Below are 72,089 nucleotides of genomic sequence, written 5' to 3' on the forward strand. Positions count from 1 at the left end.
TTTTCAAGCTTCTAAGTCCAGGACTCAAATCATGCAGTTGGCCATGTAGGATCAGCCACTTTAACCACCATGACACTGGCTGGCCTGGAAATCTTTTATAAAGTAATACAAAATCTGTGCAAGTTAATATGTATAAAGGTGTTTATTATATCTTCCTTTGAAGAGTTGAAAATATAGAAAACAATATGAATATCCATTGAGAGGAAAGTTATAGTATCTTAAATTATGAGCTGTTAGGAAGATTTACATGTTCTAAAATTGTTTTAGGTTTTTACCTTAGGGCACATGTGCTCACTGGAGAGAGAGAGAGAGAGAGAGAGAGAGAGAGAGAGAGCCAGTGGGAGGGAAAGTGAGAAATCGCCCCCTAGGGGGGATGACCATGCTGCAACCCCTTCGCTTTCATTCTCTTTCTGGGATTTTGGGCATGCACGCACACATGCCAGTGTGATTTTCAAGCTGCCAAGTCCGGGACTAGTATTGTAGTCAGCCATGTGGGAGTCCAGTGTCTTAACCATCAATCACCTGCTGACTCCTTTGGGTAGACTTCAAAGATATCTATTTACCTAAACTAAGTACCATAAGATACTAAATAAGAAAGGCAACTGCAGAGTGCACACCCAACTCACCCTCTACATGAATGCATATGTTTGAAAAGACAGGGAGAACCATCAGTACAGGCTGCTGTTAGGCACTGGTTTGGGGATCATGGTGTTAGAGTAGAAGATTGTTAACTTTTAAATATATACCTTTTCCCCTATTTCCTTCATTGTACTTCCCACATAGAGAACATATGCAATTGTAATAATTTTTAAAAATGATTTTTTTCAAGTTTATTCTTTTATTTTTTCCATTAATGAGAAAGAGAAAGACAGACACTTTCAACACTGTGATCCACCCTCACCTCAGCTGTACTTGGATCATATGCACAGATGTGCCCAGCCTACTCAGGAAGGTCCCAGATGCAAACATGGATCCTTCCCATGTGGGTCAGCATCACAGAGCATTGTGTTTTTACCACTGAACCACCTCCTGCCCCCACTCCTCCAGAGGAATTTTTTAAAATTAATTAAAAAAAAGGAAATTATTTATTTAATTTTATTTATATATTTATTTTTAATTTGCTATAGGACATGTGTGCTCACTAGAGAGAGACAGAAAGAGAGAGAGAGAGAGACAGAAAGTGTTAAAGCAAGCCACCAAATCTGGGACTTGAACCACAGTTGGCCGTGTGAGAGTTTAGCACCTCAACTACCATGCCACCTGCTGGCTTCCAAAAATGCATTTTGTTAATTAGCACATACCGAAATTAGTTCCTCCACCTCTCAAAAAACAAAACCAAAACCAAAGCAATGAAGAGACATTCAACCCTAGACTTAAAAATTAATGAACTGAAACCCAAGGGCTTTAGAGTCACACAGATTTTTTTTCAAGTTCAGGGTTTAACATGAGTGATCTGGGTAATCTTGGGCAGGTTTCTTAAACTTTGGGATTCTCACTTGTATCATTTCAAAGGGGAATGGTAATATCCTTATACTTGGTATGAAGATTAAATTGAGGTAACATTTACAAAGGCTCAAACATGGGAGGCACCCAATGATAGCTCTTATTTAGTAATGGTGGTTGGGTTTAAAGAATTATAGGGTTGGGAACCAGCAGTTAGCGTAATGGCTATGTCGCTGGACTCCCATGTATTCGACCGTGGTTCACGTCCCGGACACGGTGGCTTAAAACTCACGCGGGCGCATGTGCGTGCATGCCCAAGATCCCTAGAGGAGAATGGAGGAGAAGTGATTGCGGCGTGACCATCCCCCCGGGGGGTGATTTCTAGCTTTCTGTCTCTATGTCTCTGTCTGGCGAGTGCACACGCCCTATAGCGAAAACCTCTCAAAAAAAAAAAAAAAAAAAAAAGAATTATAGGGTCATCCTTGAATTCCAAGCATTGCCATTGTCTGAGCTTTGGTTCAAGTATTCCTTTATGGTTGAATTGCCCTCTCTCCTTCTGTGTTTCCAGATCCTTTATCATCTCAAGATGCAGCTCAAATAGTATTATCTCTGAGAATTCTTCCCAGATTTTTTTAGGAAGCAGGAGTGGCTGTTTGTTCAGTTCTATGTTACCAAATCAGAAGCTTTGTTAAGCAACCATACTGCATGTGGTTTGTTGATTATGTGTTCAGATCTTCTGCTGTGGAATCCTTCAAGGCAAGAAGCATTGGAAGTTGAACTTTGTTCCCTTACTACTTTGTTCTTAGGTAGAAGTCTCATGATTTGAATTTCTTTTTTACTTAATATAGAATGCAAGAAATATGTACTGAACAGCTGATATCCTCTAGATACTGATTTCTCACTACTGTGTCAGAAACATGGAACAAAAGAACCAAAACATGGAATGAAAGAGCCAAACGAGCCTCACGGAGTTTACATTTTAATGAGGGTAGTCAGAAAAAGGAATAAAATAAATCAAGTTCTAATACTGTGTTAAAAGATGAATGTTATAAAGCAGCCAAGAGAAGGAAATATTGAGCTAGATGATGTAATACTGTTCTTTTCTTTTCTTTTCTTTTTTTCTCTTCTTTTCTTTTTTTAGAAATTTTTGGTATAGGGCACTCGAGGTCTCCTGTACTGGCCAGAAAGACAAAGAGATAGAAAGTGAGAACTCATCTCCATGGGGGATGGCCATCCCACAATCCCTTCTCCTACATTCTCCTCTTGGGATCCTGGGCCTGCAGGCACTCCTGCCTGGAATGTTTTAAGTCACTGGGTCTGGGACTCAAACCGTGGTCCACTACATGGGAGTCTAGCGACATAAACATTATGACATCTGCTGGTTCCTAGATGATGTAATTTTATTAGAAGCACTTTATTTGTTTACTAATTATATTTATAAGGAATCTTCAATAATCAAAACTCACCATTTGCAATACTGTACATTAAATTATAACCCTTACTACAAAAGTTATCTAAATTGACTCAAGATTAAAAACTGTCTCTAATTTAAGTATAGTGATCAACAAAGTCCTCAATGAGAAGGTGACGTTTGAAAAAAGACTGAAAGAAGTGATGAAGGAAGCCATGAGGCTATCTTTGAGAAAGCGTATTTTAGACACAGGAGGAACGAGTTCAGGCTCCATGGAAAGACCATACTTGGAGGGTTTAAACACTAGCAAAGATCCCAATGTGGTTGGTGTGTCGGGAATGAGGGGGATGAGTAGTAGAAGAGATGGACTTGAACAGCTGAGGTACAGTCCTTGCCACCATTAAAAAGAAATGAGAGAATATCGTTTTGCTCAGGACAAAATGAGAAATGGCAGAAGAAATCTATATAATTTGAATTCTTACTTAAATAGAAATACCTTTTCTGTTTAGCATTTGTATAAAGAGCAGGATGTAAATTCCCTCAAGTACTTCATTCCTGGTAGATCTTTGGGATTAGGGACAGAAGAGTGTTAATGTGAACTGTGTTCTCTGGGAGTCACTAGGGGACTCTGTGTTGGAAATTTGAGAAAGTTGGTTGGCATTTCCACTCAGCCTTTCCCAGTTTTGGTATATTAGGCATGATGCCAATTAGCCTCCCTGAGCCTCAGTTTATCTGTGTCATTAAAGATGATAATGCCTAACTATTGTAGTAGATGATACTTCCAAACTTATCGTAGAAAGTAGCATGCACATACTTTAATCACACTGTGATTAAACAGTGTCAATCAGTGGAATGATAGTGTGAAAAAGTCATTAAAAAAAAACAGTATACAGATGAAAGAGAATCTTGATTGTTAAAAATAGGTATAGCCGCTGGCTTCAGGCACAGGTATTATTGTATGGGAGGGAAAGCAAGCAATGAAGGGCAGAAAGAGGATTTGCTTTGTAAATCCCCTGGGAAATCTTTAACCCTACAGATCACTGGGGATGCTGGACAGCTACTGCTTAGCCTTGTTTAACTTTGTCATGATCATGAAAGGGTAATTTCAAAGCGTATAGTAGGTCTGTGAGTAAAAGGGCAGAGAAGCTCTGGCAGGATGTATTTCTCATTCATGGGTAGTGCCTTCATTAATGTAATTATGAAAATGGATGATCCAAGAGCAAATCAGTGGCTGAAAATTTGAAAAAGAATTCTGGGGTTCCATATTGTGGGCAGACATAGTCTGTGTGTCAGATGCTAAATGTAATGGGCATCCTAGGTAATTTGATTGTGAAAAATGTGCTATGTGCCAAAGGTGGGTTGTCCAAACTTACTGTAGAAAGTAACATGCATTTCTCCATATTTAACAAGTATTCACTCTTGGTTTATCTATCTATATTATTAAAGGGGTATGTGTGTGTGTATTTTATATGTAAGTTTATTTTGGTTAAATAAAAACGAGAAGACATACAATGAAAGATTTATTGAAAATACACTGGATTTGCTTTTAGAATCAAAGACTGTTGGAAGGATAATACACAGGACAGCTCTTGAGAACCCAGTAGAAAAAGCACATAAAACTTTTAAGACTAGAGTACTGTCTCAATTGTCATCTTCCTTGATGACTTCAGTCTCATCTTACTGTCCATGTTAAATAATTCTGGAGAAATTTCTCTGGCTCAGCTGAGTTAGGTTTTACTCCAGTAAATGGGCAAGAACCACTGTTGCTTAAGAACCACCTTTGTATAGTAAGGTGGTCACCCGAAAGGGTTTTATTGTCCTTTCCAAGGAGTCTCCCACCCCTAACACTTGCTATTCTATGAGAATAATAATGACTGGGTAGAACAGAAATAACCTCGTTAATAGAAATAAAAGTCAGTTTCAATACAGGAGAGTAGACTCACATATTTCAGATTTTCCAAAAAAGTTAAAACCTGAAACTTCACACATTTTCAGTAGTTAAGAGCTTATATTTTAGAATCAAGTTCAAAATTCTCTTTCTGGGGAACCAGCAGTTAGTGTAATGGCTATGTCACTGGACTCCCATGTAGTCGACCATGGTTCGTGTCCTGGACCCGGTGGCTTAAAACTCATGCCGGGCGCGTGTGCGTGCATGCCCAAGATCCTGAGAGGAGAATGGAGGAGGAGGGATTGCAGTGTGACCATTCCCCCTGGGGGGTGATTTCTCGCTTTCTGTTTCTCTGTCTCTCTCTCTGTCTGTCTGGCGAGTGCACGCACCCTATAGCGAAAACCTCCCCCAAGGGCAGAAAGAGGATTTGCTTTGTAAATCCCCTGGGAAATCTTTAACCCTACAGATCACTGGGGATGCTGGACAGCTACTGCTTAGCCTTGTTTAACTTTGTCATGATCATGAAAGGGTAATTTCAAAGCGTATAGTAGGTCTGTGAGTAAAAGGGCAGAGAAGCTCTGGCAGGATGTATTTCTCATTCATGGGTAGTGCCTTCATTAATGTAATTATGAAAATGGATGATCCAAGAGCAAATCAGTGGCTGAAAATTTGAAAAAGAATTCTGGGGTTCCATATTGTGGGCAGACATAGTCTGTGTGTCAGATGCTAAATGTAATGGGCATCCTAGGTAATTTGATTGTGAAAAATGTGCTATGTGCCAAAGGTGGGTTGTCCAAACTTACTGTAGAAAGTAACATGCATTTCTCCATATTTAACAAGTATTCACTCTTGGTTTATCTATCTATATTATTAAAGGGGTATGTGTGTGTGTATTTTATATGTAAGTTTATTTTGGTTAAATAAAAACGAGAAGACATACAATGAAAGATTTATTGAAAATACACTGGATTTGCTTTTAGAATCAAAGACTGTTGGAAGGATAATACACAGGACAGCTCTTGAGAACCCAGTAGAAAAAGCACATAAAACTTTTAAGACTAGAGTACTGTCTCAATTGTCATCTTCCTTGATGACTTCAGTCTCATCTTACTGTCCATGTTAAATAATTCTGGAGAAATTTCTCTGGCTCAGCTGAGTTAGGTTTTACTCCAGTAAATGGGCAAGAACCACTGTTGCTTAAGAACCACCTTTGTATAGTAAGGTGGTCACCCGAAAGGGTTTTATTGTCCTTTCCAAGGAGTCTCCCACCCCTAACACTTGCTATTCTATGAGAATAATAATGACTGGGTAGAACAGAAATAACCTCGTTAATAGAAATAAAAGTCAGTTTCAATACAGGAGAGTAGACTCACATATTTCAGATTTTCCAAAAAAGTTAAAACCTGAAACTTCACACATTTTCAGTAGTTAAGAGCTTATATTTTAGAATCAAGTTCAAAATTCTCTTTCTGGGGAACCAGCAGTTAGTGTAATGGCTATGTCACTGGACTCCCATGTAGTCGACCATGGTTCGTGTCCTGGACCCGGTGGCTTAAAACTCATGCCGGGCGCGTGTGCGTGCATGCCCAAGATCCTGAGAGGAGAATGGAGGAGGAGGGATTGCAGTGTGACCATTCCCCCTGGGGGGTGATTTCTCGCTTTCTGTTTCTCTGTCTCTCTCTCTGTCTGTCTGGCGAGTGCACGCACCCTATAGCGAAAACCTCCCCCCCCCAAAAAAATATTGGCTTTGTGACCTGGAACTTGTTATTTTATCTGGGCATTAGTTTTCTTATTTTGAGCAATTCTTTAGTTATCCCAAGTATCTACCTATCTATGTCTGTCTATCTATGTATCATCTATCTACCTGCCTATCTATAGATAGATAATACTATAAGGGGCTTTTTGGCCTAATTAAGAAATTGAATCATGCCCAGGAAAAAAAGACAACCTCCAATAAAAATCTCTGTGAACTGATGTGGGTGACCCCAAGTACTTATTCTAACTTCCTAGCATCAAAAATGCAAAGTCAGGGTGTTCAAAATGAGTTGTCCTGTTGAAGCCAAGGCCTGAATCCTGAGAGCTCTCTGGGAACTATGATACATTGCAGCTTCTGTCCTGGAGGACTTGGGAAGCAGAAGAACCGGAAAATCAGGATTTGGCTGCATTTGGATTGTCCAGGAGCCAAGGAGGTGTGTCCTTAGAAACACAAGACAGAGAGAAACAATTACTACTGGCAGAGGACTTAAGACCTAAAAAAATTATGAAGAACTTTTAACCTTTTCTTTAAAATTTTTATGTTTCTGCATTTCAAAAATACGAAGGAATTTATAACAAAATCAACTGACATACATATTTGAGGAAATAAAGAAGCCACAACAAAAGGAAAAATATAGGTATATGAAAAAAGAATCAGAAACAGGGATAAAAGAATGCAAATAAATTCAACATAAGGATAAATTGAGCCATCAGTTTTCATTGCAAATTTCTGGGTAGATGGGAGATAAAAAAGAAACAGACTAAGTCACATAAATAATATGATCATAAAAGAGGAAACAGGGCTGACAGTGGCACAGCAATAACACACGGTGCTCTGTGAGGCTTTCCATATAGGAAGGTTCCTGGTTTGTATCCAGAGGCCTGCCTGAACACTCACAGTCATGATCTGGACTGGCCGAAGCTGGGGATGAAACTCATCTGGGTGGGGATGAAGACCCTGTTATGGGTCTCTCTCTAATATGTATGTATATGTGTGTGTGTGTGTGTGTGTGTGTGTATGTGTGTGTGCATGTGTGTACATATATATTTTGTTCAGAGAGGAAAGAAACAAACTTTCAAAAAGAAAAAGGAAGCAAACCTTAGAGGAGACCATTTTTTTTTTCTTGCTCTAAATTCTAAAAGAAAAATTTCCCATGAGACTTCATAAAGAGGATATTATGTAAAGCTGTGCCCAGCTGCAGTTCACTCAGCTTTATCAAAATTTCCTGTTTAATTATTTTAAGTCCATCTCTAGGAAGTTCTGACTCTGCAAGTCTAAATCTGAGAGCTAGTGCACTCATAGTATTATTTTCCTTAATCCAATAAATATGTATAGAAAGTGAACATTCATGAGGTATTTTCCCATGTATTACTTTCTCTTGATATCTGTCTAATGTAGTGTGGCTCACCAGATTTGCTTTTAGTGCAAGATAGAAAATTTACATTTAAAGATGTCAAATTATTTAAGACACAAAGGGGGATGACTTGAATCCATGTTTTTTCAAGTGACTGACTCAGGACAACAGTAGTTGAAATTTTAAGTCTATTGGAAATTTTAAGTATATATAAAATCACCCACCGGGGGGATGGTCACGCCACAATCCCTTCTCCTCCATTCTCCTCTCGGGATCTTGGGCATGCGCGCACACGCGCCCGGTGTGAGTTTTAAGCCACTGGGTCTGGGACGCGAACCGCGGTCGACTATGTGGGAGTCCAGCGAAATAGCCATTATGCTAACTGCTGGTTCCCCAGAAATTTTAAGTATATTGAAAATCATGGAAACTAGCGGCCTTGCCGGAGGCCAGGCTGCCTGTGGCCGCAGCCCTAACAGCCGGGATCCATGGCTCATTCTCACCGCCACTTGCCTTTGGACTTCAGGTTTGTGTCTTGGGACTTTAAGATGAACTTGCGCCACTTTCTGCACCATCCAGAGATCATTTCAAGCTAGCAGCCTTGACAGATGCCAGGCTGCCTGTGGTTGCAGGTCTTAATGGCCGGGGCCGGGGCTCATCCATATCCCCACTTGCCTTTGGATTCTCAGGACTTCAGTGTTTTGGATAGTGCACTGCATGATCTTTTTTTTTGCTCCTGAGGTGAAGCTCAGCAGCTCAGTCAGAGGCACACCTGTTCTTTAGAAACAGGGAGGACTTTGGCTTACCCAGGACCAGTGATAACAATGCAGGGTACTGGTGAACAACAGGGAGGCAGAGCAGAAGAGAGATCACCAATTTTCCACTCCTATACACCTGTGAACACTCAGAGATACCTTGAATAATTTAGGAAGAAACATATAGATCACCAGATGACTAGGAACAATAGCAGAGGCACAAGAAACATGAGCAACCAACAAAATGTCTCTCCCTCCAAAGAAAAAAACATCAATTCCACATCACCCACAGACAACATAATGGAAGTCATGGACATGTCTGATAAGCAATTCAAAATTTTTGTAGTGACCAAACTAATTGAGATACAAGAGAAAAGAGCCAATGAGCTCTAGGAAACGAGAAACATCTTTCACAATTTGAAAGAAGAAACAGACATCTTAAAAAAGAATCAAATGGAATTGTTAGGGATGAAGAATGTGACACAGAAAATGAAAACCTCCCTTGAAGGTATTAAAAGTAGATTAGATCATGCAGAAGATTGAATCTCAAATGTAGAAGACAAAATCTCTAACCTCGAAGAAAGTATCAAAAAGATTGAAACAACCACCAAGAAAAATGAGGGTAATATACATGAAATACTAAATACCATCAAGTGCCCCAATATTTGGATAATTGGTATCCTAGATAGGAAGAAAATAATAAGGGCTCTTATAATTTATTTCATGAAATCCTGGAAGAAAACTTTCCAAACCTAGAGAGGCAGTCAATTGTCCAGACCCAAGAAATACATAGGACCCCAAACAGAATCAACCCAAGAAGATATTCTTCAAGGCACATCATAGCCAGATTAGCCAAAATCACAAAGACAAGATATTAAAATTGGCAAGAGGGAAACATCAAGTTACTTACAAAGGTCATCCTATCAGGCTAACATCGGATCTCTTATTGGAAACAATGCAGGTAAGGAAAGAATGGGAAAGTACAGTCAAAGCGTTAAATGAAAAACAATTTCAATCAAGAATACTATACCTGACAAGATTATCCTTCATATGGAAAAAAAAGATAAAAACATTCTTGGCTAAACAAAGCCAAAAAGAATTTACCAACTCCAGACCAGCTCTTCAGAAGGTTCTGAAGGGCTGAAAATTGACTTCTTGGCATCCAGGAGGCTGCTCCTGGCGACTCTGCAGTCATCACCATGTCACAAAACGAATATATTGAATTACATCGTAAATGCTATGAATACCGTTTGGATTACCATGAGAAAAAGAGAAAGAAGGAAAGTCCAGAGGCTCATGAATATTCAAAGAAAAAAAAAAAGATAGTTGGTCTGAAGTGTAAGCTCTATCATAAACAGTGAAATGCTGAGAAAATACAAATGAAAAAGACTATCAAGATGCATGAAAAGAGGAACACCAAACAAAAGAATGATGAAAAGACTCCATAAAGAGCAGTACCTACCTATCTGTTGGACAGAGAAGGACAGTCTCAAGCTAAAGTATTTTTCAATATGATTAAACAAAAATGGAAAGAAAAAGCAGGAAAATGGGAGGTGCCTCTACCCAAAGTTCGAGCCCAGGGAGACACAGAAGTATTAAAAGTTATTTGAACAGGAAAGAGAAAGAAGAGGCATGGTAGAAGATGGTTACAAAAGTCTGCTTTGTTGGAGATGGCTTTACTAGAAAACCACCTAAATATGAAAGATTCATTAGGCCAATGGGCTTACATTTCAAGAAAGCCCACATAACACATCCTGAACTGAAAACCACCTTTCACCTGCCAATACTTGCTGTAAAGAAGAATCCCTCAGGACCGGCAGTTGGCGTAATGGCTATATCACTGGATTTCCATGCAGCTGACCACAGTTCTGGTCTTGGACCTGGTGGCTTAAACTCACACCGGGCACACATGTGTGAGTGCCCAAGGGATTGTTGCATGGCCATACCCCTTGGGGGATGATTTCTGGCTTTCTGTCTCTCTGTCTCTCTCTGTCTTTCTGGCGAGTGCATGCGCCTATAGCAAAAACCTCTCAAAAAAATATTACAATTAGTTACTTGTATGTAACTCTATCAAACCAGTAAGACAGCATGTATACATCCATCATTTTCATGATTGTTGGTAACTTGGGCATATTTCCCTCAGATAACCTTGCTTCCTTGTGTCACAAGGCCCAGCTCATTCATGTCCACCTCTGGTCATAACATCCAAAGTTGTACATAGTAGAGATGAGAGATTCTTCTTTTTTCTTTTTTTTGGGGGGGAGGGTGGGGAGACATTTTTGCTAGAGGGCGTATGTATTTGCCAGAAAGACAGAGAGAGACAGAAATGGAGAAATCACTATCCAGAGGGGATGGCCACGCTGCAATTTCTTCTCCTCCATTCTCCTCTCAGGATCTTGGGCATGCACACACATGCACCCGGTGTGAGTTGAAGCTACCGGGTCCAGGACTCGAACTGCGGTGGACTAAATGGGAGTCCAGTGACAGCCATTATGCTAACTGCTGGTTCTACTCCTTGTAATTTTTAAAGATGATACACCAATCTGGAAAACCATCATGACTGATGTTTCTGAATGTAGCCGGTCTTACATATCTACAGTCATCAAAAGATTATTTATTAAATTGTACAAAAACATTAAAGTGGCCTGGCTTTACAAATAAAAAAAAAAAAAAGGATCTGAAGGGAGTGTTATGCCAGGAAAGCTAAAAAGTCTGACTGAAAGTTATAATTATTAGAACAAAAAACAACCAAGAAAATGGCTTACTTAATGATAGGAACAGGCTTGGAAATACTGATAATAACACTGAATGTTAATGGATTAAATTCTCCAGTTAAGAGACACAGACTGGCTGAATGGATTAGAAAAAAGAAACCCTCTATCTGTTGCCTACAAGAAACACACCTTATGGGTAAAGACATACATAGACTAAAAGTGAAGGGCTGGAAAAAGATATTACGTACAAATGGAAATCAGAAAAAGACTGGAGTTGTGATACTGATTTCAGACAAAATAAGCTTCAATACAAAGACTGTAAGAAGAGACAAAGAAGAGCATTATATAATAGTAAATGGGTTCATTCATCAGGAAGACATAACACTTATAAATATCTATGTGCCCAGTTCAGGAACACCTAAATATGTGAAATTGAAGAAAGGAGATATAGGGTGCAACACTGTAATTGTTGGGGATCTCAACACCCTATTATCTCTTTTAGACAGATCTGGTAGACAAAAAATAGAGAGATACAGGACCTAAATGATACTATAAACTGAATGGGTTTGACTGATATCTATAGAACTTTCCACCTTAAGTCCACAACATATACATTATTGTCTCCCTGGCATGGAACCTTTTCAAAGACTGACCATGTGATTGGACACAAATCAAGCATTTACATATTCAAAAGCATAGAGACTATATCCAGCATCTTCTCTGACCACAATGAAATTAAACTTGATATTAATTTCAAGAAACATCCTTGAAAATATACAAACACATGGAAACTAAACAACCTACTCCTGAATGATTTCTTAATTACTGAATAAATTAAATCAGAAATAAAAAAATTATGGAAACAAATGATAATGAGTACACGAGATTCCATAATCTATGGGACATGGCAAAAGCAGTCATAAAAGAGAAATTCGTAGCAATTAGCACATATAAGAAAAAGATGGAAAGGTCGCAAATAGACAACCTAACATCTTACCTCAGGGAATTGTAAAAACAACAACAGCAAAAATGCCAGGTGAAAAGAAATAATAAAGATTAAAGCAGAAATAAATGGAATAGAAAATAAATGAACTATACAAAAAAGTAACTGATAGCAAAAGCTGGTTCTTTGAAAAGGTTAACAAGATCAACACACCATTAGCTAGACTGATACAGAAAAAGAAATCAGATAAATCAAATACATGATGAAACAGGCAACATTACAACAGACACAATAGAAATACAAATCATCATTAGGGGATACTATGATTGACTATATGCCAACAAACAAGAAAATATAGAGAAGATGGACAAATTCCTGGATGCATATAATCTACCAAGATTGAATCAGGAGGATAGAAAATCTGAATAGACTCATTTTATGCCATGAGACTGATTCAGTAATAAAAAACGTTCGAACAAAGAAAAGCCCAGGTCTGGATGGCTTCACTTGTGAATTCTGCAAAACTTTTAGAGTTAACCCCTCTCCTACTCAAACTATTTCTAAAGATCCAAAAGGAAGGAAACCTTCCAAATTCATTTTATGAAGCATCCCTTACCTTCATTCCCAAAACAGATAAAGACATGACAAAATAGAAAAACTACAGACCAATATCGCTGATGAACATAGATACAAAAACTCTCAACAAGATACTTGCAAATCATATCCAACAACATATAACAAAGATTATTCATCACAACCAAGTAGGTTTTATCCCAGGGATGCAAGGGTGGTTCAACATATGCAAGACCATAAATATTTTACTCCATATTAACAGAAAGATAAAAACCATATGATCATTTAAATTGATACAGAGAAAGCATTTGATAAAATAAAACATCCTTTCATGATTAAGACTCTTAGTAAGATTTGTATAGAAGGGTCATTCCTCAATGTAATAAAAGTCATCTATGAAAAACCTATAGCTAACATTATACTGAATGGGGAGAAGCTAAAAGCTTTTCCACTAAAAACTGGTACTAGAAAAGCCTACTTTCTCCACTACTTTTTAATATAGTGCTGGAAGTCTTGGCCAATGCAATCAGAAAAGAGAACAATATAAAAGGTATTCAAATAGGCAAAGAAGAGTTGAAAATATTTCTACTTTCAGATGACATCATGGTATAATTAGAAGACTCAAATGTTTCCATGAAAAAATTTCTCAAAGTAGTAAATGAGTACAGTAAAGTTGCAGGATACAAAATCAGCCTTCAAAAATCTATAGCATTTCTGGGAACCAGCAGTTAGCGTAATGGCTATGTCACTGGACTCCCACGTAGTCGACCGCGGTTCGTGTCTCAGACCCGGTGGCTTAAAACTCACGCTGGGCGCGTGTGCGTGCGTGCCCAAGATCCTGAGAGGAGAATGAAGGAGAAGGGACTGCGGCATGACCATCCCCCCTGGGGGGTGATTTCTCACTTTCTGTCTCTATGTCTCTCTCTGTCTGTCTGGCGAGTGCACGCGCCCTACAGTGAAAATCTCTCCAAAAAAAAAAAATCTATAGCATTTCTATATATAAGCAACAAGTTGAACAAAGTAGAGTGGAAGAAAGGAATCTCTTTTATCATAACCACAAAATGTATAAGATACTGAGTGATAAACCTAACTAAGGAAGTCAGAGACCTTTACAAAGAAAAGTATGAAAATCTTTAAAAACATATAGAAAAGGATGTAAAAAAGTGCAAGGACATCCCATGTTCCTGGATTGGAAGAATTAACATAATCAAAATGGCAAATCTACCCAAATTAATCTATGTATTTAGCACAATTCCAATAAATATACCAGAGACATTCTTTGTAGATCTAGAAAAGACAATCATAGAATTTGTCTGGAATCGTGAAAGACCTCGTATTGCCAAATCAATCCTGCACAAGAAAAGTGGAGCGGGTGGCATATCACTCCCTCACCCCAAAATATACTATAAAGCTGTGATAATCAAAACATCATGGTATTGGCACAAATACAGACAGGTAGACAAATGGAATAGAATAGAGACACCAGAAATAAACCCCAAAGCTTACTGCCAACTGATTTTTGACAAAAGATACCAGTCAATCCATTGGGAAAAGGAATATCTTTTTAGCAAATGGTACTGGAAAAACTGGGTATCCACCACAGAAAGATGAAACTGAATTCCTGTCTTTCACCATTAACGAGTCAACTCAAAATGGATCAAGGATCTGAACCTATGACTTCAAACTATAAAACTACTGGTGGAAAATACTGGAGAAACTCTGGGAGACATTGGGATAGCCAAAGACTTCTTAAATAAGACTCTCCCGGGACCAGCAGTTAGCGTAATGGCTGTGGCGCTAGACTCCCACGTAGTCGACTACAGTTCGAGACCTGGAGCCGTTGGCTTAAACTCACGCCGGGTGCGCGTGTATGCGTGCCCAAGATCCCAAGAGGAGAATGGAGGAGAAGGGATTGCAGCATGACCATCCCCCCAGGAGGTGATTTCAGGCTTTCTGTCTCTCTGTCTCTCTCTGTCTTTCTGGAGAGCGCACGCGCCCTATAGCAAAAAACCCTCTCAAAAAAAAAAAAAAAAAAAAAGACTCCCTAAGCACAGACAATAATCCGTAAAATAGACAAGTGGGACTATATCAGACTAAGAAGTTTCTGCACAGCAAAGGACACAGTAATTAGTATGCATTGACACCCCTCAGAATGAGAGAATATTTTTGTAAAAATGTGCCTCAGACAAGGGATTGATAACCAGAATACACAGGGAACTCAAATGGTTTACAAAAAAAAAAAAAAAAAAAAAAAAAAAAAAAAAAAAAAAAAAAAAAAAAAATAAACCCAAAAAAAAAGGGTGGAAAAATGAGCTGAACAAAAATCTCTCTAAGGAAAACATACAAACAGCCAAAAAGCATATGAGGAAGTGCTCAACATCTTTCATCATATGAGAGATGCAGATTTAAAACCACAGTGAGATACCACCTAACCCCTGTCAGAATGGCAAAGATTAAAAATACAAAAAGTGATAAATATTGGCAGGGACGTGGTGAAAAGTGATAAGTATTGGCAGGGATGTGGTGAAAAAGGAGCTCCCTGAAATATTGGAGGGCATAAAAGCAGTGAAATAGTTATGGATGCTGAAGACAGCGCAGAACAGGGCAGGGGGAGAAAGGAAAAGTATAGAGAAAGACAGCACAAGAACAAATACCTGTTGACGATAACATGTATAGTATTCTCAACTGGCCTGGTCTGAGAAGTATTTTATGTTCTCTATACAAGCCAAATAATATATAGTAATTGAATGTTTAAAAAATAATTAGAATAAATAATAATAATCTGAAGAAAATTATGAAAAGCCATTTGATGATAACGATGTGGATAGTAAAGTCTTTGTCTTGACTGATATGCATGGTAATCGTGCTGAAAAAAAGAAAGGTAATACAGTGTAAAGATATATGTGATTCAATGTAGTATAAAAAAGATTATGATAATAAATAAAATTAAGTAAAAAAAAATAAAATCATGCAGGGGCCAACAGATGATGTAGTGGTTAAGGTACTGGACTCCGACATGGTAGACGGTGGTTCAAGTCCTGAAGCTGGTGGCTTGAAACTCATCCAGGCACTTGTGTGTGCCCAAAATCCTGGAGAAAAATAAAAGAGAAGAGATTGTGGCATGGCTATCCCCTCTGAGGGGTGATTTCTCACTTTCTCTCTCATTCTCTCTCTCTCGTGAATACATTTGCCCTAAGACAAAGACCTCTTTAAAAAAAAGAAAGAAAAAGAGAGAGAGAGAGAGAGAGAGAGCCAGCCAGCAAGCCAGCCATGGAAGTGTGGTTGGGTGGTTGGGTAAAGGTTGTGAAAATTTTAGATTTAAACAGATATCCAATTATTGGATGATGATTTTTTTCTTGATTCTATACTCTTCTATACTCACCATCTGAGATTGCATGGAGAATCTCACACACAATTCACTTTTTTTCTGTGAAGCCTTCATAATACTCACTCTGTCCTCCAAAGAGTCCCTTTTCTATCTTTTATCTAAGGCATTTTCAACACTTTTCCATTCCTAACTTTCTTATTTTCCTTCACAGTTAATGGGGTATGCTGTGTTGATAGCCCAGGCTCTGTTTCCTAATGACTGGCTGAAGCTATTCATCTTGCTAGCTCTGGCAAAATCTGATACATAATAGGCACGAGTTAGACAAGTATCAAAGGAATGTGCAGAAAAGAACTATATGTTGTTAAGAAAAATTATGGATTATCTATCTATTACTTATCTATCCTAATTTACAAAACATCTATAACTTTAGCCAAATTTTCTGGACCAGAGAAACAGGCATTGCTGTGAATCACTTAATTGTAACATGATGACTTGCTTATGATTAGATGAGGCAATTATACAAACATAGCTTTTTCAAAACTAGTTTTTAAATGCGAGGTCACTGGGGTTTAAAGAGGTACTCTTTTTTTTAAATTTTTTCTTTATTTATTTACATTCATTCACTGTACATCATTATAGCATACAAAATGAGATTTTTCCATTGAGAATACACTGTTTATTGGCTCAATCAAGCACATCAACATATGTGTTATTGTCAACAAATCATTTTCCATTTATTGTTTTCTGTATATTTTGCCTTTTTTCCCATCTTTGATTCCCTATCTCACCCTCTGCCATCTCCCACCCTCCTCCCACACTGTATCTGGTATCTATTGTTGCTTTCTATGCCTCCCCCATTTTATTGTTTCACTAAATATCTTAATAAATCTAAATATTTTCAATAGCAAGCACAGCTGATATGTACATATCCGTGAACACAAGTCTGACTTTAGGCATAAATAAACCTCAGTGAATAGAATGAACATACTATATAAAGTAGCACCTAACTAGGGCTATATAGCTTAACTGCAGTCATCAAATAGGTATTTCTAATGCCTTTTTTTTTTCTTCTGAAATTTTTTTTTATTAATTTACATTCATTCCCTGAGCATCATCACAACATTCTAAATGTGGTTTCCCATCTAGAATATACTGCATAGTGGCTTAATAATGCATGTTATTATCCATAATATTCCATTTCTACTTTCATATATATGTTTTTTACCCCATGTCTAGCCCTCTGCCCTATTCCACTCTCTTATTACACTATCTCTGCTGTCTACAGTTGTTTTCAATCCCTTTTCCCCCAACATTTCGTTGATCACACAATATCATAAGTAATCTAACTACTTTCAATAGCAAGATCAGCCGATGGTTTCAAGAAAAGCAGTTTTGAACTGGTAAGGATATTTCTTTGAAACTTAAAGCCTAGAAACAGGTTAGTATTCTGTTCAAATAGTAGGAACATGAATCTATTGATAGCTGAAGACAGGACAAAAATCCTTAAAACCGGACAACAAAGCTTAGAAGAAAAGCAGCAATATTTTAGTCAAGTCGTAGAATACTGTTTCATCAGTTCAGTCTCATGTACTTAATCTTTCTTCTGTATCTGTTGAGGTTCGATGTTCCAGATTGAAATCTGGGATGTAATACTCAACTCCAGCTTTTGGCCCTACAATTAAGTTGCCCATTTTCTTAGTTTCTGAACTCTTATTTCTGTGTGTCTGCATTTAATTTTACTGACATAGCACTCCCTTAAGAACTTCTTGGAGATCCGGTCTGGTGCTGGTAAATTCTTTCAGGTTTTGTTTATCTGGGAAAGTTCGTGTCTTTTCTTCCCAAATGAACGATAACCTTGCTGGGTACAGAATTCTCGGTTGAAATTGCTTTTCCCTTAATACTTTGAATACATTTTCCCATTCTCTCCTCGCTCTCATTGTTTCCGATGAGAGGTCTGCCGTTAGTCTGATGGGATACCCTTTGTAGGTAACTTGCCTTTTTTCTCTTGCCAGTCTTAGTATCTTGTCTTTGTCTGTGGTTTTGGTCAATCTGGCTATAATGTGTCTTGGAGAAGATCTTCTTGGGTTGATTCTATTTGGGGTCCTCTGTATTTCTTGGGACTGAATCTTTGAGTGCCTCTCCAGGTTTGGAAAATTTTCTTGTAAGATTTCATGGAATAGATTATCAATGCCCTTATGAGTCTCTTCACCTTCTGGGATGCCTATTATCCGGATGTTTGGACGTTTCAACTCCTTTCTCCTTCCTCTTCAGCAGTTCCTTGTCTCCCTTCTCTTCCATCTCTGTTAGCTTTGCCATTATGAATGTTCTGAATTCTTTATCAGACATTTCCATGATTTCCATTGAACTGTGTGTGGATAAAGAGGAGCTATCCTTTTCCCTTGTGGGAGAGGTATTTTCCTGCTTCCCCATATTTCTTGTGGTCCTGCAGCGATTTCTAGTCATCTGGTGGATGATCGGTTTCTTCCCAAACTTGGAAGTTCAATCACACGAATTTTGGATGCTGGAGGCCCAGTTATCAGTGGGACATCTTCCTTTCTCCCCAAAGGGCTAGATCACCTAAAGAGGTACTCTTGATCAAACCAGTCAAAATTGAATCTCTCATGTAGAGGATTCCTTCTTTCTAGCCTCTTTTTTTCTTTTAAATTCCTAGATTAAGTCACTTTTCCCTGCTCATTATGGAAGCTAAAGTTCAGGAATCTATTCCAAGTTTTTTGTGTGCAGTTAAAAAAAGTCACTGGCATTAATATCTGGAAAAATTAACTTCTTTAAATGAAAAAAATAAATTTCAAGGGGGATATGAGGCTTGGGGAGGAGAAGTGACATGCCTATGGTTGCACAACCAACACGTGGCCAAGGTAGAAGTTGAACTGGAATCTTCACGATGTCTTCTGCTCATTCTAGTCCTCCAAGTCATCTTGCTTATTGGAATGTCTCACACACCAAACAAGAAGGGTGGTTCTCAAAGGATTTGGAGCATGGGTGCCAGTGGTTCTAGGTGTGTGTCAGTAGCCTGGCTAAAGAAAAAGTGGTAGGATACCTTCAATATAAGGTAGGTTGTTCCCTGAGAAGATGGGAATAAACACACACATGAGTAAGTGGAGTAAATTTTAGAAGCATAGCTTGCTTTGGCATTGAGAGGAGGAGTCTTCAGTTTGGCAGCCACGTCTTGATTTTAATGTCCAAGCCTTGTTTTCCATCTTTAGTAGCTTATGAGAAGGGGTGGACTAAATCCTAGGGTAATATGATAGCAGTTTCCTGAGTTTATACTAATCACACCCCAGTTATGAAATAGTCACTAGGGAAAGGATCATTCCCAGATCAGATAACACATAGCAGTTAGGAAAGGCATGCTTCCTGGAGGTGCATATATGGTAAAGTCAACTAACTGAAGGGAGAGTGTTTATTTGTATGGGTATCTTGAGTCATGTCTCAGAGCACAGAGGTTAGTCATTATTCTCTGCTGCCACCTCTAGTACTATTGCATCTCTAGTTGCACTATGGTAGAGAATGAGAGAAAAGGAGAAAGAGAGAGAGAGAGAGAGAGAGCAACCATCCCAGTGATCTGGCTGTTTGAGTTCAGATTTTACTCTCATCCTTTATTAATAAACATGGCCACATTAACAAATCTCCCTGAGTCTTGTTTTCTTATTTAGAAAATGTGAGAATAAGAATACCTATTTTTCATAAGACTTAAGAGTCAAATTAAGTCCTACATATTTAGCACTGAGCTTAGTACCTAGAACACAGTAAGTACGCTGATCACGCCAACTACACATATTGTTACTTTTCCAGCTCTAATACTTGTTTTTATATTTAGATAACAATTCTCTGGAGAAAACTAATAAAGGGCAAAGAGAGATTTCTGATCACTCAATCCATGCTGTTTGCACATATATCTAACCCTGGGGATTAGAGATATTGGTAGTACTTTTCCCACAAACTATAATGGACTCAGCAAAGTTCATTCTTCTCAGAAGTAACGACATGCATGATGATGTGAATCCGTAGATATAATATGTTCTAGTACCTCATCCTACAGGCTGGACTTGTACAAAACCAGTTGCCAGCAGAGCTACTACACAAATCAGTTCTCTGAACCCACAGTATTTATTCATTTTATCCCACAATCATGCCTCCTCCCTTAAGAGAATCTAATTCAGTTGCAACTCTAAGGTGATAAAAATATATCCATTTAAAATTTATTTTATAAAACAAGCTATAGCAGGATTAAAACAAAAACAAAACAAAATAAAATACCTCTTCCACTGGTAGGCACAAGTACCCAAAATCATTAAATTAAACCAGTCAGGCCCCTTTCCCTGCTATACAATATGCTGTTATATTAGTTGTAAATTTTAAGTAAAAATCACCTGGGGAGGTCATTTTGATGTATGTTCTCCTTGTTTATCATTAAATTCCCAAAGTTCTCTTGAAAAGAAAATAAAGAGAAAAATGAGTTATGATTTAGACTGAACAGGAGGGTTAGAATGATCATTCTGGTGCTGTGTAATGCTTGGGAGACACTTTTTTTTCCTCCAGATTTTCCTGTATCAGAAGGAAATACTACCTAAAATTTTCATGATAGTTAATCCAGTTGGTCAAGCATTTATGCATAATTTTCTCTTTGAATGTGCCAACAAACCTCTGACTTAGGGTTCTATTCATACATAAACTTCACAAAGGTATATGCCTCCAGAACCTAGAACGGAGCCTGGTATATAGTAGAAATTAACAAACATTTGTTGAATAAGTTTTTATGATCTCTTTTCACATGTGAACAAACTCCCTCTAAAACCCAGAAATGAAGAGATCTGTCCAAATGACACAGCTGATAAATCACAAGCAAAGCTTCGAACTATTATCTCCAAAGTAATTACTAAATTACCAGAAACGTGGTACCCTGCTGCTCAAGGGCTGGGTGCTGGAGTAGCTGCTGAGAAGGTCAAACATGGCAAAACTATGGTTGATGAAGAGATTTAGACTCCAGTGGAGTTAATAGATATAGTGAGATTCAAGGAACTGAAAGCAATATTGGAGGGAAAGCTAGATAGGATCATTTCTACAGTTTGAAATTCCTGAGCAGAAAAAAATGAGTTTTCTCTTTGTTAAGGTCTGTGACTCTCTTACAGAGTTTTGTTGTTGTTGTTATTGTTAATTGGATTTTAGATTAGATTTACCAGGAGAACTAAGTGGGATTAGGACTGAGTGTGATTGGGTTGAGAGGCTAGGCACTACTGGCTGAAGAAAAAGCATGTGGACAGATTTCTTATGATACGTACATTCATATCATTGCTCTTCTAACAAAAATAATTTATCTTGGAGGGTATCAGGTGTTGGTTGTAGGGATGTGAGATGTGGCAGAAAGACATGCCTACTAGGCACATTGCCTTCAGTAGGTATTCATCATCAGTCTAATGCATTTGCTCTGATTTTTCAGGTAAAGAACATTTATGAAAGATTTTCAAGCATGGGATTGATATGACCAATGTGCATTTCTGATATATCATTTTGGGAGTAGGTAAGGATAGACTGGAATGAGGAGAGACATAAAACAGTGAAACTAACTAGAAATATAATGCAAAAAAAGAACCCCTCAGGAATGAGATGATGAAAGAGTTAACTAGACCAAGTAGTCAGTGGAGTTGATAAAAAGAGATAATGTAAGAAAATAATTTAGGGTAGAATATCTAGCAATTGGATGAAGGTGATGATGAGCAGGAAGGATTGAAGAAGATCTTGTGGTATCTGGACTCCGGGGGGTGGTAATATAACTGACTGAAATAAAGAGAAGCAAACTTTCAAGTGAAATGGTATATATGAATTCATATCAGCTGACTTTCAGGAATTAGTAGAAAAACTAGCTAGAACAAGTAATTAATCATTTCAGTCTGGACCTCGAGAAGAGTGCAATAAAAATATGAATTCATAACTCAGTAGGTTATATTCCGTATTTCCAATATGGAAGCTGCTATGTGAAAAACCCGGCATATTGAACAATGATATTTAAATGGCAGGTGCACCAAGAGAAGTCAAATACACAGGATGAGAAACAATGGCTAGAGGCAGAGAGAGGAACAGGACAATATGTCATAGAAACCTAAAAGGGAAAATAGTCACAAGAATTAGGGTTCTTGAAAGGGTGAAAGGACTTACAGATATATACATTTTTTAGAGCAATGGCAAGCAGAATGCAGTCTGCATAGCTCCAAGGTGATCTAGAAAGCAAGAGGAGAGAGCCCCTTGCCCTGTTCAGTATCTAAATGTTCACACTCCAATGCATACATCTAGCATTTATTATGTTCCTGTCACTTAGGCATCAGATATACTGGAATAAATAAAACAAAATTTCCATCTTTATGAATCTCCATCAATCCCTGCATTTTTCCTTTTGAATCTAATCTCTTTGAATCCTTTAAAACCCAAATTACATCTCAACTATGTCATAAACACTGCCCTAAGTGACTGGCCTTCTTGACAGCTCCTTTCTTTAGAAATTGCTTGGGATGGTTGACTAACATTTAGCTTGCTAGGCATTTTTAGTTATCAATGCACGAATCATGTCATTTCACCCTGGGGACTGCAAATTCTTTGAGGAGAAGAGATTTGTGGTTAGATTTTCCCTTTACAACTCCTGTCCTTGCTTTGTATAAAGTACTTGGCAATTGTTTTAATGATCTTCTCTCATGTTCCATCACCATTACATTTGTTGTCTTTTCTTGTACAGGGAGTCACAGGTATGTCTTAGGTCTTGGTTATACCATCAGCTAGATTTGTTTTGAGCAAGGACTGCTGTGTCTATGAGCGAAGGTTCTTCAGGATTCCTCAGTTTGTAGGAGGTGGGTTTTAGAGCTGATCTCTAAGAACTCTTTCCTTATTAATCCAACCATTATTTACAGAGTATTTGATACTATACTATAGCAGTCCCAAAGATCTATTTGGTCACGTTTTCGTTTAGTTACATGATTAAAAAGAAATCATTTCAGATGGCAACAAATGTTATAGTAATACTACAATAAGGTAAAATGACAGAAAATAACAAAGGGTGGGAGTGGAAGAATATAGCATTAAGAGAGATCATAGAATAGTTGTCTGAAACTGTAACATTTAAATGAGCTGGGGGATAAAAACTAGTTATGGGAAAAGGAAAGAGCATTTTATACAGAAGGGAGAGCATAGGCAGAGAGTCTGACATGGTTGTAAGTTCAATCAACAGAAAGAAGACTGGGGCCAGTAGATGGTGTGGTGGTGAAGGCATTGTACTCCCACATGGCCAACCATGGTTCAATTTCCCGATGTAGTGGCTTGCTTTCTCACTTTCCTTCTGTCTCTCTCTGGTGAACATATGTGCCCTATTGCAAATTAAAAAATAATAGCAATAATAAATAAAATGAAATAATTATTTTACAAGAAGAAAGAAGGCTGTTTACTTAGAATATAATAAAAGTATAAAGAGAAAATGGTAGAAGATGAGTTGTCATTTTTGAGCCTGAAGCTGACAGCAATGTTTTAGTATATCAAATACTCAAATTTCATGGTTAACACAGAGAAAAATGTGCTATTTTATATCCTGAAAATTCCCTAGGGAAGAAATAAAAAAGAACTATTATTTTTCCAAGTCTACACTTTGCTGTGTTATTAACATAACAACATTAATTCAACTGAAGTCCAATCTGTACTTCCTCTGCAATAAGTGGCATAATCCCATTATTACTTTAATTACTTTCTTTCAGTTTACATTAACAGTCATAGAAAGGCAACAATTGCAAAAGCAACCACAATAGGAACTGTAACAATAAATAAGAAACATCTGTGAATTTTAACAATTGTGGAGGAGGATTGGATGCAGAACCTTACCCAACCAGATGATAATATACTGAGTTAAGCAGATCAAAGATTACAAGATGTCCTCTGATTACTTCTACATAGAGGTGGTTCTTAACCTGTTGTTGGTTCCTTTAAGAATCTAGATCTTTAAGAAAAATGTAAAACTTCACATCGACACAAAATATGAATAAAAATGTGAAGGTTATGTGAAAATTTAGGGTCCATTCATGTTGTCCAATGCCTCTGATCAAAAATTTACTGTATATTAGAATCACCTGGACAGCATGTTGGACAGCATGCCCAGGAATATGCAAGGTGGGATGTAGAAATCTGTATTTTTAATAAGTTCTTCAGGGGAGTCTGAAGCAAGTGAGTAATAGACCACACTTTATCAAACTATGCTCAGGTGGGTATGAAGGACCACGTTAAGAGATCAGAAACTTTGACTGTCAGAGTTTGAAAGTGTCTGGAAGTTCAGAAAAATGAATTTGATCCTGAAGAACTGAAATTGGGAAGATTAATATGGAGGGCAGAATGAAAAAAAGCATGATGTAATAGTGTAAAAATCGGAACTATGTAAACTGAAGTAAGATGTATTAAGAATGGGCGCACAAGGGCTTGGAAAGAGGATGACATCATTGGGAAGACTCTGGAATGGGCTATCTACCACTAAAGCAATCCTTTGTGATCTAAACAAGCATTCATTCTAAGAGGTTCTCTAGACAGTCTAAGAGATTATCTGTTGTCTCTACTAACCCTCTTGAACTACTCAAGCTAGAAAATAAAGACAGGACTCATCACATCTATGGCTAATAAGGATATCACCACCCTTTTCCTTAGCCACATAGTCACAGTGCTTGCATTGGGTGGGTCTGTCATTCCTTAAGCTTTACAGATGAAAGAACAGAAGCAGTCAGAGAGGAAGGCCCCTACTCAGGACCACCCAGTAAATAGTACATGAATCAAATGAGTCAAGACTAGAACTTGGCTTCTGTGCCCCAGTTTAGTTCTCTATCTCCCACTTGGTGGGAATGTATTCACCTAAACAGTTCAGGGCAACTCATTCAGATCCAAAATACATCTTAAGGTAGGCTAACATTTTTCAATAAAATGAATACATTGTGATGTGCCACAGATGTTGGTTCTCATTCATTTTTAATGCAGTGTGGTCATTACCAACAGTCAACTGGACAAAAGCAAGGTTCGTCTCAGTGCTTACGAGGTCCTAGTCACGGTGCGGAGGATGAACTCGACTGCATTCTCAATGATCTCTGAGCCCAGGAGGTTTAGAAACTTGGGAAACTCAGGCTCTGGGCTTTTGCCCGAGTCAGCTGGCTTTTCATCAGGCTTGTCATCTTTTTTGTCATCTGTAAATAGAACAGAATCTCAGAGGTGATACTCAGCAATGAGGGAAGTCTTACCCACTTAAGAATTTCTCAGAACCCTAATATTCCCACTCCCTAAAGTTCTATTAAAGTTCTATAGTTCTATTTATTGGATACTGAGTGAGTGCCTACTTAAAGTCTTCCCATGCATTATCTCACTTACTCATAAAATCAAGTAAACAGACCAAGAAACGCGGATGCTTAGATAGATGTTGGCTTCATTTTGTGGAGGAGAGAACTGAAACTCACAGGAGCTGAGGACATTTCCCAGAAATTGGGAGCTAATAAATGTGATGCCAAGGTTGAAATACAGAGTGCCTAGTGCTCCCTGCCATATAGAATTCCTTGTAATGTGGAGTGTCTGTTTTTATAAGTAATATCTCTACAGTAATAATAATAAAGATGAAATATCAGAGTGTGGTATTCTTTTTTTTTTTGGAGAGGTTTTTTGCTATAGGGTGTGTGCGCTCTCCAGACAGACAGAGAGAGACAAAGAGCCAGAAAGCGAGAAATCACCCCCCCAGGGGGGATGGTCACGCCGCAATCCCTTCTCCTCCATTCTCCTCTCGGGATCTTGGGCATGCACTCATATGCGCCCAGTGTGAGTTTTAAGCCACCAGGTCTGGGACGCGAACTGCGGTCGACTACATGGGAGTCCAGTGACATAGCCATTATGCTAACTGCTGGTCCCAGAGCATGGTATTTTTTGAGCTCACATCTAAAACACACAATCCATATATGCATTGTCTCATTTCATCCTCAATACCACTCTGTGAGAGAGGCAAAATTATTACAATGTAAAGGTAAAGAAATGGAATTTGAAAGTGCTTTAGAAGCTGCTTCCCAGTTACAGAGTTTATAAGTGGTAGAAATGTAATGAAAACCCATGTCTGTCTAGTACTAAACTCTGTTTTTAAGTACTCTGTTGAATAGTCTTTCTGCATAGAAGTTAGACAGTTTGCTCTTCTTTTGTAAGTTTGAAAATAGTATGATAACAATGATGACAAAGATAAATTTTACCACATATTTATCACCTAGTGGTTTTTTTTAAGTGAGTCAAACCTTTATTTTTTTTCTCTTTAAGTTTATTTATTTTTTACATTAATTCACTATACATCATTACAGCATACAAATGAATTTTCCATCCAAAATACACTGTATATTGGCTCAATCAAGCACATCAACATACATGTTATCAGCAAATAATTTTCCAATTCTTATGTCTTGTATACTTTGTTTTTTGTTTTGCCATCCTTGATTCCCTACCCCTCACCCTCTGCCATGTCCCACCCGCCTCCCACATTGTCTCTGGTATCATCTAGTGGTTTTGTAAGTAATGATTCTACAAATGCAATGTAATTTTACTCCTGATCAATCTTACAGGGTATGTCTTTTTAGTTTACTGGACTGAGAAACTGAAAAGATTAAGCAACTTACAAAAGTCTCACAAAGAAAAGGAAGTGAAGAAGATGGGACTTAACTGTAGGGCTTTTACACTTGACTCTTAATCAAGTACTCTTTGGAATGAGGGATAAGAACCCAGGGAGTGAGGCTGGATACGTGCAGGGTCCTTTGGGGTGTTTTAGCTTTACTTAATGGTCTTTATTGTCAAGAGATGAGAAGGAATAGAAGAGTAACAGCAGCTTTATGTGGTCACCCCATCGGACCCCAGTGACAAGATGAAGTATTTTATTTATAACCTGACATGTTACCAGCTTTGATAAATAAAAATTCAGGATGCCCAGTTAAATTTAAATTTCAGATACACAATTAATATTTTTATAGCATAATAATGACTCATGCAATATTTAGGACATATACTAAAAGATTATTTATTGTTTACTTGAAATTCAAAATTAACTGGGTATCTTGTGTGTATTTTATTGGGCAACTCCACCACGTGTTTTGATTCAAGAAGTTCCAACTTTGATCCACCATCTGTGGCAAACATGATTTCATTTCAGACTATGGTGCTGGAGGCCACATGCTGATTGGAGCTCAAGATCCTGGTCAGCCTGAAACATGTTCATCAAGGATTCTGGCAAAATGGAGGACAGGAGATAGAGGGTATTCATGACCAGAAACAGTGGACAGTGACTCTCTCTCTTCTCTTTTTCTCTCTCTCTTTCTCTCTGTTTTGTATACACTTATGTTCAGTATCCTGAACAACAAAAAGAATTTCCAGCTTCTAGGCAATGTACCCTACTACTCTAAAAGAAAAGATATAACTAGCTTTTTGTACAGAGGTTGTCAAATTATGTTAGAAGCCTTGCATCTATGTCACGTTCTGAAATAGAATTTGTTAGTAAAAAAATATTATCACATAATTTTGCAAATATTTTTTTGTCTATTATTTTACAACAGATTTGATAGGATGATAGGAACATCAGTCTAGGGCCTATAATCAGTGTATTAATTATTATCAAGTAGTCATTCATTCAGCTTTTGATTCTTTCATTCAAAAATAATTTTTTGAGAGCATCATTATTTGTATACTATGTTAAAAGATAAAATTGCAAAGGATGAATATAGATGTCATATAAAGTGCTGAGCAACCATACACCCAGAAGAATTTGTTTGTCTTCATTGTGGGAAAGAGAAGAAATGGAACTCATTTGTGGGGTGCCTATTGTACAGGCATGGGCGACTGCTTCCATTACACGCCTTAATACTCATTCAGCTCAGTGATGGTATTCCAGCAGAGTCAAGAGCACAGATGCTCAGGAAAGTAAAATGACTCACTTTTTCAGCACTTATCTAGAGAGTGTATGAACGCACCCCTGCCCTTGCCATGGGGAATGGTCATGCCTCAATCACATGCTCTCCATCTCTCTCTCCTTTAAGACTTTGGGCATACACACAAACACGACTGGCATATTTCTCAAGCCTCCAGGTCTAGGGTTCTGATTGTACAGTCTACCATGTGGAACACAGCTGCCTTAACCACCATCCTGTGGGCTGGCCTGATGCAATACTATTTCTGAGCAACTATGGTCTGAAGACATTTTTCCAAGTATAAAACAGTAATTCCTTTTATAGAAGTTGTGGGTTCTTTTCTGCATTACTAACTACCTACTTATACAACAACTGAATTTTATTGACTTTTTACTTTACTATGACATTAAATGCTAGCATTTCAGTATGCATGGAGATCGGGATTGGATCGTGAAACCAGATACTTGGTCTCAGCCTATGGGCCACATATATATTGAGAGGAGTGTGGTGGATCACATTCTTTGAAGTGCCCCAGACTTGAGTTTGATTTCTGTCTTCAACAAAAAATCAGTCACGTAACCTTACAGACAATGCTTAATTACTCTCGCTCTCAGTTTCCACTTTGTAGTGTTGTCAGGATTGAGATATTTTATATACCTTTTGCATATATTTCACATGTGCATATAACTGTTTATATCATTTATAAACCAATTTTCACAGTACCAGTCCCCAAATAAGTTCACAATAAATATTTACTGTAAAATCATTACTATTATTAATAATATGGGCAACAACACGACTTATAATTTCACTTTATCCTTTAGAAGATTATGAAAACTTAAAAAGAGCCATTATCAAAACTTGATATCTTAGAAAGAAATGATCAAAACCAATAGTTAAAAATGTTCTCTTTTCAAATATAAGATAGCTTTTCTGCTTGGTTGAGTTCCTTACTCAATGTAATTATAAAGTTCTGAACAAATACAGTATTACTGATATTTATACAGTCTTCAGAGTTCACACAAAGAATATAAATGAATGTTCATTTGGCTGGGTAAATTTGATAGTTATCCTATTTTATAGATCACAAAATTTAGGTTAAAATTAGTGAATTTATTGGGACCAGCAGTTAGCGTAATGGTTATGTCACTGGACTCCCACGTAGTCGACCGCGATTCGAGTCCCGGACCCGGTGGCTTAAAACTTATGCCGGGCGCATGTGCATGCGTGCCCAAGATCCCGAGAGGAGAAAGTAGGAGAAGGGATTGCGGTGTGGCCATCCCCCCTGAGGGGTGATTTCTCGCTTTCTGTCTCTCTGTCTCTATCTGGCGAGCGCACACGCCCTATGGCAAAAACCTCTCAAAAAAAAAATTAGTAAATTTATTTAACCTCACTTTCAGAGTTTGTAAGGGAGCAGAGACTGGTCTTTAGGCTCTCATTCTTCACTCTACTGTTAAAGTGATTACTAAAGGAGGAGAATGGACATAACCATCTCTGTGGCCAGCTCTAGAGTAATTCCATTTCATTGTAGCCTAAGGGTATGAGTTCTGCCAAATTATGTTCATAGGACTCTGTTACTAAATATTTGCACTGTCTACATTTTCTGACCTATCATTAGGAATGGAGACAAGTCAAGAGCTCACAATCTTCTGCAAGCAAAAAGTATATTAATTAATGAGAATGTGGTATGCTGTCTTGTTCCTCTATGTGCTTGCACCAGACATTCAAGAAATAGAAGTTTAGTTAAAGTGGAAAGAACTTAAATTTGACTCCCAGGTGCCATATCCATGTGTATCAATGCTCAAATAAACTTTCCTCTGCAAACTCAGTTTATTAACCCGTAAGCAGGAAAATGATAAAACTGTATATTCATGTAATAGGATTATTATGAGAACCAAATAAGATTATGCTTGATAGCAATATGGTTAACGTATATTGGGGTTTATTATTGACTAGGAACTATTCCAATATGTATAGGTATACGCATATGTGTTGTTGTTGTTATAGGGTGCATGTGCTCACCAGAGAGAGAAAGAGAGGAGAGGGAGAAATCACTCCCCAGCGGGGAATGACCACACTGCAATCCCTTCTCCTGCAGTCTCCTCTTGAAATTTTGGGCATACATGCACATGTTCCTGGCTTCAATTTCAAAATGCTAGGTCCAGGACCCGAACCATGGAATCAACCATGTAGGATCCATCCAGCACCTTAATCTCCACACTACCTGCTGGCTCCGATTTGTCTTTTTAATTTAATATGATAACTTATTGAGAAAGTTAACTATTAGTATTCCTTTTTTTTTTTTTGAGAGGCTTTTTTCACTATAGGGCGCGTGCGCTCGCCAGACAGACAGACAGAGAGAGACATAGAGACAGAAAGCGAGAAATCACCCCCCAGGGGGGATGGTCACGCCGCAATCCCTTCTCCTCCATTCTCCTCTGGGGATCTTGGGCACGCACGCACACACGCCCGGCGTGAGTTTTAAGCCACCGGGTCTGGGACGCGAACCACGGTCGACTATGTGGGAGTCCAGCGACATAGCCATTATGCTAACTGCTGGTTCCCTATTAGTATTCCTTTTGATATATGAGGCCCAGAGAGGTTAAATGACATGGCTATTAAAATCACATGTGGGGAACCAGCAGTTAGCGTAATGGCTATGTCGCTGGACTCCCACATAGTCGACTGCGGTTCGTGTCCCGGACCCGGTGGCTTAAAACTTATGCCGGGTGCGTGTGCATGCGTGCCCAAGATCCTAAGAGGAGAATGGAGGAGAAGGGATTGTGGTGTGACTATCCCCCCTGGGGGGTGATTTCTCGCTTTCTGTCTCTATGTCTCTCTGTGTCTGTGTGGCGAGCGCACATGCCCTATAGCAAAAACCTCTCAAAAAAAAAATTAAAAGAAAAAGAAAGAAAGAAAAAAAAAATCACATGTGTGGTTAATGGTGTATCTAGGCCAAAGAGTGTTATTCCAAAGTATGTATCTGTCATTATTGAACATTACTAGTTATAGTCATCAAAAATAAATACTAACCAGGTCCCAAAGAACTTATAACATAGTAGTGTTATTATGCCATGTGACTATATACGAAAAAAAATCCATACTTCATTAATACTCTATATCATGTGAATATGTAAGGAAAAAAGCCTACTTCAATTATATCCACGGACAAAAGGAGTTATAACTGAAAGAAATTTTAACGAAAATAATCTTAACTTTTTTTGTGTTAGAAGATATACTTATCTCTCTGTCCAGTGCTTTTTCTGTGGTACCCAAAGGCTTCTCTCTCTTTTATGTTCTGGATGAATGCCACCAACTTCCTCCAATCAGGGCTAACTACTGCACAGTTCATAGGCTGTAATCAAAAGCACTTACCAGCAAGGCAGGTTAGGATTAAAACGAGCAGTCCCAGAACAATTGTCAACCGAAGCACTGAGCCAGCCATTCTTGTAGCACGAGGTATTGATGCAGATAAATTGCTCAGATGCATCTGAAGCTTTGCTCCATTTATAAGGCATATATAAGTGACATCATCTGCTCTGGAATTTGGATCATTGCACAAGTTGTCTGCACAGCTTGCTCTTGGATCTCTAGTAATGAGCCCTGCCCCATCTTTTAAACCAAAAATGTTTCATATGGGAAAAAGTAACCCTGTTAGTATATCTAAGATTATCTAAAATGGTACTGGGCTGTTGAGTCTTTTGGGAGTGGTTCCAATGCTAGGTGTTGATGATTAGACGGCCATCAGGCAGCATTTCTATTCAGTGCTGAGAGTGAACAGCAAGTCCGATTGGCAGATTTCCTGTACCTTCTGCTTCCTTCCTTGTGCTTTGCCCTAAATTCCTGTTCTACATATTTGTTCATGTTCTTTCTTCTCCCCTTGGAATATTTCTACTTATTCCTCAGATTCAGGTTCAATTGACCCTTCTCTGTGAAACTTCCATGATAACCATTCAATCCTACTCCAGATAGCTTGTTGCTTCATCGTCTGTCCTATAGAACTCTTGACTCTCTTGTTTGAGAACTAATTATCTTAATAGTTCTGTTCTTCACTTCCTGTGGATGTGTTTATTTGTTGACAAAGGAAAATTGTACATATGTGTTGTGTACAACATAATGTTTTAAAATATGAAAAGATTTTTAGGGTGGCTAAATCAAGCTGACTAATACATGTAACTTACATACCTATTTATTTGTGGTGAGAATGCTTATGACCTCTTAGCAATTTATGTTTATACTGTACATTGTTATGAACTATTGTTGGTATATTGTATAGTAAATTTCTTGAGGTTATTTCTTCTTTCTAATTGAAATGTATCTTTTGGCAAACATCACCTTAGTTCCTACCCCCACCTTCAGCCTCTGGGAATCACCATTCCAAACTCATGATGTGAGTTTGACTTCTTAAATTCCAGATATAAATGCGATCATGTGGTAGAGCATTTGTCTTTGTGTCCTTGGTTTATTTCCAAAGTTAACGTAATGTCCTCCAGATTCATCCATGTTTTTATAAATAACAAGATTTCCTTTTTTTAAATTCATTTGTTTTTCCTAGTCAGAGGGTTTGTACACTTGCCAGAGAGGGAGGGAAAGCACCCCTCAACGCGGTGTGTTCACACCACAATAATTTTCATTTCTCCATCCTGTCAGAATTTTGGACACACATGCACATGTACCTGGTGTGTTTATCAAGCTGCTGTGCTGGAACTGGAAACACTGTCAGTCATGTGGGATCCAGCTACCTATTCGGAGACTTTAATTGCTGTGCTACAGAACCTGTCCATGATTCCCTTCTTGTGAAAGGCTGACCAGTGTTCCATGGTGTAAAATACCACATTTGGAAAAAAAATCATCTATCCACTGGTGGACACTGGTTAATTCCTGTGTTGTGGATTTCTCAAAGGAGAGTGGTCTATTACTTCCAAATCCTCAAGCGAAGAGCCTTCTATTCTGCTTGGTCCTGTTCTCAGCTGTTACTTCACTGCCTCTGGAAGCTTATTCTGGTTTCTCCAGGCAGAGAACCAGATGTGCCTCATAGGTGCCTTTTCAAACATCTTCACCTCTAGACTCTAGGCTTCCTAAGGGTAAGAGTATTGTTTTAGAGTTAAACACATATTATCCAAGGGATGTAACAAATAGGAAAAAAAAAAGTATAAAAAGTATGGGAGTTGAGTTCAATCTGTCTCCCTCCCTGCAATACTCCAAAATTTCAGTGTCCTTACACCTATAACAATGGCCGCCAATGAGTGAAGTTTGCCTTACCACATTTAGAAAAAATGAAAAGGAAAGAAAGTAGTCGATAGGATTAAATTCATTTACACTTGGTAACATGGAATGTTTTGTTTGAGATAGAGTGGTCTATTACTTCCAAATCCTCAAGCGAAGAGCCTTCTATTCTGCTTGGTCCTGTTCTCAGCTGTTACTTCACTGCCTCTGGAAGCTTATTCTGGTTTCTCCAGGCAGAGAACCAGATGTGCCTCATAGGTGCCTTTTCAAACATCTTCACCTCTAGACTCTAGGCTTCCTAAGGGTAAGAGTATTGTTTTAGAGTTAAACACATATTATCCAAGGGATGTAACAAATAGGAAAAAAAAAAAGTATAAAAAGTATGGGAGTTGAGTTCAATCTGTCTCCCTCCCTGCAATACTCCAAAATTTCAGTGTCCTTACACCTATAACAATGGCCGCCAATGAGTGAAGTTTGCCTTACCACATTTAGAAAAAATGAAAAGGAAAGAAAGTAGTCGATAGGATTAAATTCATTTACACTTGGTAACATGGAATGTTTTGTTTGAGATGCTGCTAATCTATCTCAGGGATCAAACACCCTCACTTTGGATATGGACGCTCAAAGCGATGCAGTTTGGCTGATAGGTGTAGGTGATGCTGTTCTGAGGAATGAGGTAAGTTCAGTTAATTGGTACAAGGCTTGGGGCTACCAAAATCTATATATTGATAAAAATCTATATGCAGTGAATATCAGAAGAACAATTTATAAATAGGAAAATGAACTGAGGTATAGAAAGAGGTTTGTTCAATGTATTAGAACCAAAGCCAGGGCAAGGCCTCTTATTCCATAGGCAGTACTTTTTCGAAGGCCCCAAACTACTTTTAATTAAAATGTCATTTTTGTGAGCAAGGAAAAGATAGAGAGAGTCATTTTTTACAAAGTCTTGCCATATTTATGTCTTCCTGCCCCCGGCTTCCCCAGTATGTTAAGACCATGGTACGCACATGCTAGACCTATTTTAGATTAAGTCAGGAATTGAACTCAGGCCTCCCAGGCAGCCTTACCTGTCACTCAGCAATGCCTTCCTGCTTGCACCACCGGCCTAGACCTCAAACAACTTTTTGAAATCAATCAGGCAGCTCTTGTGTGGCTTGTGCCTTGTGTGGAGTAGCCTTTCCAAGCCTCCGCTTATCTTCTCAAGAGCACACTGGCCCTATGTCTTTTATACAGAGGGTTGCCATCTAGAAATGGTGCCCCATATAAGGATGCTCTCAGCCAGCTGGACTTTTGCTAGTAGGGCCATTGCTTGCAGTTGAGCACTGTGGTTGTCCAAGGGCCTAGTGGGGAGTGACATCTAATGCCCTCTCTTAGCCATGTTATGAATCCTGACATGTGGCTGTGTTTTCCTGGGAAACAGTAGTATCTGATGATATGCCAAGAGAGGAGATATTTTTCCAATTTACCTCGAGGACACTGTATAGGCAAAGGCTCAAGGGATTGCAATTTGACACACATCTAGGTGATACTGGCTACCCTGAGGAATTCGGTAAGTTCAGTTAATTGGTACAAGAATCGGGGGCATCAAAATTGAAACTTAGTATAGAAGTCTGCTGGCTTCTTGGAGATATCAGCTGGATAGGGCTTGCAGACAAGTCCTGAATCTGCTGCTTTTGATGGTCTGGTGTCAGGAAAACATCTCAGTCTCTAGCATTGGGACAGCCAGTTCCTATTCCTGACAGTGACCCTGAGTCTTATTTTCTCTGCTTGCTGTGTCCTTATTCTTTCTTTTCTCTTGGTTTGTTCTTCTTATCTTCAGGTCTCAGCTAAAATGTCTTTTTTTGGTAAAAACTTTAGTGACCCTCCAGTTCAGGTCAGGCTCTACTATTATAATTATTTATCCATCCCATATTCTTTCTTCTTAGCATGTCAATATTTTTATTTTTTATTTTATTATTGAGTTTAGAGACCTTTGCTATAGGAGGTGTGGGCTCATCAGAGAGACAGAGAGACAGAAAGAGAGAAATCGCCCCTTGGGAGGATGATCATGCAGCAATCCCTTCTCCATTCTCTTCTCAGGATCTTGGGGATGCATGTACATGCATGCACCCAGCATGATTTTCAAGCACCAGGTCTGGGACTTGAACTGTGGTTGACTATGTGGGTGTCCAGCGCCTTAATCACTATGCCACCTACTGGCCTAACAATATTTATTTTATGATTTAATGTCTATTCCCAAAAGATATTAAAATAGAGGGAGAAAGGATTCTGGTTGATTATGTTCACTGAAATAGTTCTGGTTTCTAGGATAGTGCCTTGTATATAGAAGATACAAGAAAAGAAGGTACATATTTTCTTCAGAATACCATTCTAGTTTGGAAATCTGATATGAGAATGACAGGAATAAGGCATGCTTTATTTATTTATTTATTTGAGAGATTTTTTGCTATAGAGTACATGTGCTTGCCATAGTGACAAAAAGAGACAGAGAAACAAAAAGCCATTCCAGCGGGAATGGTCACACTGCAATCCCTTCTCCTCCATTCTCCTTTTGGGATTTTGGGCGTGCATGCACATGCACCTGGTGTGAATTTTAAGTCACCAGGTTCAGGACTTGAACTGTGGTTGACTATGTGCGAGTCTCGTGATTAACCATTACATCATCTACTGGTCTTGGCATGCTTTAATTTTCATGGACTTTTGCACTTAATTGAAAACCAGAGTTTTTTGCTCAGTAGAGGATGGAGTTGCATTTTGGGTTGGCAGTATCATGGAAAGATTTCAGTGTTTGTATTAGTGGTCGAAAGCAGGGGCTTTGGAATAAGAAGTGGCTCTGAGTTTCAGATTTGCCATTTATAAGCTGTACGATTCTGTGACCTTAAAATGGTTCTAAGTTTTCTATGAATTGCATTCAATGTTTATAAAACAGAAATAATAATACTTCCCTGAATGGTTATAAATATTGGATGAGAGATTATCTATGAGCAATTAGCATAGTGTCTGCATGTAGTAAATGAAATATAATAGACTTGCTATTCTACCCTACTTTATTTTACCATAGGTTGTCCCAATGGAGAGAGTGACACTCAACCATGCAAGCAGCATTAGGACTAATACTAATGAAAATAATAACAATAATAAAAGGCTTCTTACTCTAGTCAAACGCCAAACTAGACACAACATATCAGCAAAGCTGTCGGGGGGCTATCATTTAATATCTCCATGTATATAAGACAATTTGAACTTTGTGAAATTAAATAATTTTTCTGAGGTTACAAATAATGTATGAAGAAGCACAGGGAATTATACTCATGAACATGTGACTCCAAATGTCTGCTCTTAATCACTATATTATGTTGCATTGGTATGTGCTCACTGGCTGCTACTGGCAAAAAGCCTGGGCCAATCAAGGAATATGGTAGTCACCAGCTTGTTTATCTTCAGAGCCATCTGTGTCTACTCTGTTTTCTCATTGGCCTTGAATTTCCCACTGGTCTCTAAATGAAGTTCTGGCTTATTTTGTTCACTTACATTTTAGCTCAGTTTGATGCAAAACCTGCAGGGTACCACAGTACCTTCTGCTTTTTATTTTTAGAGAGAGATTTTTGCTATAGGGCATGGGCACTCACCAGAGACACAGAGAGAGACAAAGAGACAGAAAATGGGAAATCTCCAGAGGGGGTTGGCCATGCTTCAATCCTTTTTCCTTCATTCTTCTCTCAGAATTTTAGGCATGCATGCATGTATACATGCACAAGCATTGAGTGAGAATTTTAAGCTACTGGGTCTAGGACTTGAACCGTGGTCTACTACATAATGTTCAATTAAATTTGAATTTCTGATAAGCAGTAAGAAATATTTCTAGTGTAAATAGATGTCAAATATTTCACAAGGCATATGTACTCTAAAACATTATTTGTTGTTTTCATGAAATTTATTTATTTATTTATCTTACATCTTAATTTAATTAGGCATCCAGTATTTTATTTGTTGAGTTTGGTAACCCGACCTGAGAAAATCCTCCTGTTTCTTTACATAAAACCTCGTATCACAGAATAAGCTACAAGACAGAGGTGGAGGGTCAAATAAATGGTGAGATAAATTTAAATCTTATATGGAAACTAGAATTATTAAAAGCTATTATTCTTCTTTTGCATGACTTTTGTACTACGCTATTTTTTCTTTTTTTAAAAAATTATTATTTAAAAAAATTTATTAATTGTTGTTATTTTATTACTTATACTTTGTTGACGTTGACCAGAGAAGACAGAGAGGGAAATTGAGAAAGCAAGCTTCCAGTTCTGGGACTCAAACCATGGTCAACCATGTGGTAGTCCAGCTGCCTTAACTACCACATCACCTGCTGGCCTCAACTTTTGGACTACGTTTTTCCCCTGTAGGACTCATAAGGAAATTGTAAGCCCGTCTTGTTCTTGATTCACTACAGCCAAAGTTTCAGACTTGTCTTGGAAAGAATGCATGTGACTTTAGGCAGGGATCCTAACCCCATGATGTCCACATGCTGAGGAAGGGCCATACTCTGCTCTCCTATATGTCTTTCTATATGTAACTTATACTTTGGTCAAGCCTTACGCCATGGATCTATTTAGTAATTGTTTAGTCAGTGAATATTTACTGAGTTTGTTCTATTGGGATGTTGGAAAATTCATGACATATTTTTCTGTTTTTCTATGTGAAAATATGTTGTGACTTTTCAGACTACCTAACATTTATCAAATGCTTTGGTAGGCAGACAGAATGAGAACACGCAAAACATCAGTTCCTGACCCCACCTTTGTTGAAGAGGTAAACATGTAACTAAATAATTGAAATTTAAATATAAAATATGCTAATGAAGCTGTGAACAGATTCCTGGAGAAGACTATCAGGGAGTGGTTACCATTGTCTGAAGGGGGTCATGGAGGTATCATTGACTTGGGTCTTGAAAGCATGGTTGTGTGGGTGTTAGCTATGCAAGCAAGGTGTGGAGAAGACACATCAGGTAAATGGAATGATATCTGCAAAAGCAGAGGCATGGAAGAGCATAGCAAATTTCTAGGAATGAGCTCCCAAGTTCTTGAGTGTTGATATTAGAAATAAAAGTTAAAAAGAGCTAACTAAATCTTTAAATTTATTTTAATTAAAAAAATATGTTTGGAAGAGTTGTTAGGAGATAGGCAGAGAGTGAGGAATAATAGAGGGAAAAAAGAATGTTTGGGGATTATTAGTAAAAATATCAGTAAGTGTTATAATATACAGCTTGGAGTTTTTCCTTTGATCTTCCCTCTTTAATTGGAATTTCAGATAAAGACATTGCCGTCCAATCAATTTCCAATGAGAAATGTAAAATTGTCCTTAACCTTTTATCACCCCAGGACCATTTAAAATTATTTATTTTATTTTATTATTATTTTAAGTTTTGCTATAGGGTACATGTACTCACTAGAGAGTGAGAATAAAAAAGAGAAAGTGAGGAAGCAAGCCATCAGGTCCAGGACTCGAACTGCAGTCAAACAGGAGGGTGACCAGTGCCTTAACCACCATGCCATCTCCTGGCCCCAGGACTTTTTTCTGGTGTGTGTGTAAAACATGAACATTTATTTTCTATGTATGTGTGTATTTTTGAAAAGATCACGATGGTGGGTCAACCAAATATAGTGTCTTTGTGATCAAACACCTAAAAAAAAGTGCCTAGAGAATGCAAAATAAGCAAATGTAAAATAAAAGATCCCCAGAGGTCTGGGAAACAAAATTCTACAGGCCCATTCCCAAATCTGTTTCCAGTAATTTAAGAGGAATATGATAATTCAGGCCATATTTCTCAAATATTTTCTTTTTTAAAAAATTTTCATTTATTTTTTTATTTCCTTTTCTTTTATACATTCAATCATATTATTATTTGGCTTACAAAATGGATATTTCAACAAGTGAACATTTCTCCCTAGTACAATTGATAAAACTACAAAATATCTTCAATAGACAATACCACATTTCTTTGTGCCACTAATGCTTTGCCTCCCTATTTTTATTCTAAATGTCCTTTCTCAGACCCTCCTCTTTCACACACACTGTATCTGGTATTTACATCTATATACTGTTTCTATATCTTTTAGTCAATTAGTTTCAGTCATAGAGTGCTGACACTCAGTATATATTAAGTGGGGACATACAATGTCTCTCCTTCATAGCGTGGCTTGCTTCACTCAGCAGTAAATCTTCCATATTCATTCACTTCCTGTGAAAAACCAGGGTTTTGTTGTTTTTTTTATGGCTGAATAGTATTCCATTGAGTATATGTGCCACAATTTTTCTATCCATTCATCTGTTCGTGGGCATTTGGGTTGTTTCCATGACTTAGTGCTGCAATAAACATTGATGTGCAAGCACTTTTCCAATGAAGTATTCTTCTGTCCTTTGGGCAGATACCAAGGAGTGGGATTGCTGGATCATGGTAGTTCTATTTGTAGATTTTTGAGTAATCTCCAAAATGTTCTCCACAGTGGCTAGACCGATTTAATAAATCCTCCTCTCAAATATTCTTAAAATTTATCAGACTCTCTTCACCTCCACAGCAGGTGTCATAGTTGAGGACTTTGTCTTGAATACTGCAATAGCAGTGTAAGGTCTTCCTACAGATACCTCTCCCCGTTCCAAGTTGTCCTCCACCTTGCAGCCATTTTTATCTCTCTAGGACACAATTATACTTGCATCTGCTAACCTTTCCCTTCTAATCACTTCCATAGCTTATTACTTATAGGTAAGGCCTTTCCTACTTTATTAATAATCAATATCTCCAGCTTCCCCTGGAGTGGGATAGAATAATTTTAGAGTGCAGGTTCTAGAGTCATATGGCCTGCAATTTCTGACTTCACAAAAGCTGGCATGCACTGGAATGCTCACACTGGCTGCTCATACCCAGTCCGCTATGCTGGATTGGTATCTGTGGTATAGCTGTTAAATAATTCAGCATCTCATCATCTACTAGCCAAACTGGCCAGTTTTTTTTCTCTCTAAACTTGAGTTCTGCACCTGCAATTTGAAGGTAAAAAGAGTATCAGCCTCAGAAAGTTTTATGAGTTCAAATGAAATCATGCTGTATAGAGTTTAGCACAAGGGTCCAGCAGTTAGTGTAATGGCTATGTCGCTGGACTCCCATGTAGTTGACTGTGGTTCGTGTCCTGGACCCTGTGGCTTGAAACTCACTTGCCGGGCACATGTGCGTGCATGCCCAAGATCCCGAGAGGAGAATGGAAGAGAAGAGATTGCGGCATGGCCATCCCTCCTGGGGGGGGGAGGGGGATTTCTCTCTTTCTGTCTTTCTGTCTCTGTCTGTCTGGTGAGCACATGCGCCCAATAGCAAAAAAAAAAAAAAAAAAAAAAAAAAAAAAAAAAAGAAAAAAAAAAAGAAAAAGAAGAGTTTAGCACAATAGACTCCTCCATTGCAGCTGAGAACTAGTACTTTCAGGGAATAAGAGAAATGAACATTGTCTACTGATAATTCAACCTCCAGCCCCAAGTCTTGTGTGGTAGGGCACCCCCTCTATCCTTCTCTCTGTCTCTCTCTGCCTCTGTGTTCTCAATTTTTTCTAACTTTTACTTTTTAAACTTTTGAAGGTGAAGTATTCTCTTAGCTTTCAGATCCTCCTTTATCTTGCTAAAAATCCCCTTTCTCCTTCCCTTCTAGGAGAGGCAAGGGAAAGGCCTTCAGAAGAAGACTCCTTCATTGCAGCTGAGAACTAGAACTTTCATGGGGCACACTCATGCACCATGCAGTTTTTATTTTTTGCTTTTTTTAAAAAATAAATTTTGGGGGTTATTTTTTCTTTTTTTCTCCCTTTCTATTTTTTCCTCTTTCTCTGCTTTCTTATCCTTTTTCTTTTACCTCATCACTTTGCTGCTCAACTTTCATTTACTGAATGTCTAGATGCCTCAAAGGGAACCATAGCCAAACATCTGAATACTATTTGGGTCTAAATATTCCTCAATACCCACTAAATATGCTGCACAAAGGGATAGAAATGGAATGGCAAAGAGATTGCGGATCACCTTTTCCTACATACCCTTGAATGCTCAGATTGAGCTTTTAGAAATTATAAAGAAGCACTTAACCCATCAGATGACTTGAAATCACCACAAAGGCACAAGGTATATGAGAAACCAAGATAATATCTCCCCTACAAAGGAAAAGAATAACTCCTCTTCATCCACAGACAGTTGAATAGAAATCATGGAAATGTCTGATAAAGAATTTAGAATATTCATAGTGACAAAGTTAACAGAGATGCAAGAGAAGAGAGACAATGAACTCTAGAAGAGGCAGAAGAATAGAACTGAGGAGTTCCAGAAGGTGAGGAAGTTCTTGCACGATCTGAAAGAAGAAATACACATCATAAAAAAGAATCAAATGGAACTGTTAGAGATGAAGGCTGTAATATAGGAAATCAAAGCCTCCCTTGAAAGTATTAAAAGCAGACTAGATCATACAGAAGATCGAATTTCAGATGTATAAAACAAAATCACTGGCCTAGAAAAATTCACCACAAATATAAAGAAAATAGTCCAAAAATGAGAATAATATATGAGAAATACTAGATACCATCAAACGTCCAAACATACAGATAATTGGTATCCCAGAAGGTGAAGAGACTAATAAGAGCATTGATAATCTATTCCATGAAATCCTGGAAGAAAAATTTTCAAACCTAGAGAGGCATTCAAAGATGTAGACCCAAGAAATACATAGGACCCCAAATAGAATTAACCCAAGAAAATCTTCTCCAAGACACATTATAGCCAGATTGACCAAAACCACAGACAAGGTACTCAAACTGGCAAGAGAGAAATAACAAGTTACCTAGAAAGGATATTCCATCAGGTTAATAGCGGACCTATCATCAGAAACAATGTGAGTGAGGAACGAATGGGAAAATATATTTAAAGTGTTGAGTGAAAAACATTTCAACCAAGAATACTATACCCAGCAAGATTATCCTTACTATGGGAAGAGAAGACAAGAACATTCTCAGATAAACAAAACCTGAAAGAATTTACTGACACCAGCCTAGTTCTCCAAGAAGTTCTGAAGGGAGTGTTATATCAGGAAAACTAAAGTCAGATACACAGAAATAAGAGTTAAAAAAAAAATCTAAGAAAGGGGCCAGCTTAATGGTAGGGACAAGTACAAAGTTCAATATTATCTTCCAGAATTTAAATGGAAAGCTTGGACCACAACAGAAGTTAGATTAAGAACATGAGACGGAGCTGATGAAATAGAACTTTATGGCTTTTGACTAAAACCATACTGATCTTTTTCTATGCTTTTTAGTCCAGAGATAAGGATTTTTTGTCTTCTCTTGAATTGTTGACAGATCCAGATAACTACTGTTTGAACAGAATCTTAACCTGCTTCCTGGCTTTAAGTCTTAAGCCAAGTTCTCTTAACATTTTTTTAAATTGTGATATAATAAAGCTAAAAGTGCCTTTCTTGAAATAAAATAAAAAAAAACGTATTAAAAAAGACCTAATTAATGACCACACTAAGCTATATAGCATCAGCTAGGTAATATTTTATAGTATATTCATTCTACTCACAGTTTCGAGCCTCAAATCAAACATTTGTTCACAGATATTTATATATCAGCTGAACTTGTTATTGAAATTAGTTAGATCAATTAAGATATTTTGTTAACCAATAGGATGTGGGAGAAAAAAAAAAAGGAATGGAAATTAACTGCAGATACCAGAGATAGAGTGAGAAAATTGTTTGTGATGATAACATGTATGACTAAGCCACCATATAGTGTATTCTGGATGGGAAACTGCATCTTGTATGATGTGATGATGTTCAGTGAATGAATGCAAAATAAATAAATAATTTAAAAAAGTTTAGCACAATATATATTTAATTAATTTTCATTATTTACATTATAACCTACAACCACTCTCTAATCATGTAACTTCTCATTACTTTGCCAGGCACACCTACAGATCTTTACCTTATTTTATCATTCTATTTATTCTGCTGAGACTATCCAGTTCCCACCAACTCATCCTTTAACTATTACATCCTTCTGAAAGACATTGTGTTCCCATCCTGACCTAACCCACAGCAGAATTAATCACTTCTGCAGGCTCGCCCAGTGCACACCTCTATTTAGCATGTATTATATTGAATCATAAGTTATTGTTTATATATCTGCCACCTCCATTAAAGCTACAGGCTCCTCAAACATGGGCCATGCCTTATTTATCTGAAATACCCTTTACCTAAAACCATGATTGACAAGTAGAAAGTGTTGAATAAATGCATTGAATACTCAATAGATACTCAATAATGTGTGATGACAATTGGGGTCAGTGGCAGAATGATTCCAGAGTTCCACTGGAATAAGAGCAAAACTTAAGCCATGGTATTACGTGTAAATAAAGAGTGGTTAAGAGTCCATTGGGTTTTGTCTTTCTAGTAGCTGAATTTGTGATTTAGGGCGGAGATAGTATTCTAACAGCAGTATTCATCATGTCTCACTTTTGCACATGGGAAGTAATGAGGGGGACAGTTTTCAAAGTACAAATATAAATTAATCATATGAAAATAGTGACTTTCCCTAAATCATAAAGATTGTGACACTAATATTTAATAGTGCATGTATCTTTATGCTAGTCATGTATAATTTGTCTATGCCAGATACAGGGGCAATATTATCTAAATCTCAAAGATTTTCTATGGGACTAAAGAAAGTAATGATATAGAATTGACTTGAAAAAAACCCAAACTATAATTGAAGAAAAATTGTGATTCATTAAAATAATTTTATCTGTTGAATCAATAGTGGTTACAAAATAGATTCACAAAAAATAGCTAATTAGTGGCCAGCAGGTAGTGTGGTGGTTAAGGTGTTGGACTCCTACATAGCTCACGGCAGTTCGAGTCTCAGACCTGGTAGCTTGCTTTATCACTTTCTCTCTCTCTCTCTCTCCCTGGTAAAAATAGAATAATAATAATAAGTAAAATTAAATAAATAATTCTTTGAAAAAGCCATTTAACCCAAAAGTAAGTAGAAGGATGAGAAATAAAAAAGTATCTGGGAGCATTATAGATTTTTTAATACCATCATATTAACAATTACTTTAAATATAAGTGATCTAAACATATTAATTATAAAGCATGTCTGATTACATAGCATTTGAGAAATCCATTTAAAACAAAATGATATAGATAAAAGTAAATGAATGCAAAAACATGTCACCAAATACTAATCAAAAGAAAACTGGATTGGTTATATTAATATGAGAACAAATAGTATTCAGAAGAAGAAATGCTATCAAAGATAAACAAGTACATTACATAATTATAAGGTGGTCAATTAACTGAGAAGATATAATAAATTCTATATGTGTATTCAAGTAACAATAGATTTTCAATATCTGTGAAGCAAAAACTGAAAGACAAAAACAGAGAAGTATGGAAATTGATAATTAAAATTGGAGACTTCAAAAATGAATCTCTCAGTGACTGAGAAAAGATAGAAAATCACTAAGAAAAAAAAAGTATATCACAAAGTGCTTTAACCCAAATAGTAAAATACACTTTTTTATTTGATGTGCAGAGGGAACATTAATCAAGAGAATCTCTTGTGTCATTAAGCAAAACTTAATGAATTTAGCAGAATTGAAATAGTATTAAGAATGTTTTTGTATTCTAGTGAAATCAAACTAGATATCAAATAATCAGATATGTCAAAAGTGTCCAAATGTTTGGAAATTAAAAATTCTTAAATAGCACATAGGTCAAGGAAACTGTCCCAAGAGATTTCAAAACATATTTTGAATTGAACAAAAATATAGTATATGAAAATAATGGGAAGTAGCTAGAGCAATTAAGGTAAATGTATAGCCTTAAATGCTTGTATTAAAAGAGACAAAATCAATAACCTCAACTTCCACCTTAAGAAATTAGGAAAAAAAATGTTAAACTCAAGGTAAATAGAATAACATAATAAAGATAAGAGCACAAATCAATTAAACTGAGAACAGAAAAAATAGAGAAAAACAAATGATACCACAACCCAATTCTGGGAAAAAAAAAAAGAACTAATAAACATGTAGACAGACTCGTCAGTATTGAGGGGTGAGAAAAGTAGATTAAAAACACAAATTGCCAATGTCAGGATTGAAGACTAGATATTGTTTAAAAGAATAATAAAAACTAATGTGAATAATTTTATGTCTATAGACACTACAATTTAAACGAAATAGAAAAGTTTCTTTTTTTGAGAGAGAGTTTTGTTATAGGTGCGTGCACTCACCAGAGAAATAGAACAGAACACAAGAAATCACACCCAGGGAGGATAGCCATGTTGCAATCCTTTCTCCTCCATTCTCCTGCTAGGATCTTGGGCACACATGCACATGTGCCTGGTGTGAGTTCGAAGCTACCAGATCTAGGACTCAGACTGCAGTAAGACATGTGGGAGTCGAGCGGCGTAACTGCTATGTCATCTGCTGGTCCCCAAATGGACAAATTTCTTAAAATGCAAATTGATGAAATCACTGAAGAAGAAATAAATAATTTGAATAGTTTTATATTCATTAAAGAATTAAATCTATGCTTAAAAACTTTCACAGAGTAAATTTCAGGGTAAGATAGTCTGTTACAAATTTGCTAATCATTTAGGGGATATATACATACATATATATACATATATATATATTTATAATAATACACTATATAAAACACTTCTATATAATTTGAGAGGCCTTCCAAAAATGCACATTATAAAATATTGCAGGGCCAGAAGGTGTGTGGAAGCTAAGGTGGCTGGATACCACATGGCATACTGCATGGTTTGAGTCCTAGACTCAGGTTCTGAAAAACATGCTAGGTACGTGTGTACGCATGCTCAAAATCCCAAGAAGAAAATGGAAGAGAAGTGATTGTAGCATGGCCAACCCCTCTGGAGGGCAATTTGCCACTATGCCTCTCTTTGGCAAGCTCATGCTTCCTATAGCAAACTAAGAAAACAATTTACACATGGATTTCAAATTATTTTTTGCCAAGATAAATTTATACTTTAATTCCATTTTAATGAACTTTTCGAAGTCCTCTCATATATATATATAAAGTATATAATAGTATATATGTATGTATATACCTTTCAGCAAATTGGGAATAGAAGGGGAATTCTTCAACTTGATAAGGGATATCTAAAAAACATCCGCAGCTGACATCATGCTTATTAATGAAAGTTAAATGTTTTACCCTAAAGACCAGGAATAAGACACAAATATTTTGCTTACTACTCCTTTTGGATAGTGCACTGGAGGCCTTTAGAGAAGTGATTGTAGCATGGCCAACCCCTCTGGAGGGCAATTTGCCACTATGCCTCTCTTTGGCAAGCTCATGCTTCCTATAGCAAACTAAGAAAACAATTTACACATGGATTTCAAATTATTTTTTGCCAAGATAAATTTATACTTTAATTCCATTTTAATGAACTTTTCGAAGTCCTCTCATATATATATATAAAGTATATAATAGTATATATGTATGTATATACCTTTCAGCAAATTGGGAATAGAAGGGGAATTCTTCAACTTGATAAGGGATATCTAAAAAACATCCGCAGCTGACATCATGCTTATTAATGAAAGTTAAATGTTTTACCCTAAAGACCAGGAATAAGACACAAATATTTTGCTTACTACTCCTTTTGGATAGTGCACTGGAGGCCTTTACCAGTGCAATAAAGCAAGAAAAAGAAGTAAAAAGATTGAAAGATTGAAAAGGAAGAAATAAAACTTTTATTCACAGAAGTCATGACTGGCTATATTGAAAATCTCAAAGAATCCATAAATGTAATTTGAACTAACAAGTAACCTTGTTAAATAATAAGGTTGCAGAACACAAAGTTAACATTAAAAAAAAAATCAATTGCATTTCTATGTACTTGCACAGAACTACTGGAAGTTGAAATTAAATCATACTATTTCCAACGGCACCAAAAAACCCCCAGAAAATAATTAGTTGTATGTCTAATAAAATAAGTGTAGATTATATATGCTTAGAGCTCTATTTTAAAAATGGAATTAGAAACAAAAAATGAAACTATAGTTTTGCTGAAAGAAATAAAAGTACAACCTAAATAAATAATTTACTGTGTTCATGAACTGACTGGAAGATGTCAGTTTTTCCTGAAGTAGTCTGTACAATGAGCATAATTCCTATCACAATTCTAGCAGGATTTTGTATAAGAACTAACAAAGCGATTTTAGTATTTACATGGAAAGACGAGGAACTCGAGCAACCAAAAAAGAAAAGGGAAAAAATTCCGAGAAGTTCCTCTAGCTGATTTTCAGACTTCTGTGAAGTTCAATAATTAAGACAGTATTATATTGAGAAAAGACTAGGTATATAGTAGAACAGGATGGAGTCCAGAAATATTGATTTTTAATAACTACACACATAATCCAACAGGAGAAAAAAAAACTCTTTTGAACATATAGTGTGACACAATCAAATATCCATATACAAAAGAAAGAAAAAAGGATGGATCTCAATCTATATACTACATATAAAAATTAACTCAAATTGGATCATAGACCTAAACAGAAACATTTAAACTCTAAAATTTCTGGGAGAAAACTGTAGAGGAATATATGCATATCCTTGAGTTAGACCAACATTTCTCAGATATAGTATCCACAATTTGACCTGCACTGTTCAGAAAAAGGAAAAACAAAGTACAGACTAAAATATATATATACTGTTAAAGGGTTAGTAACCAAAATATATAGAAACTAACTAGCAGAAAAGCAACCCTATTTAAAAAGACAAACGATTTGAACAGATATTTCATCAAAATAGATATGTGGGTGACAAAAATCAGTTCATGAAAAGATACTCTACTTCAGTGAAATGAACATTAAAACTGTAATGAATTATCATTACCTATTCTATCAGAAAAAAAGAAAAACAAGTTCTAGGGTGTATGTAGAGAAACTGTAGCTCTCCTACCTTAGTGGTGGGAGTGTAAAATCTGAAAACAACACAGAAGGTTTTTATAAAAAAAAGAAAAATATACTTAACTATATGACCAAGAAATGTTACTCATAGATATTTAATTAAAATAAAATACTTACATTCACACAAAGATATACGTGAAAGTTTATAATGGTTTTAATATTTGGTTTAATGGTTTTAATATTTGGGTAATATTCCCAAACCAAAAATCATCTAAATCTAAATTAATAAACAAACTGGTACTGTACATGAAATACCACTCAGCACCAGTGGAATGAACCTCAGATACACACAGCAGCACAAATGGATTACAAAGCATTTTTCTAAGTGATAAGAGCCCTACTCAAAATGCTTCATACTGCATAATGTTAATGTCATTTATAGGGTGGTCTGGAAAAGATGAAAATTTAGAGACAGGAAACAAATCAGTGGTTGCTAGGGGCTGAGCCAGGAAGGAGGGGTTTACCATAAATGAGCATAAGGATGAAAGTTTCATGTGATGAGTATGGTCATGTACGCAAAATTTTCTGCTTTGGGCAAGACTTACAGAGCTTCATACTTCAAAGTGTAAATTAAGGCCATGTTTATATGCACTTTAATATTTTACTCTGTGTAAATAATACTCTAGTAAGGAAGAGAAAAAACATTTGTAATAGCTTTGTGGTGGTGGTGAGAGTGGTTAGAGCACATGGTGAACAGGTAACTTACGTTTGCATACTAGTTTTGCAACTAACTAGCCAGGTGATCTTGAACACTTCTTTTGCTGCATTTTGTCAATAAGAAGGTTGGATATGATCACAATTACAGCTTCTTCCAACCTTGGCATTCTGTGATGACTGAAGAGGGGGTTCTAGGTTACATTTTCATCCTCTCAATCTTTGAGACCAAGTACTTTTGCTGAGGTCTGAGCTGGACCCATGTTCTGATGCTTTACTACATGACAGGTGAATAAATGTTGTGGAAAACTAGAGCTAGAGATAATTTGGTCTCCACCCTTTATTTTTCACATGCTTCCTCACCAAGCTGTTTATGACTAAGCTGTGACAATTGTCATTAACAGCAACCTAGAGCCTAGAGATGAATAAAAATAAAGCAAAACAAAAATTAAAAAACAAACTAAACATCTACTGTGAACACCATCAGAGATCCTGCACTCTCTCTCTATTGGATTGAACACCCAATAGAGTTTAGCAAGAATAGCTCCCATTCTTAAGACCCACTCCCATGTAGGAACTCATGCATTCCTTGCAATTACCCTACCCTGAAATGTAGGTCAGAATGGGTATAATTATCCTCATTTTGTAAATACTTAAAAAGAAAAGAAGAAAACAAAATGAACTAACATCAACATTAGCAAAATAAAACAAACTAAGGTGTGGACATATTAATTCACTAATCTAACATCAACTGACTAGTAAGACCCAAAGCTATGACTTAAACTCGGTTTTATCTGGTGCTGGTTACTGTTCATATACTTTATTAATTCCTTCACTTATATATCAACAGAAACTTTCTGCCCAACAAAGTACCTGAAACTATACTATGTACAAGTGATACAGTAATGAATTGGGTAGGTGCGATCCTTGCCATCATGGAACATACAATCTAGTAGGAAACCAACAAACCAACCTATCAGGAAATTGTGCTTTTATGTCATAATTTCTTTAGTAAAATATTATAGACAGACAAAGGGAGGCCATGGAAATGTTCCCAAGGGATGTATTACCTGTAATGAGATGTGAAAGACAGATAGGAGTTGGATAGACTTACAGGTAAGGAAAAGCATGATGGCAAATGACAGTCACAGGGGGCTCAGCAGGTCAGGACCTTGAAGTAAAGTGTTACTGAATGTTATGAAGTGGGACTTACAAATATCCAGGGGTTGATCATCTATTTAATAGTATTCTGAAAGGTATTTTAAGTAGCTGAGATTTTTTTTATAGGAGCAATGTACAAGAGTTTTAAACAAAGAAATGACACAATCAGATTTTATTTTTCCATTTCTTTGATTTGTAGCAGAAAATAAAAATGAACCAAGACTAAAGACAAAGGGACCATTTAAAAGATTGTTATTATCAGGGTCAGCCGGTGATGTGGTGGCTAATGTATTGGACTCCCACCTGGTTGATTGTGGTTTGAGTCCCAGAACTTGCATCTTGTTTTCCCACTTTCTCTCTTTCTCCCTCTCTGTCTCTCCCTGGTGAGCATGCATGCCCTATAATAAATTAAATAATAATAATGTCAAATAATTCATTTAAAAAGACTATTATTATCAAAAGAATCGTATTATTATCATAATAATGCTCATGATGATAATGACTTGAGGCAGAGTTAGAGATAGTGGTAATGTCAAAGAGCACATGGACGTGAACAGTAGGTTTTGAAATTTTATTGGCTTTAATACAACATATTTTACCACATTCTTAGTGCCACTTTAAAAATATTTTATAATATATTAAAAATATTTAATAATATATATATATAATATATTATATGTATTAGATACTACAGAACCTAAGAGAAGAGAGAGCTTTGGGAAAGGGAAACTGTCCTGCTGTGTAGAATGAAGCTCAGAAATTGAGGAGGGGAAGGATTGGAACATTTTACTAACCTAGCCCTAAGGACGCATTTGGTCCCCTGCAGAAGGAGTGTCAGTGTAGGGGCGGGGAGGTGAGCCTCACAGTAGTGTGAGGAGATAGTAGGAGGTGTGGGGAGGCGAGGAGGGAGGAGGTACATTCCATCAGGATGAGCACGCTGGCGGCTGAGGTCTGTATCAGTGGAACACGGGTGTTGATGCCTTCTTCACTTCTGAAGTGTATGACATGTGAAGAATGGGTTGCTGAAGCAGAACTGAAGCAAGAGGTTTTTATCTGGGTTAAGCTTTGTGCTTGATCCCAGGTGGGACTTGCACGTGTGTTTCCCTTGTGGTGGGAGTCACATGATGGATGGGTCCAGTTATTTTAGAGTGGGAACTGAAGGTCAGGAAACTCTTTTTGTCTATAAGCTTTGGGTCATAAAAGACCATTATCTTCTTCTTGGAATGAAGTGGGACCTGAAAAAAAAAAAAAAGCCTTTGTTTTAGATCATGCAGCCTAGGTTAATCATTGAGCTACTGTTACAAACCAACTCTCCCTAGTGAACAACTAAGCTGTTATTCCTATTTTAAAACTTAGCCATTTTGTGATTTCTCTTTGGGCTGATACCCTAACTATGTTCTTAGGATCTCTGTCTTCCATCTTGCATGGGTTTTTATAAGGCTTTTACCAAAAAAAAAAAAAAAAATAGAAGTTAAGGGTCACAAGAATTCTTATATCATTTAGGCTAATGCCATGGATGCCCTTTGGCCTTAATTGTGGCCCTTTGCCACCAACTATTCTTTCCATAGCATTTCCCATGTTTGTTGGGCCTGTTGGCTTATCTCATAGTTTTCACTGGGCCTAGTTCAAAATTAGGAGTTGCCTAAATCTTGGTCCTGACTTTGTTTCTCCTAATGGCATATAATTGTTTCTCCCTCTGGCCAGAGAGACAAAGGGCAGGAAGAATAAGATTTCCGTTAAGTTAAAGTGTGTTGACTGATTTCACAGTTCCATTTTTTTCCCTCTCAGTGTTATATCATGGCTCCCCTTCTGCTATTTATTGCACCTAACTGTCTAGCCAGAGTTTGCCTCAGTACTCCTCAACTTACTCCCATGACAAAAGTTACAAACACACAAAAATTATAAAAGGTATTGAACTCTTGGGAACCAGCAGTTAGCGTAATGGCTATGTCGCTGGACTCCCACATAGTCGACCGCGGTTTGCGTCCCGGACCCGATGGCTTAAAACTCACGCTGGGCGCGTGTGCGTGCGTGCCCAAGATCCTGAGAGGAGAATGGAGGAGAAGGGATTGCGGCGTGACCATCCTCCCTGGGGGGTGATTTCTCGCTTTCTGTGTCTCTGTCTCTGTCTGTCTGGCGAGCACACACGCCCTATAGTGAAAAAACCTCTCCAAAACAAAACAAAACAAAACAAAACAAAACAAAAAGTATTGAACTCTTACCAAACCAAAGAGTAGAAGCTTCCAAACTAGAGATCTTTGAAAGTACAATTATCAACTTATCCAAAAGAAAAATTGTTGCTTTATCATAGTATAGCAACTTTTATTTTAGTAATTTAAAAAATAACCCTGTTGGTGGCTTTTATTTTTATTTTGTTTTATACATTTAATCAGTATACATCACTTTGCTTGAATTTACCCAGCATGAATATGCTTCACTCTGGTCCAGTTGAGGATACAAAACACATTATCTTCAACAGATAATAACCTATTTCTGTGTCCCATAAATGTCTTGCCTCGCTATTTTCCTCCCTAATTTTAATCCTACACTCTCCCTTCTTTCCCGCCCTCTTCCCACATTTTCTCCAGAGTCCATTTTTAATGCTTTTATGTCTTCTAATCTCACTCTAAAGGGGCAAGCAAGGGGCATAATAGTCAGAGTGTTGGATTCCCAAATGACCAACTGAGGCTCAAGCCCCAGACTCAGCAGATTTAAAATCATGCCAGGCATGTGTGTGTGAGTGCCTAAAAATCCTAAGAGGAGAATGGAGGAGAAGGGATTGTAACATGGCCATAATCCCTGGAGGGTAATTTTTTACTTTCTCTCTCTTTGTCTCTTTCAGGCAAAATCCTTAAAAAAAAAAAATAAGAAAGTAACTTTAATACATTATGCACAAAACAAACCACATTAAAACTGTATAAATTTAATAATGTCTAATTGATGGCAATTTATGACTAACAAAATTAAAATTTCAAGTACATTTTTATGTAACTGGATAATCGAATTAATACAAAATTTCTCCATGTATAATATTATAAACAGGTTAATAAAGTTTTTATGGTAACTTGAAAATGATGAAACACATTCTATAAAAAGCACACATTGTTATGTTCTATAGAAATAACTAGGGACCAGCAGTTAGCATAATGGCTATGTCGCAGGACTCCCATACAGTCGACTGCAGTTCGAGTCCCAGACCCCGTGGCTTAAACTCACGCTGGGCACGTGTGCGTGTGTGCCCAAGATCCTGAGAGGAGAATGGAGAAGAAGGGATTGCGGTGTGGCCATCCCTCTGGGGCAGGGGTGATTTCTTGCTTTCTGTCTCTCTCTCTCTCTGTCTTTCTGGAAAGCACATGAGCCCTATAGCAAAAACCTCTCCAAAAAAAGAAAAAAAAAAAAAGAAAGAAATATAATGACCATTGCAAAACCAGCAGCATTGGAAAATCTGGTTTTAGCTCAAAATGGAGGTAAAACCACTGCCCAGTCACACACAGCCTGACTCCGGCTATTGCTGTGGAGAAGGGTGGGGTAGGGAGGTTGTCATGATTCAAAGGAACCAGAGCAGTTGAGGAAACTTTCTTGGTGGTCTGAGCTTTGAAACTACAGATTTGTATAAGAGAACGTTTTGAGAAATGGGGCACACTCACAGATTGTATGGCAATGACAGACACCCCCCCCCCCGAAACAAAATGTTCCAGGGCCTTTGGTGTCGTGACTTATTCTTGTGTTGAAGAGGTGGATGCAGCAATGTGTGCTCAGTCACACAAAGTTGGTGGTTGATGGTCCTGTAGTGGAACCAAAGAGAGCCGTTTTTAGGGAGGATTCTGTAAAGCCTGGTGCCCATCTAACAGTTAAGAACATTTTTGTTGCTGGTATTAGAGAAGATACAGAAGAGTATAATGTAAGAGACTACTTTGAAAAGTTTAGCAAGATTGAAACCACAGAAGTTATGGAAGATTGACAGAGACAAAAAGAAAAGATTTGCTTTTGTAACTTTCGATGATCATGATACAGTTGATAAAATTGTTGTTCAGAAATACCACCCTATTACTGGGCATGATTGTGAAGTGAAAAAGGCCCTTTCTAAACAAGATGCAGTCTGCTGGATCACAAAGAGGTCGTAGAGGTAGATTTGGCAACTTTATGGGTCGTAGAGGAAACTTTAGAGGTGGTAGAGGTAATTTTGGTCATGGTGGAAACTTTGGCAGAAGAGATGGCTATGAGTGATGGAGGTGGTGGCAGCAGAGGTAGTTATGGAGGAGGTGATGGTGGTAAATAAGGTGGTGGTCCTGGTTACAGTAGTAGAGGTGTCTTTGGAGGTGGGACCAGGATATGGAAACCAAGGTGGCGGATATGGTGGCGGTAGTGGAGGATATGATGGTTACAATGAAGGAGGAAATTTTGGCGGAGGTAACTATGGTGGTGGTGGTGACCATAATCATTTTGTAAATTCTAGACAATAGCAATCAAATTATAGAAGGGGGCAATTTGGTGGAAGAAGCTCAGGCAGTCCTTATGGCGGTGATTATGGATCTGGTGGAGGAAGTGGTGGATATGGCAACAGGAGGTTCTACAAATAGCAGAAAAGGGCTTCAGTTCTCAGCCGGAGAGAAAGCGAGGAGTTGTCAGGAGAGCTACAGGTTACTTTGAGATAGTTATCCCAAATGTATTAGAAGAACTGTAAAAATCTGCCACAGGAGGATCGATGATCCACAGTCAGAAAAGTTATTGCAACTTAAACGAAAACTCTTGTTGTTTAGGACTGTCAGAGCCCGTTTGCAAAAGTACTGCTATTGATTAATGCAATGTAATGTCAATTAGATTTACATACCTGAGGTCTTTTATCTGTTGTAGATTTTTCTTTTACTTTTCATTACATCAGAGATATTGCACTGTAAATTGTGGTAGTGGTACCAGGACTAAAAAATTAAGACATTTTTAACTTATCAAAATGAGAAAACCTGGTTTTAAAATGATTTTGCTATCTCTTTCTCTCTACTATCCTCAGTATCTTTTTTCTTCTTTTCTCACAAACACCTTCTTTATTTTCTTTACTCTTTTGATCAACATAGTCATCACAGTACGCAATGTGAAATTCCTTTTTTCTTTGATTACGAGAGCTCTATTTCCTCTTCTCCCTTTCTCAATTCTGAGCTTGCTTGTTCTCATTCTCCTCCTCCTCATCTTATATTCTCTGGGTGGACCAGCTCATCATCCACATCATTTTCGTCATCTTTTCATCTTCTCTGCAGAGGGCATGGCATCTGCCTGGTGGCATTGTCATGGTCTGGAAGGTGAGGCTGTGTCTGAGCTGTGTAAAATCCTAATGTTGAGAATGCCTACTTTCCTGTTGGTGAGGGAGGAGTTGTGTGTTGGTGCTCATGCAATTCAGAGGTAAACCCTAAAACTCTCCTTTCTGTTTGACTTAGAAACGGTGTTTTCCCCAGTGAAAGCTAGGGTTCCTCTCTGAGGGTAAGAATTGGAGTGTCCTTTGTTTGACTTGGCAAGGGCTACTGATTTAAATTAAGTGCCCAAACCCGTATGACTTGCTTAGAGTGTGGGTTTCAAAAATATGGACACAATCCAGAGCAAAGTCCAAAGCATGTCTCAACAGGTGTTATGTGATGTTCCCAAGCCATTGCGGTGAAGAAATATTTCTTATCAAGTTCTACTTCCTGAAGTTTCTTTGTCCTCTATATTAATAAATGGAAACTGTATAAACAAGTATTTCCCAGTTTAGGGCAGTAGGAAGGAGTGGTAGATGGTGTTGCACCAATGATTCAGGACAGGAGATCCAGCAGATGAGAGAGAATAGTAATAAAGAGAAAGGCACTAGAGTAAGGGAAGAGAGGCTGCTGGTTATATTCAGAGAAGTCCCACTCACCTTGATTCAAAGCCAAACTTCAAGGATCACACAAAAGCCCTACTTATCCAAATAGTGCAGGGAGGTTTTTAAGAATATAGATTCAGAGGAAACCAAATTTAGATCCAAACCCAAGCTCCACAACTTATAGGACAGTGTAGGAACAGTTATTCCTCTTGGTTGTTTGTTTGCTATACTTTAAAATGGGGATAATACAGCCAACTGATTTTTGACAAAGGGTACCAGTCATTTCAGTGGGAAAAGGAAAACCTAGCAAATGGTGCTGGGAAAATGGTATATCCACCTGTGAAAGATGAATCTGAATCCCTACCTCTCGCCCTTGGCAAAAATCAACTCAAAGTGGATCAAAGATCTAAACCTAAGACCTTGAACTATAAAACTGCTGCTGGAAAACAATGGGAAAACTCTGGGAGACATTGGTGGTAGGCAAAGACTTCATAAATAAGAACCCCAAAGCACAGTTAATAATCCCAAAATGGACAATTGGGATTACATCAGATTAAGGTTTCTGCATGGCAAAAGACACAGTAATTAGAGTGAATAGACAGCTCTCAGAATGGGAAAATATTTTTGTAAACTATGTGTCAGTTAAGGGACTGATAATCAGAATACACAAGATGATCAACCCTATTATAAGATGGGAGAATGAGTTGAAAAAAATCACTCTCTAAGGAAGACATATGAATAACCAAAAGGCATATAAATAAATGGTCAACATCTCTCATTGTAAGGGAGATGTACATCAAAATCACAATGAGATACCACGTAACCCCAGTCAGAATAACTAAGATTAAAACAAACAAACAAAAAAAGATAAGTGCTGGCAGGGGTGTAGTGAAAGGGGAACTCTAATATACTGCTGGTGGGAATGTAGATTGGTTCAGCCACTGTGGAGAACAATTTGGAGATTCCTCAAAGATCTACAAATAGAACTACCAAATGATCCAGCAATCCCACTCTTTGGTATCTACCCAAAGGACAGAAGAATTCTTAGTTGGAAAAGTGCTTGTACATAGATGTTTATTGTGACATTATTCACAATTGCTAAGACAGGGAACCAACTCAAATGCTCACAAACAGATGAATGGATTGAAAAAATGTGGCACGTATACTCTGTGGAATACTACTCAGCCATTAAAAACAACAAGACCCCAGCTTTTGACAAAAAGTGGATGAATATGGAAGATTTACTGCTGAGTGAAGCAAGCCAGGCTATGAAGGAGAGACATTGTATGTCTCCACTTAATATATGCTGAATGTACACACTCTATGGCTGAAACTGAATGACTAAAGGATATAGAAGAAAATGGTATATCCACCTGTGAAAGATGAATCTGAATCCCTACCTCTCGCCCTTGGCAAAAATCAACTCAAAGTGGATCAAAGATCTAAACCTAAGACCTTGAACTATAAAACTGCTGCTGGAAAACAATGGGAAAACTCTGGGAGACATTGGTGGTAGGCAAAGACTTCATAAATAAGAACCCCAAAGCACAGTTAATAATCCCAAAATGGACAATTGGGATTACATCAGATTAAGGTTTCTGCATGGCAAAAGACACAGTAATTAGAGTGAATAGACAGCTCTCAGAATGGGAAAATATTTTTGTAAACTATGTGTCAGTTAAGGGACTGATAATCAGAATACACAAGATGATCAACCCTATTATAAGATGGGAGAATGAGTTGAAAAAAATCACTCTCTAAGGAAGACATATGAATAACCAAAAGGCATATAAATAAATGGTCAACATCTCTCATTGTAAGGGAGATGTACATCAAAATCACAATGAGATACCACGTAACCCCAGTCAGAATAACTAAGATTAAAACAAACAAACAAAAAAAGATAAGTGCTGGCAGGGGTGTAGTGAAAGGGGAACTCTAATATACTGCTGGTGGGAATGTAGATTGGTTCAGCCACTGTGGAGAACAATTTGGAGATTCCTCAAAGATCTACAAATAGAACTACCAAATGATCCAGCAATCCCACTCTTTGGTATCTACCCAAAGGACAGAAGAATTCTTAGTTGGAAAAGTGCTTGTACATAGATGTTTATTGTGACATTATTCACAATTGCTAAGACAGGGAACCAACTCAAATGCTCACAAACAGATGAATGGATTGAAAAAATGTGGCACGTATACTCTGTGGAATACTACTCAGCCATTAAAAACAACAAGACCCCAGCTTTTGACAAAAAGTGGATGAATATGGAAGATTTACTGCTGAGTGAAGCAAGCCAGGCTATGAAGGAGAGACATTGTATGTCTCCACTTAATATATGCTGAATGTACACACTCTATGGCTGAAACTGAATGACTAAAGGATATAGAAATGTAGTAAATTGTTGTGAATACCAGATACAGTGTGGGAAGAGGGTGGTTGAAGGAATAGAGTCTGGGAAGGACATTAAGGAGACAAATAGAGAGGCAAATCATTTATGGGACAGAGAAATGGGTTATTATCTATTGAAAATAACTTTATAGTATTGTTAACTGGACTGATGAGAAATGTACACATGTTGGAATATTCACTTTGCAAGCTAAGTAACATGTGATTGAATGTATAAAAGAAATTGAAAAAAAAAACCTAAAAAAAAGAAAGCTGGTTGTCAGGGACTTCAGAGAGGAAAATGGGAATATAGTACTTTAATAGATATAGAATTTCCATTTAGTATAATTTCCATTTAGATTTGAATGATGGGTAGTAATGATTCTTGTACAACAATGTGGATGTACTGATACCACCAATTATACACTGAAAAATGTTTTAAATGGTACATTTTATTATATATATTTTACCATAAAAAAAACCCTTATGGTTAAAAAAATGGGGATAATAAAAGTATCTGCTTTCTTTAAAAAATTATTTGCTAATTGGCATGTGTAAGTCATTGCAGCTTCAATGAAGTTACTTTCATTCATCTTGTAAAATAGTGGTAATGGCCTTTGTTTGCTTTTCAGGAATTTGAAAATTTCATTTGAAAATTTTAGTGAGCAGCATATGTTTAAGGAATTTGTATTTCTAATACATATTTTCAAATGATAAGGAAGTGTATTTACTTAATATTGATTTATCAGTTTAATGAAAGCAACTTATTTTACAGGATGTATTTTTAGGCTATGGAGGAACAAAAGAGGTAAAGTCTCATTTAAGCCCACAAGATCTGTGCATGTGTTGGTGCCTCTGACAGTGGCTGTAACTGAGATAAATCTGGGAACTCCAGCTCCCTCAAGTTCTCTGTGTATTCAGCTCCACAAAATCCAAGTCTAAATTAAAAGGGGTTGAAAGAGAGTCAAATCTTTACTGGAGTCTCTTGGTAAAGGTCAATAGAGATATATAATTAATAACTTGACTCATTTTATCAGCACCCTTTTCCCAACACCTCCCAACCATCATATCTTTTACATGCTGCAGTCACAGTAAGCCTTTATTTTAAACATTGACTATCCCAAGGAATCTTGATTTGATTAAAATCAAACATATAGGGTCAGTCAGTGGCATGGTGGTTAAGGAATTGGTTCCCACATGGCAGACTATGTGGTTTGAGTCCTAGGCCTAGAGGCTTTGAAAACTATGCCGGGCATGTGTATATGTGTTCCCAAAATCTAGGGGATGATTTCTCACTTTTCCTCTCTCTGTGTCTCTCTCCTATGAGCCCATAAGTGCATGTGCCCTATGCAAACAAAAAAATCAAGCAAATAGGCAAACAAAATTGAAGAAACTGAGTCTTGCGACTAAGTTTTTACTCTCATTTTATCTTTCAGCTTCTATATTTTATGCTTTTAATTGACTATATATTTGCCCTTCTGTTTAAAAAAACCCACTTTTTCTTTTCCCTCTGTTTGTCTCTCAGTTCATTTGCCAATTCTGTGTCAAAAACAGCCCAGAAGCACAACCAGAGTTCTCTGAACTCATATATGTGTGTGTGTGTTTGTGTGTGTATATATATGTATATATATATATATATACATATATATATATATGTTTTAACATCCTAATATTTTTTACTTTGCACTTTAAAATTTTTCATTTAATCACTGTACATGTATCTTTACAGTGTCTAAAATTTTTTTCAGCATAAATACAGTACATATCAATCGATTCAAAGATATTACCATAGACATTATTATCAGTAGATAACTTTTCATTCCTGTGTCTGTTAAATGTTTTTCCCCCTATCCCCTCCTTCCTAACCCATGTTACCCACCCCCTGTAGTGTCTCTGGTATCAGTTGTCTCTGCTATTGTACCTTCCCATCTCTTAGTTCCTGTTATGGAGTGCAGGCATTCAGTACATACTGAGCAGAGACATACAATGTCACTCTTTCTTGGACTGGCTCACTTTGCTTAGCATTGAATTTTCCATCTTCATCTCACTTTGTATCAACTGTGTGTCTCATTGTTTTTTATGCCTGAGTAGTATTACATAGTGTATTTATGTCACAGTTTTCCAATCCAGTTATCTGTTCTTGGGCATTTGGGTTGATTCCATGCCTTAGATATTATAATAATGCTACAATAAACATGGATATGCAAGTGTTTTACTGACTGAGCATTTTTCTATTTCTTTAAGAGATTTTTGCTGTAGGCATGTGTGTTTTCTGGAGAGAGAGAGACAAAGACAGTGAAAGAGAAAGTGAGAAATCACCCCCTGGGGTGATGGCCACGTTGTAATCTCTTTTCCTCCACTCTCCTCCCAGCATTTTGGGCATGCATGCACATGCACCCAGGGTAATTTTCAAGCCATATGAGAACCCAGGGACATAACTGCTATGCTATCTGCTGGTCTTGACTGAGTGTTTTTCTATCCTTCGGGTAAATACCCAGGAGTGAGATTACTGAATCCTATGATAGTTCTATTTGTAGGTTTTTGAGGAACCTCCATATTGTTCCATAGCGGCTGTGCTAATTTACATTCTCACCAACAGTGTAGGAGGGTTCCCTTTTCACCACAGCCTCACCAGCACTTACCATCCTTCACATTTTTAATCTTAGCCATTATAATTGGCATTAGGTATCTCAATGTGGTTTTGACTTCCATTTCCCTTATGGTAAGAGATGTTGAGCATTTAAAAAATATATATATATATATGCTTTATGGCCATTTATATGTCTTCCTTAGAGAGTTGCCTATTCAGTTCATATGCTTTAAAAAAAAATTTTTTTTTTGCCTTAGGGCACATGAGCTCACCAGAGAGAGAGAGAGACAGAGACAGAGACAATGAGAAGGAAAGTGAGAAATCACCCTCCAGGGGGGATGGCCATGCTGCAATACCTTCTCCATTCTCCTCTCGGGATCTTGAGCACACAGGCACACATACCAAGAGTGATTTTCCAGCCATTGGGTCTAGGACTTGAACTGTGGTTGGTCATTGGAAAGTTCAGCGACATAACTGCTACTCCATCAGCTGGCTCCTCATTGACCCGTTTTTAAATTGGATTGTTATTTATTAATAAGTAACGAGTTCCCTGTATATCGGGTTATCAGTCCCCTATCTGAGTCATAGTTTGCAAATATATCCTCCCATTCTGAGGATTGTCTCGTCACTTTATTTACTTATTTTTACAATCCAGAGCTTTTTAGCCTAATGTAGTTCCATTTGTCTATTTTTAGAATTATTGCCTGTGCCTTGGGGGTCTTATTTAAGAAACCTTTATCTACTCCAATCTCCAAGAGTTTTCTGTTTCCCACCACTAAGTGTATAGTTTAGGATTTTACATTTACATCTTTGATCCATTGTGAATTGATTTTTGTTAATGGTGAGACATAGGGGTGCAATTTCGTTTTTCTGTAGGTGGATATCCAATTTTTCCAGCATCATTTGCTGAAGAGATTTTCTTTTCTCCATTGGATTATCTTGTGCCCTTGGTAAAAAATCAGCTGGATGTATGTTTTGACATTTATCGCTGAGTTTATATTCTGTTCCGTTGTTCTATATGCCTGGTTTTGTGCCAATAGCATGCTGGTTTTATTTTTGCAGATTTGTAATGTATTTTGAGGTCAGGAAGTGAAAATTTATCTTTTGAAGTTGAGAAAGGACAGGGTTCTTGTAGGAAATGCAGAACAATGCAGAATTCTTGTTAATGCACTGGGTAAGGGTAATAGATATTTTAAATATGTATTTATAAATTAATATAAATTTACATAAATTCTTTGTTGTTATTTCTTATCTCTCCAAAGGAATGACTTAATTGTGGTTTTGGGAATGTGAAGTCTTATGTGAAATCAGACTTGGGTAGTTGTAGGAAGTCGCTTATTTATTTTTTTATTAGTACTCAAAAGTGTTTGCTTCATTTTTTTTCAAAGTGTATTTATTCTATGAGTGAGAGAGCCAGAGAGAGAGAGAGAGAGAGAGAGAGAGAGAGAGCATATTTCTAGCAGGGTAGATACCACAACCAACCTCCAACATCTCCCAGCTGAGATTATGGGAACAAATGTGCCCAGTTTACTCAGGGTGGAGAATAGTTAGCTCTTCCAGATAGATCTGCCTCACATAGCATCAAATTTTATCAATGTGCCACTGACCAGCTTTTCTTCTTATTTTCTTCAAGCATTTATCAAGTGCCTATTTTGTGCCCCAGATTTGTACTGCTGACCAATACTCTTTAATACTGGCTTCAAGTGTCTTCATCAATTTGTGCATATATACTTTAGTAGGCAAATTAGATATTTACTTTAAGGAGAGGAGGTACTCCCAAATATCTACTTTCTGTAAATACTGAAAGCCTTGATCCTGAGGAAATGCCTTTTTAAATTAGGGTAAGTATCAACTCACCACCTTGGAGTGTCATTTTGAGTTGCATATTTACAGGGTTTAGCAGGATAAGCCACTTTCTATGGCTGAGCACCATCTTGTGGATAAATAAGGAGTGTGGTAGCATAATAGGGATGTTGCAGCTGTGCTTGGGTCAGAATTTTTTGTTTTGTCACTGACATTGGGTAAGCTCCTTAACTTACCTGTGCCTCATTTTGTCATCTGTAAATGGGAGTAATCTACCAGCCCTGTGGCACCTAATTTAATAGTGAACACAAAGAAACTATTGAATACTAATATGAGATCATTGTATATCAAAATTGAGAGCTTTTGACAAACAGAACTGATTGGTTAGATAAGACATAATAAAAACAATAACATTAAAAGTACAGCCTTTATTATAAAAAATATTAAGACTCTTATTATGCTCAATTCACAGGTGATGAAACTGAATTTGTCCAGCGGCTCATTGTTAATGAAGGCAGAGCTGAAAACAAACTCAAATCTGATGTCACGACAGGAAATCAGAAATCGTAACTTCTGTACAATTCTGCGAGAGGGTAGAGCCTAGACATATAATTTTATAGTGTGTGTCTGTGTGTTTGTGTGTGCACGTGGGCATGTGTGCATGACACAAGGGGAGCAAGAGAAAGGTGTGTGGAGGTATGGCCATTGTCTTTAAACTGATAAACAGGTGTCATAGGAGGGGGATACCATGCTTCTGGCAAGTGAATTCAGATGTTACAACGTTTTGGTGAATAGGTCTCTGCCCATTTATACCAAGTAATTTCCTAAGAGTCAGAGTTATCCAAATATGAAATGCCTGCCCATGGAGATAATCAAGTCTTCATCATTAGAGCTATTTAATGCAAGTCTGGTAATATTTGGTAGAGATTGTGTCTAATTGAAAGACACCTTTGAGGTCTTTTCAAGTCTTAAGAGTCAATATTTCCACAGTAAATTTTGAAATGGGATAGTCTCTCAACTGCAATAGAATTTATGGCAAGGGGTCGGCAGGTGGCATGGTGGTTAAGGTTGCTGGACTCCCACATGGCCGACCACAGTTTGAGTCCCGGACCTGACGACTTGCTTTCTCTCTCTCTTTCTCTCTCTCTCACTCTGTCCCTCTCTGGTCAAGTTAAATAAAATAATTTAAAAAAAAATAAAGAATCCATGGTAAGGTGATCCTTCAGTGGGAGTTGCACATTAGGTAGCACTAGGTAGGACTTTTTGCTTGTTTGTTTTTAAACAAGTTTCAAAATTGTTTAAATAAACTAAAAAAGGTAAGTAGGATTAGGTGTCTGAAAACAGCCACAGACAGGAGGAAGATGAAAGTGACTAGATTTTGGAATGTGATGCTTTCTCATTGCGTCTTGAATTAATACTCCTGCCTTCAGATCGAATCCTTTCTTCCCATGCACCTCTGCGGAACAGCTTTCACTCTGTTCTCTGCCTACTTAGCCGGCAGTAGATACCATTGCATTGGTTTTGAACTAACATGTCACAGATTCTCCATCTTGAGAAACAGGAAAGGAAAAAAATCTTACTTTTTTTTTTTTTGAGAGATTTTTTCTATAGGGCATGTGTGCTTGTCAGAAAGACAGAGACAGAGAGACAGAGAGAAAGCGAGAAATCACCCCCCAGGGGGGATGGCCATGCCACAGTCCCTTCTCCTCCATTCTCCTCTCAGGATCTTGGGCACATACGCACGAGCATCCAGCATGAGTTTAAGACACCGGGCCCGGGACTCAAATTGTGGTCGACTACATGGGAGTCCAGCGACATAGCCATTACATCAACTGCTGGCCCCCAAAATTTTACTTTTAATTCTGCATATATTTGGTACTTATCATCTCCAAAGGATATGATTTATCCATTAAACTGTCACTCCCAATCCCCTCAACTCCAGCCTCTAGCAGTCATTGATATGCTTTCTTTATAGCTTTACTTCTTCCGATATTTCACATTAATAGAATTATACAATATGTGACCTTTGGTGCCTATCTTCTTTCATTTAGTATAATGTTTTATTTACTTATTTATGATAGAACATTTGGATGTGTGCGTGTGTGTGTGTGTGTGAGAAGGAGAGGAAAAGAGAGAGAGATGAGAACCTTCTACAGAGTCTTACAATGCCAAAGTTCTCATCCTCCGGTCCTTCAGCCTCCTGAATTTTAGGCACTGCATATAGGCCTGGTATATTTTAGACTGGCTGAGCGGGAGATTCAAACCTCTCTTTCCTTGTGGGATCTGGCTTTTCTTGAGCAGCACATTACTGTTGCACCACAGAGCTGACCCAGCCTAACTGAGGTACACCCATGTCATAGCATTCATCAGCACTTCATTCATTTTATAAGTGAATAATACTCTATTGTATAGATATACCACATTTGTTCATTAATCCAACTGTTGGTGGACTTTGGCATTATTTCCATCTTTTGGTTGTTGTGAATAGTGTAGAAGTTTTTTTTTTGTTTGAATACATGTTTTTAATTATTTTTTTCCCTTTAATTTTTGCTAGTGGGCATGTATACCCAGAGAAAGACAGAGAGAGAACGGAGGAAGCACTCTCCATAGGAATGGTCACACTCCAATCCCTTCTCCTCCATTTCTCCCTCCTTTCAGGACTATGGGCATGCATGCACATGTGTCTGGCAAGTTTCTCAAGCTGCAAGGTCTGGGATTCAAACTGTGCAGTCAGCCATGTGGGATGTGGCTAACTAAATTAGTATGCCATGCAGCTAGCCCACGTATTTTAAATTCTTTTGGACATTTAATAGGACTGGAACCACTATTATATGGTAACTTTACATGTAAGTTTTGAGGAACTCCTTCCATAGGGGCTGAACCATTTTACATTCCTAGTAATGTACAAAGGTTCCGATTTCTACACATCCTTGTCAAAAGTTATATTTTAAAAAAAGTTATAGCCATGCTAGTGAGTGTGAAATGGTATTGCATTGTGAGTTTTATTTATATTTCCCTAGTAACTAATGATATTGACTATCTTTTTGCCTGTTTTTCTTGGCCACTTATACAAGTTCTTTGGAGAGATATCTATTTCTGTTTGCAGCCCACTTTTATTTTTATTTACTTTTTGAGAGATTTTTGCTATAGGGTGCATGCACTCATCAGACAAACAGAGAGAGACAGAAAGGGAGAAGTCATCCCCTGGGGGATGTCCATGCTGCAATCCCCTGTCCTCCATTTTCCTCTCAGAATCTTGGGCATACACGCACATGTGCTTGGCATGAGTTTTAAGCTGTCCAGTCTGGGATGTAACCATTGTGCCATCTGCTGGTCCTGTAGCCCATTTTTAAATCGGCTTTATCTTTTTGTTGTTGACTTGTAATAGTTTTTTATATTAGGTCGTTGGGGAAGTCATGATATGTTTTTTTATTGACTCTCCGGATGACCGAATATATCCTTGACAATAGATTTTTATCAGATATGGTCGATTCTTACCATTTTCAGACTCCATATTTGTGAATTTGATTACTTAATTAACAAACAAACAAACACTTTTGTAACCCCCAAATCAGGACTCATAGCACATTTGCAGCCATTTAAAGACATGCAGAGCAGCAAACACAATGTAGTTGCCAGGGGTGCGTATTCCCAGAGGAGGCTGACAAAGCATTGCTCTACCTTACTGTTTCAGCTTTGATGCAGAGGTAACCAGAGGATGGGCACAGTAGGAGCCAATCAGTGTACTGCAAGAAACTCCACCCTGGCCCACTGGAAGTGTTTAAACTCAAACACCAGCAGCTGGTTAGTGGGGCAGCCTCAGCTAGTCTTTGATCTCTTCTGAACTTTGTTTACTTTCTTGTAATATAAAGGTAGCTGACTCTACTAGGATGAACTATCTCTAGAATGTAAGTTTTCAATCTATGATATATGTGTATCCCATAACTTCATGTATGTGTATGGTTTATGTGTAACATACATACATACACAAACACACACACACACACCCCTTTTCCTGAGGGCAATGTTTCAGCAGTCACTAATTCAGTGTTTGCAGTGACTGTTAGGACCTGAGTACCACAATGAACATGAATAAGGAGCGTCCACTGTGTATGATTTGTAAATATTTTCTCCTATTTGGTAGGTAGTCTTTTCACTTTCTTGATAGTGCCCTTTGATACACAAAACTTTTTAATTTTGATGAAGTCCAATTTGTTCATTCTTTGTTTTGTTTCTTGTGCCTCCAGATCTGACTTTTCAGGTAAAGTTAGAACTTATTTTTGTCTTAGTTCAATGACAGGTGAAACCACTCTGCTTTTATAGGTGTGCAGGTGTCCCATTCATTAATAAATGGCTGCAGAAGCACTTCAGAGAGGCTAGAGTTGAGAATCAGACCCACAGTGTAAGTCCCATAGCCTCGTAGTTAAGAGAGCCAGATCCTACATGGTCAACCACAGTTCAAATCCTGGCTCCAGTGACTTGAAAAACACACTGGGCATTTGAGTGCCACAAACCTGTGGAGAAATGGAGGAAACACTGGCATCACTAAGCCTTCTTGAGTAGCCCTCTCTCCCTCTCCCCCTATTTCTGTCTCTGGCAAGCGCACGTGCCCTAGGCAATTAAAAGAAAAATGTGTCTGATGTTAAAAATTATAATCTTAACTGCTGTAATTATGCAAAGAAGAGTAATTATGTTGAGCTAGAGAAAAATGAGAAGAGTGATTAATTTGCTTTCGAAAAGTGGATAACATTTAGATGAAGGGGAAAAAGAAAGTAGTTTGCTTTTGAGGGGACCGATGCTTTCAGATGTGCTTAAATATAGCAAATCAATGTAAACAAGCAATGACAAACTGTTACCACCACCTCAACTTCTTTGTTTGAAGAACTTCACCTGCTGCCTTATTAGACGTTCTAGTGAGAAGGGTTGGCTGTTGCCATCACTACTTATGGACACAAGAGGGCGCTAAAAGATACCTGTTCTGGTCTGAATGCCCAGGTGAAAAAAATCGGTTCCTTTTCCCTTGCTGTTTGCTTTGCTGTTTTCATTTGCAAAGATGAATTTAGATTTAAAAATTCATAAAAATCTTAATAAAGAAAAATTAAAATATGACCTAACATATAAACAGTTAGTGTCAATATTAGTTGAAGTTCAGTTCAAAAATTCTTGATGATTTGGTATCATTTTAGATGAACGCAGTAGAATTTCAGAAACAGAACATTTAAGATTACCTTCTCTCTCACTTCCCTCTCCCTCCTACCTCTCCCTTCTTCCTTCATCCCCCCCCACCCTGGCAACTTCATTAAAAGTATTCTTTTCAATTTGGAAAACAAAATGAGAGGTGAGTAGAACTGTTATTTATTTAATGGAGATGGGACACCAACCCAAGCCTAATCTCTGACCTTGTTTTCATCATGGCAGGCCTGGAGCACAGTCTTGGTAACCTCAGGGTGCTAATTAGAAGAGTCTGAAATATCACCCCTAAAGATCAGTTGTTTGGCAAACTATGCTTTTAGTTTCAGTCCTTCCCTTTCCTGGTTTGTGTTACTGGTGAGCTAAATGGTTTTTACCTTCTGAAGCAGTTGGGAAAAGAAATGAAAAGACAAATATCTCGTGACATGTGAAAATAATATGACATTCAAATTAGCACTTATATGTTGAGTGAAGCAAGCCAGGATATGAAAGAAAGATATTGTATACATCCACTTAATATATACCAACTATCCATACTTTATGGTAGAGATAGAAATATTGGCGGGCATAAAGCCAGTGAAAATCATTCATGATGATGAAGACAGTGTGGAATGGGGTGGGAAAAGGGAAGAGCATGGAGAAGGAGAGCAAGAGAACAGATAGAGAGGCATGACATTAGAGGGACACAGGAATGATTTATTACCTGTTGATGATGACGTGTATAGTATTATCAACTGGACGGATCTGAGAAGTATTTCATATTGAGTAAAGTCTTTTTACAAGCAAAATGATAAATAGTGATTAAATGTTTTTTAAAAACAATTGGAATAATAATAATAATCTGGAAAAAAATAATGAAAAGCTATTGGATGATGATGATGGGGATTTTAATGTCTTTGTATCGACTGATAGGCATTTTGTTTTCTTGGAAAAAGAAATGTAATACACTGAAAAAAATTAATAAAAATAAATAAATTTTTTTTAAAAAAGAACATTTATAAATGAAGGTTTCCTGGAACACAACAGGGTTCATTCATATAAATAATATCCAGGCCTCTAATCCTGCCACAATTGCAGAGCTGAGTAGTGGCCACAGACACTGTCTCAGCTTCTTTCATAGGCAAAATGATATAAGATACTAACTTAAACAAAGTATTGTTGGATTTGTAACATGAATAATATATCTAACTATGTAACATGTGTAAGTGTAACAATAGCACAGTAGCTACATAGGAGTAACATTTCTGTATCTCATTTTAATTATGTCAGTATAAATATAAAGTGCATTGCAATCAATTAAAATGTACTGGTATACCCTAGAATAATTACTTAGGAAAATTCAAAAACTTGGTACAAAAACAACATTAAAGTAATTTAAAAAGTTACACTAGAAAATATTTACTACTTGAGACATAATAGATAAACCTAGCCGATATAATGCTAAGTGAAATGTCAGACTTGAAAGACAAATACTGTATGGCCCCACTTAACAAAGGGTGAGTGTCTTCGCTCATTAATGGGTGCTAAAAGACCCGAAAGCATACAGGCAGAGAAAGTAAAGGTAGATACCAAGAGCTGAAGGGGGAAGGATTCGGAGAAATTATTTGACAAACATAATAGTGCAGGTAAACAAGTGGGATCAGTTATGGAATGGTGTACCACAGTAAATAATGTTGTTGACAATATATTGCATTGTCTGAAAAGTAATGACATATTTTTTTCTATGTTTTTATCTGCAAAAATGTATCATGATTTTTCCAATGACCTAATAATATATACTTTCAAAAAACCCAACATACCAAATTTCAACTGTGCATAACATAATGTCATGCGAAAGGCTGAAGATGGTAAATTTACTTGTATCCTGAATTTGATTATTATATACTAAATGCATTGAAAAATAGTACTGTATCCCACCCAAAAGTACAATGATATATAAATCGGAAATGACAATAAAAAAGGAAGACAAAGGGACAAACGCACATAAGCAGATTAAAAAATCTAGTCAAAAATAAGTTTTCAGTCTGGATTGGAAAAGAAAATCTAATTACGTGCTGTCTATTAGAAACACTGTATTCCTTTGTTTTTGTTTGCTTATTTAAATTTTTATTTTATGATTAACTGATTGATACTAATTGTGTATATTTATGGGATACAATATGATGTCATGAAACATGTGTATGTTGTAGAATGATTGAATCAGTCTAAATTACATATCCATCACTTCACATATAAGGAGACTTCAAAAAGTTCTTGGGAAAAAATGGAATTAAAGTATGAGTTTATGGTGATACAAAATTTTTGAAACCCATGTAGAATATTTTTATAAGAAGCGTTTTTTATGAACTTTTTGGAATATTTCCCCTTGTATGTACCACTTCTTTGTAGTAAGCACAATTGAAATCTATTATTTTAGCAAGTTTGAAATATACAGTGCATTATTATTAGCTAAATTTGCCATGCTGTGCAGTAGAACACTAGAATGTATTCTTCCTGTTTCCTTTGACTAATAGCTCATATTCCCCCTCCCCCCTAAGATATCTGACTAATAACTTATTTTCTCCTGCCTTCCCTGACCCCAATGCTCCTAGCACAGTAACCGCCATTTCATTTTCTACTTTTATAAGTTCAGCTTTATTAGATTCTACATATACATGATAATATAGGGTATTTTCTTTTCTGTGTCTGACTTATTTCTTATATAATCACTGTATATCATTACAGTTTGCAAAATGATTTTGCCAGCATTAATACAATGTGTATTAGTTCAGCTAAAGATATTATCATACATGTTATCATTAATACATACTTTTCATTTTTTTGTTTCTTAAATATTTTATTTCTTTCTTTTTCCCCTTGATTCCCTTTCTCTCACTCTCTCCCATTTCCCACCCTCCTCCCACACTGTCTCTAGTATCTGCAGTTGCTCTCCACGCTTTTATATCTTCCAGTCTTTCAGTTTCTGCCATAGAGTGCAGACAGTCAGTATTTATTAAGTGGGGACATACAATTTCTCTCTTTCATAGTCTGGCTTCCTTCTCTCAGTAGTAAATCTTCCATATTCATCACATTCTATTAAATGTCAGCATCTCGTTTTTTTTTTCTGGCTGAGTAGTATTCCACAGTGTATGTATGCTGTTCCTTTCCAATCCATCCATCTGTTGTTCATGGACATTTGGGTTGGCCCCTTGTCTCCGCAATTGCAAATACTGCCACAATAAATATGGGTGTGCAAGTGTTTTTCCTACTGAGTGCATTTCTATCTTTGGGGCAGATATCTAGGAGTGGAATTGCTGGATCGTATGGTAGCTCTATTTTTAGACCTTTGAGGAATTTCCATATTGTTCTTCATAGTGTCTGTACTCATCTACATTCCTACCAACCAGGAGAATTACCTTTTCACCACAGACTTGCCAGCACTTACCATTTTTTATTTTTCTAATCTTAGCCATTCTGACTGGGGTTTGGGTATATCTTATTCTGGTTTTGATTTGCATCTCTCTTATGACGAGAGAAGTTGAGTATTTTTTCATGTTTTTTGGGTGTTCGTTTGTCTGTCTTAGAGTGTTGTCTATGTAGTTCCTTTGCCCATTTTTTTAACTGGGCTGATCATTTTATTTTTTTTGAGGGGGGGGAGTAAACTACTTGAGTTCCCTGTGCATTCTGGTTATCATTGATCATTTTATTTTTTTTTGGTGGGGGGAGTAAGCTACTTGAGTTCCCTGTGCATTCTGGTTATCAGTCCCTTACTTGTGGCATAGTCCACAAATATATGTATTTACCCATTCCAAGGGATGCTGATTCACTCTAATTATTGTTTCTTTTGCTGAGCAGAAACTTTTAAAGTGTCGTAATCCCACTTGTCTATTTGTGGGATTATTGCCTGTGCTTTAGGAACCTTATTTAAGACCTCTTCCAATGTCTCCATGAGTTTCTCCTGTGCTATCCACCAGTAGTTTTATAGTCTGAGGTCTTAGGCTTAGATCTGTAATTCCTTTTGAGTTGATTTTCATTAATGGTGAGAGATAGGGGTCCAGTTTCATCTTTCTGCAGGTGGATACCCAGCTTTTCCAGCACTATTTACTAAAGGGATTTTCTTTTATCTACTGGATTGACCA

At 37.4% G+C, this 72,089-nt stretch overlaps 1 protein-coding gene and 1 pseudogene across 1 annotated transcript; one reads left to right on the forward strand and one right to left on the reverse strand.

Annotated features, from left to right (window-relative positions):
• Positions 1-25,165: 25,165 nt before the first annotated feature.
• On the reverse strand, positions 25,166-31,567 carry CUNH5orf46 (chromosome unknown C5orf46 homolog). Its single transcript, XM_027771658.1, has 2 exons — positions 31,483-31,567; positions 25,166-25,374 (listed from the first exon to the last, which is right to left on the reverse strand). The coding sequence occupies exons 1-2, from the start codon at positions 31,550-31,552 to the stop codon at positions 25,223-25,225; spliced, it is 222 nt and encodes a 73-aa protein (XP_027627459.1). The 5' UTR covers positions 31,553-31,567; the 3' UTR covers positions 25,166-25,222.
• A 2,379-nt stretch (positions 31,568-33,946) lies between these two features.
• LOC102500551 (heterogeneous nuclear ribonucleoprotein A3-like) lies at positions 33,947-54,749 on the forward strand (annotated as a pseudogene).
• Positions 54,750-72,089: the final 17,340 nt, after the last annotated feature.

This window comes from Tupaia chinensis, unplaced genomic scaffold (assembly GCF_000334495.1).
Source record: "Tupaia chinensis unplaced genomic scaffold, TupChi_1.0 Scaffold000228_1, whole genome shotgun sequence".
NCBI lineage: Eukaryota > Metazoa > Chordata > Mammalia > Scandentia > Tupaiidae > Tupaia > Tupaia belangeri.

Bases quoted from the DNA above. Each gene is read 5' to 3' on its own strand.
- CUNH5orf46 (XM_027771658.1), bottom strand. From the start codon at position 31,552: ATGGCTGGCTCAGTGCTTCGGTTGACAATTGTTCTGGGACTGCTCGTT. The intron at 25,375-31,482 runs GTAAGTGCTTTT...TTCTATTTACAG, and splicing joins AATCCTAACCTGCCTTGCTG to ATGACAAAAAAGATGACAAG.